Genomic DNA, 70,338 nt, shown 5'->3' with positions numbered 1-70,338 from the left:
CTGTCCAAGGTCAAAGACTTCTTGAGGAACGGGTCGGTAACTCATGAACCAACCGAAGACAACCTCCATTTCTTAGGTGGCTATAAGTGGAATACCCTCCTAAGCTACAACGCGGCGACTAGGAAGTTCTACAAGTATAAATCTGCGAAGGGGGAAGTCCCGTTCACCCTCCCCGTGAAAGCGACCGATCTCTACGGCTTCTGCTGTTGGGCCGGCCGAATATCCGGCAAGCCAACTCCCCACGACGTTTCCTCCGGGACCCTAACCAAATACCTCTACGGGATCCAGGCCTGGCACCTGTTGCATTCAGTCAGTTATCCAACCAAAGCAAAGGCGAAAGTGACAGTCCTCCTGAGATCGTCGGCACACGCGGACGCCGAGACACCCGGGAAACCTCCTAAATCACCAGTCATGGTTAGGCACCTGATTGTACTCGTCGAAGAACTCCGCGGGAAGGACAAGTTAAGCTCAGCGGTCTTAGACTTGGCGATCGTGGCATTTTGGGGGATGGCTCGGCTGTCGGAACTCACCTATAATAAACCCGGGGGGACATTGAGACAGTCAGCCTCACTGCTCAGCTCCGACGTCCACTTCTATCAGACGACGGTCGGAACCTCAGCGGCATTGACCATCAGAGGAGCGAAGACCTCGGCACCCGGTGTAGCACAAACAATCCACGTCCAGAGCCAAGCCCACCTCCTATGCCCGGTTGCTGCAATTCGGAGGCGGATAAAAGAAGCCGGTCCAGACACCACCTCACTCTTCGGTTTCCACACGCCGTCTGGAAGGATCCACCTGACAAAGCCAGTGGTCTGCAAGGTACTCAAGACGGTCTGGAAATCACGGGGCTGTACCGGTTTAACAGGTCATTCGTTCCGGGTAGGAGGTGCATCCCTCCGCTACGCGGTCGGCGTTCCGACATCAGAAATATGCTTGCTAGGAAGGTGGATCTCCGATTGCTACAAGCTCTACTTGAGAGAGTACACCGATCAAGATAAGCAGCAGACCTTAAAACTACTAGCCGACCTAGAGTCCTCCTGGAAGCGGGTCACCTCCTGATAAGCAATCTAATGACTAGAAATCAATGCTAGCCACCTAAACAAGACAACTAGAGGGGAACCTCCAAACCGGAGAATAGAGATTAAGTGACGGTGCAGGGCTCAAGACTTACCAATCTTGAGATGAGGGTCTTGCACCGACCCTAACACACTCTGGTGTGCGCTTCTTCTCTGGGGGCGCTACTGTGCGCTCTGGCTCTCAGCGCCATGGCGGAGTGAGATGCAGCCAAACCTTCGGGGTGGCACTACAGCATCTCCTCCTGGGTGCTAACCTACTATTAGGCTACGCACCTGGCACTTGTCCCTCCCCCTCGACCCACACGCGGCGGCCTTGGGGAGTCAGCCTTGGAAGGCATGGCTCTCGGGGTCGCCTAGGTGACTTTAGTCACCGAACTCGTCTTGAAGCACCACTAATGGTGGACGTGGGATTTCCCAGCACCGCGGTGGACCGGCAATGGCTCCACCCGTGCCGCGCTAATCCCGCGCTACCTTCCCCAGTCACTCGTGATAAGGTGATTGGACTAGCATGGTAACTGCATGGCAACTGACATCAGTTTCACTGCCAGCATAATTGGCTGAGTTGAGGTTATCCCACTTGAGTTTTTTTCGTAGTGGTAGAGACTTTAAAATGAAGATGTGTCTGGTGAGAGTCAAACTGACAACATCAGCTATGCCAAGACACATACACCAGGGTTTGCAGTCGACACAGCGACGACGCAAAGAACTGCGCCGGCGCAACCTCCCCGACGCCACCAAGGAATTTTGGTGGCCGACCTGATGTCTCTACGCGGGAGGCCGTCAACACCGCGGTCGGCATTGCTTCCTGCGCAGGGCTTGCGTCAGAGTCCGCCGTCGGCACATCCTTGACACAAGGCATGCGTGATGGAAGTGCATTGGCACATTCTTGACGCAAGCCCAGCGCAACCCAAAATGCATCGCGTCGGGCCTGCGCAACACGAATTGCAGTACGCAATGCCTGCGTAGAATTTGCATTCGCTTGGCCTGTGCAAAAATTGCCCTAACCCCGGGCTTGAACCCAGGGCTACCAGACACACGCTGGTCCAGCAGCCAGGGCCTCACTTCCACTGCTAGACTAACGACTTTCACTGCGGGCATCTCGATGTCGCTGCGGACCGCAGCGACATCTGACGATTCAGTGGGGATTCGAACCCCGCGCGACAAGTATTGCAGCGACACTTGGCCGGCTGATGGACAGCCGGCCACCGGGGTATGTACACACAACGCACCTCTCAATGGCCGGCACAACGACCGGTCACCGAGAGGAGTATGCACTCCTCTCAATGGCTGGCCCAAGGACCGGCCATCAGGAGGAGTCCTTGTGCCGGCAGTTGAGAGTTGTCCACACTCCTCTCAATGACCAGCATAACAACTGGTCATTGGGAGGAGGAGTCCACACTCCCCTTGATGACCAGCATAACGACTGGTCATTGGGAGGAGGAGTCCACACTCCTCTCAATGCCAACACAGGCCGGCGTCGAGAGGAGTACATGCACCTCGATGCCCGGTCTGTGCCGTCCATTGAGGGAAGTGTGTATGTACTCCTCCCGATGACCGGGCCTTGGGCCAGCCATCGAGAGGAGTGCGTACTCCTCTTGGTGACCGGTTGTTGTGCCGGCCATCGAGAGGTGTCTGTACTCCTCTTGACGCCGGTGTGTGCTGGCATCAAGAGGAGTGTGGACTCCTCCCGATGACCGGTCCATGAGCTGGTCACCGAGAGGAGTGAGAGGAGTGTGTAATCTTCTCAATGGCCGGCACAAGGACCGGTCATCGAGAGGTTGTTAAGTATGTATTGGTGGCCGGCTGTCCAAAGGCAAATCAGCCGGCCAGATGTCGCTGCAGCTGACGCTGCATTCTGATATGCAGCGTCATGATGTCGCTGCAGGCCGCAGCAACAGCGAGATGCCCGCAGTTTTTTTATCCTACCACCCAGTGTGCTCAACTAAAGCCCACGTTTTCTTGTTCAGTATTCCTGCGGACAGCCTTTTTTTGACATGTTCTCTTTTTTTTCTTTTTTTTTTTTTTTTTTTTTGAAAAATGGAACTCTCATTACCTTTCTCCTAAACCAAAAGCATATATAGGACCCTTGCTCAAAAAAAAAAAAAAAAACCAATCCGATGATTGCTTGCCGACCCGGACGGCGAGCCAATCATGACCAATGCTTGACGCGGGCCCAACCAGCCGACGGTGTTGGCTTGTCGCTGCTGGCAAGCCTTCGTTGTCTTTCTGCCGTGTTGGACCCTTGTTTGATGTACAGTCAAGCCAACGGGGCCAACAAGTTGACCCAACTCAGCCGTACCGTTGGCCTGCTCAGCAGGGCCAAACATGGTTGGCTGGGTTATGCCATGGCACTATTCTGACCCCGCTGTCATGCCAACAGAATGGGTTGGTCGCGTTGGCATAACAGCTGGGTCGGATGGGTCAAACCAACGTGGGTCTGACCCGTCCCCGGCATTGACCTGCCTCTGCAGTAAAATTTGCGACAGGCAGGTCAAACCTGACACTCCCTTGACCCCGCGGGCGCGCCAACGCAACTCGAAGTTGAGAATCGAGTGGTGGTGTACACCACGGTGCGGCCCCGACCACAGTCTGACGTGGGGGCCAGCGTGGGGCCAACCTCCCCGCTCCCCCCCAGGGTTTTGGTGTGCCATGCAGTGGGAGGTCGCGGGAGCCGCGGTTGGCACAACCCCTCACGTGGGCCCCACGTGCAGAGCCCGCAGGCGGAGACTGTCGGAGAAACTGCACACGTTGGCGTGCCGTGGGCGCCGCGGTCGGCGTCCGGTGAGCAGTTTGAGAATGGGCTGGCAAAAAATTTGCCTCACCACCGGAACCAAACCCCGTACAACACTTCTCCGCAAAGAGGAGGAACTAGCACTATACCCTTGCCAACTGGGGCACCGCACATTTCTTTGTGGGTACCACGGTTTATAAAACCACATTGACCATTTCTCTAAATTTTGTCAGACAAAGTCTTTGAATTTCGACCAAGACTCATCCTTTTTTTTGTTTTTTTGTAATTTCTCACTTATGTAGCCTTTTTCCAAACATGGAAAGAGGCTCAGAAAACATGTTTTTTTTTTAAAAAAAAAAAAAATCTTGGTTGGCCTACACCACCGCTTGAATCCGTATGCAGACTGACGGGGGCTCCCCCCCGCAGTCGCAGACTGGTGGGTTTCGGCGGGCACCAACCTGCCCGCCCAGAGTTCGACTGCGGGACCGGATTGTGTCAAAGATTGGTTGGGCCCCCCTTGACCCAACCCATCCAGCACCGCGGGGGCCACTGGGTCGGATGTGTTGGCCGTGGCTAACCCAGCCAACCCATCCCGGCTCTAATCAGCGTGCCCACAGGGGAAGCTGGTTGGGCATGACAAGAGCCCAACCAGCTTCACTCAGCAGGTGGGCCAAGCCCATCATGGCTGGCGCTGAGCAGCGTGCCAACGTGGAACTCTGGTTGAGCCTGCGTTAGGCCAACCAAGATTTTTTTTTATTTTTTGAAAAAGAAAAACATGTTTTCTGAGCCTCTTTCCATGTTTGGAAAAAGGCTACATAAGTGAGAAATTACAAAAAAACAAAAAAAGGATGAGTCTTGGTCAAAATCCAAAGACTTTGTCTGACAAAATTTAGAGAAATGGTCAATGTGGTTCGATAAACCGTGGGACCCACAAAGAAATGTGCGGTGCCCCAGTTGGCAAGGGTATAGTGCTAGTTCCTCCTCTTTGCAGAGAAGTGTTGTACGGGGTTTGGTTCCGGTGGTGAGGCAAATTTTTTGCCAGCCCATTCTTGAACTGCTCATCGGACCCCGACCGCGGCGCCCACGGCATGCCAGCGTGTGCAGTTTCTCCGACAGTCTCCGACTGCGGGCTCTGCACGTGGGGCCCACGTGAGGGGTTGTGCCAACCGCGGCTCCCGCGACCTCCCACTGCATGGCACACCAAAACGCTGGGGGGGGAGCGGGGAGGTTGGCCCCACGCTGGCCCCCACGTCAGACTGCGGTCGGGGCCGCGCCATGGTGTAACGCAGGCTCAACCAGAGTGCAACGTTGGCGCCCTGCTCAGCGCCAGCCATGATGGGCTTGGCCCACCTGCTGAGTGAAGCTGGTTGGGCTCTTGTCATGCCCAACCAGCTTCCCCTGTGGGCACGCTGATTAGAGCCGGGATGGGTTGGCTGGGTTAGCCACGGCCGACACATCCGACCCAGTGGCCCCCGCGGTGCTGGATGGGTTGGGTCAAGGGGGGCCCGACCAATCTTCGACACAATCCGATCCCGCAGTCGAACTCTGGGCGGGCAGGTTGGTGCCCGCCAAAACCCACCAGTCTGCGACTGCGGGGGGGAGCCCCCGTCGGTCTGCATACGGATTCGAGCGGTGGTGTACTAGAGTGCTGCCTTTACCAACTAGCACTACAGGCAAACAGGTGACGCTGCAGCCCGCAGCATCACCTAACACAAAGGGGCGGGAGCGTCACCTAATTGCCCGTAGTGTAGGCTACAGATGCTTCTGGCTGCCAGCTGGGTGGTTGGTTGGTAGTGTCAACTTTAAACGCGCACATTAAGTTAGTTTATGCATATTGCTATGCATGCACTAAGGGTGTTCAAAGTTGAAATCATATTTTTTTCAAATCATAAAATCATAAAATCATAACACTTTTGAGTGATCATTTTTTATGTACCATTTTAGAATTGTTGCTCTTTTTTTAGGCTTTGTTTGGAGCCAATATAAATATAGGTGATATAATCCAAGTTTATTAAAGACAGCAAAACATAGAATTCAGGATCAAGGGTTCCCCCTATACTTGGGCACATAAACAAAAAAAAAATACCACTAACAATTTTACAAGATTCACAAACACTAAGCTCTAAATACAAATTAACACATTTTTTTTTTGTGAATTGTCCCTTCCTGCCTAGCAGGTTTAAAAGACAAAACACGGATGACCCCCAGCGCGCGCAGTAAAGGCATTATGCAAAGGGGGGCCAACAAGTTTAGCCCCTCAAACTGCGCAAGTGCAACAGCGGAGGGGGCGAGGACAAACTGCACGCTGGAAGTACAGCGGCAGAGGACGCCTGGGGGATATTGTAACCCAAGAGCAGCCCCCCTTTTATACACCATTGACCAGCAAGATCGCTGCAAGCCTTGATCTTGACTCCGCTTGCATGTATTCTTGACAACAACGCCACCGCCACGCTGCCGCCGATGGATTTTTGACCCGCGAGGCGTTAGCTACTGCTTGGATCTTCTGGCCTTCCTGGTCGACTCATTGGTTGTGCGCTACTGGAAAGTGAAATCAACCCTAGACTTGGTTGCCTCAACAACAGACTCGCTACCTTGTCTACTCCCTGGCCGAAGTCGGGCCGAGTTGCTGGCGCTACGTGAGCGCAGGAGAATCCAGTTCTCTACCGACCCTGAATAGTATTGTCTTAGCTTTATAAAAAAATGCAGCGGGGCAGAGGATCACTCAGAATCAACTGTACTCATTGAACTATGGTGCGTACTGCTCACTCTATGTGGAACCCATAGTTCCAATCACGTAATTAGATTTATTTTTTTATGTTTATGTAGCTAGGTGCTTTTCTTCAGTCATTCAAGTTTTTTATTCTTTGGTTTTCTCCATTTCCCCTCTTTCTTGACTTTCTCATTGCTGGTGTTAGGCAATCAGGGTCGAACAATATGCAGCCACCAACCACAAAGTCAACCAATACCATATTGTGCCCCGTTTCTGGCGGATCTTCGTTGGGTCCATCGTATCAGCCCCTGAAGCCATTACAAGACTGGTTTGTTTCATCTCGTCCTAATCAACACCACGAGATGATGGTCCCTATCCCCATAAAGTCCTCATACTCGCCAGCTGGATCTGAGCCGATCCCAAATGGTCACTCAACGTCTGCACAACCTGCTCATCTTGAGGTCACAGAAGAGGGGTCAAAGGTCAATCTGAAACGCAGGACTCTGACGATGACGCCAAAAATCGAAGTTTGGAAGATGCCCACACTTGTTCAGGAAGCTTTTTGATACACAATTGTGCTATGAGTCAGCTCAATCAATCCTCATCATCCAAAAATTCATCTGACAGCGACCAAGACTCTGAAGATGACAAAGATGCCGCTGAGCTTTATGAGAACAAACACGTTAATACGCGCCCGAAAGATCAAAAGGCCCTGATAGAAAATAACCAATGGCTTTCCAGATAAACTTAGTGATGATTGAGAAAGCAGAAACAGACAAGTCTGACTCCTCTACACATCCTTGAAAATGTTTCTCCCGCTCAGTTTTCGTTACCTATGCATACTCTCCCATCCCCAAAGGGTGTAGCCCCCACTACGGGATCGCAACGGCAGGACGAGGTGGCGGACCCAATGCCGTCAGGCAGTGATCTGGGTAATGCAACATTAGCGAGCCAGCCAACAAGTGTGAAACGGCGGGACTCGGGCCTGACAAAAGAAGACACGGAGGATGGCCTGGATGAATCTCAGCCCAGTCAAGACCAAGGCTGGGAGAAACACCCAGTAGCTAAGAAGAAACGCGTCCGCGCAGAGCTCAATGCCGTCAGTGAAGATCATGCCCCATCTGCTCATCCGACTGGTCTTGCTGGGCAGGAGTTGGCTGTTGGCAGTTTGTCTGGAGCGGGGTTGCGAGAGGTCCGCCGTGCCCGGAAAGAGGTAAACTATGCATTTCCTAGCCTAAACAAGTACCTCTTGTCCATACAGTTCCCGTAGTTCTTTTTATTTGCATACTGATGATCAGTTGGATGGTATTGAAGCTGGCAAAGATCATGGGGCCCAAGAGCTGCATCAACATCTGGTTGGACTCGCAGGTGGGGTTCATGTCAAACACACAGGCCCATACCATCCTTGACCTGCGCCTTGGACACACTGTCAGACCACTTCCCCCTGTTTCTTCTTCTAGGACAAAACTTGTAGGTGTACCCACCAAACTCAAGTTCTCAGTTGCAAAATTCAAACATCATTGTTCAAAAATATTTAGGGATCACAATTATCCCCAGCTTCTCGTACTCACCATGTCCACTGTTGCCATCCTCTCATTGAGGTTTTATCTGCCTCTCACTTGTTGTTGACACAATCTGATCATCTCTTGACTTGTTCATGAACAAAGCAATGCATGGGTTGAATCCAGTTTTCCAAAAGTCAAACTTGATTTTTGTTGAAATGTGACTTTGTGAATCTTCTCTCATAGCCTCAGGCTTTCCACTTGAGTCTGAATGGATGAAGTCCTGCTTCATTGGGAGGGTGTACTTCCTATCCAAGAAAGTACAATACAGGTACTTAGCAAGGTTTTGCGAGATGGTGACTATGCTTGTAAGGTGTTGGAGCTATCAATTATGCTGGAAAAACAGTTGAACCTTGCAGCGGCGAAGCCGCCTTGGCCTCTAGTCATTTCTTGATTCAATGAAAACTACAAAATTCAACATAAAGCCTCCAAATATTTTTTCTAGGCAACCTACAATACTGTTCTCTTCAATTATGAAGTCAGATTCAACTGATTCAGCCATATTCAGTACTGTAGTACCATTATATTGCTTTTGACCAAAACAAAGCAATATAATGGTATTATGGTGCTGAAGATGGCTGAATCAGTTAAATCTGACTTCATAGTTGATGAGACCAGTACTGTAGGTTTCCTACAAAAAAAAATTGGATTCTTTATGTTGAGTTTTGTATTTTTTATTGAATTTACAAATGATTATATCACCTATATTTATATTGGCTCCAAACGGGGCCTTAATGATTGGGTGTTACACATTTTTTTCAGATTAAAATTTTATGAATTTATGGTGTTATGATTTTATGCAGTCAACTTTGAACACCCCTACTGTGGTAGACGCATATGCCCAATACTCTGTTGATTGATTTGGACTGTTTCTCAGCAACAACCTTCTTCTTCTTGCCAACAAAAATCTCACATTTTCTTACTCATCACTCTTCCATTGATCAATCTTTACTCAAAGCAAATTCTTCTTCAACAATCAACCATTCAAATTGAACACTTGATCTCATTGCTTGTTGATTGCTAACATCTAGGAGGAGCTAGCTGATTCAGCTTCTGGGCAGGTAGTCATATACATCCAAGTATATTAAAGTCTCAGGTTTGTAGAAAAAAAATTCAAGGGTTTCCCCTACAACTTGACAAATTACAAAAAAAAAATTCAGAGGTTTTCCCCCCTACAAAACAAGCAACAACCAAACCGCAACAGCCACAGTAAAAAAAAAAACACAAAAAAAAGCGCACAAAATTACAAGTGTCACAGAGGAAAAAAAAACGCGCCCAGCCACCTAGCGCAGCAAGCTGACACATTGTGGCCCTCCGCCCTTCCCTGTCTAGCAGGGCCAAAAGCGTCGGGAGGAAGGCCCCCAGCCCTAAAGCACAAGGGGGGCCCACGAGTATCCCCCGCCGGACTGCGCAATTGCAACAGCGGACGGGGGTGAGACGACCCCCGAGCTGGAATTACAGCTCGTGAGTCGCCTGAGGAAAACTACCCTCATCCCCCCCCCTCCTTTTATAGACCACACCGATCCTTTGATACCCTCCAGGCACACTACCCACCCCCCCAAGCCACGGACACCAAACCCCGCCGTATCTAGCTACCACACCGCAACCGTAGTAACGGCCGCTACGCCACACAACCACGGCCTTGACGACAGACTCACATCACCAGGCCGACACAACATAACCCCCACAACAACCCACACGGCACACGACAACACCGAATACACACCCGGGCAAATCGGGACAAGCCCCTGCGCCCACCTGACGCAGGAGTCATACATGCGCCAGGTGGGCGTTACAGGACGCCAGCGTGACTATGAGTCACGCTGGCGCCACCGTCATACACGGCTGGCCGCCCGAGCCTAGAGGGTGTCAGGTCGACCGTGATATTGACAGGTGCCGCTGAGGGCGTGGGCCAGGCGCCTCCCCGGGTGGCCAGCCATGTGTCACGGTTGAGCTGGCGTCAGGCTGTGCCGCGAACTGGGGTCGGCAGCCGATCGCACAGCTCATCCTGACACCGGCTGGGACCCGCAGCGAGCGGGCGTCCGCATGTTGCCCGCCAGCCTGGTTCGCCGCTTGGGCGCCTCGAGGGGGCGTCAGGCCGGGTGGCTCGTTGGGTTGCGACCTCTGGCCGGTCAAGGGGCGACATGATGGGGGAATCGGCATGATCTCCTCATATGCCCCATCCGCCTGCCAACGACCACCCGTCATCGTTTCAGACGACGGCGACCTCAAACGTGCAACATGCACATATTGTGTTTTTATGAATGGTTGGACTGATTTTCAGCAAGGTTCACCGAAATCATCAAATATGAATTTTAGGTTCCACATTTTTGTCTTCCCTCGAAAGCCATGATCTGTTGTCATCAACATCAACAATCATGGCGGCCACAGCAGCCACCAATCCTGTGCTTTGATCAACCGCATGGTCAACAGCTCCTCTCATCCGCCACCATTCCCTGGCCAAAACGAGTCCCATCAATACCGGTTTCCAGCGTTCCTTGGTCACGATCCTTTTGCCAGGAAGGACCCGCTTCCAGTCAATTTGATCCGATTTGCGCCTTGCCGGTCGGTCTTTTTTTCTTAACTAGAGGCCAAAGCGGCTACGCCGCTGCAGGGTCTAAGCAGGTCTAAGCTCCCTGGTTATGCCCCTTTCTTTCTGAATGGCCTCACCTCCACCATCAATTCTTCCTAACCTTAGCCCAATCAATCATGGGTGCAGTAGCATTTTTTGTTTTGTTTTTCTATGCATGCCTCATAAACATGAACCAAAGGACAATTCTTAAAATAAACCAAGATGATGTAGTTAATAGTATTATATACAGATATTTTTGATCTTTTCTTAGCAAAAAAAGGTAGTATCAACAAGCATTCCTTCCTCTGGACACCCACAGTAATAAGTTTTCAGATTTGTGTTTACCTTTCTGTGTTGTCTTGCAAATGGCTAGCTACCATACTTTTGGTTTGCACAATATACTGATCAGGAAAATCATAGAACCCGTCTGACGAGGATGAGGAGGAGGGGCCCGGTCAAGCCAGGGCGAGCATCCAATCTCCGAGACTACCCAGCGACTTTCCTGGTCCACCGCCAGACATCCCTGAAGAAGCTTAGCCACCACCTTCTTCTTCTCCGCCTCCCTCCAACTCTTATATGCCAGCGTGACTACCAACGCGCCTGGGAACTCGAACTGACTATTCATGATCTTGAGCCGCAGCCGGAGCTCGAAGTCGTCTTCGAACGGCAAATGACCCTGCCGCAGCCCGTAAAGCACGCAGCCTAGCACCCAGATGTCCAGGAAAGGAGACGCCAGAGGGATCTCCGACCGTAGCTGCTCCGGAGGCGTGTACGATACCGAGCCCGCGGAGGTCTGGAAGATGTTGAGCAAGCTGGACGGCTACTTTTCCGCTTGAATGCTGAGCTCGTCGTCACCGTTGGCCTCCTTGACGGGCTGGGATGCGAAAACGGAGTTTTTGAGTTTTGGGGGCAGTCGAGCGCGGGTGTGGTGAGAGGAGAGACTCCAGGTCATCGACCTCAAGTGGAGAACGTCTGCCGGCTGCGCGAAGGGTTGGTGTGTTTCCCAAAACCCAGTAACCACCCCGTTTCCGACAGATTCAGAAGAAAACCCCACTTGAGTGAATTTGTGGCAGGTTATGATGCATCTGTACCACAATGTTTGATGATTCAAGATGATGTAATGGACTCCAAAAACACCTGATAATGACCCGAGAGATCCGCACAAAAAGGGGAAAAATTTAAACAGGTGGTATTGAGTGATTTGTCCACACAACAACAAACGAAGGACTGGGAAGAAGGCAATCCCAAAAGTATGGTGATGAAAGAACAAGATAGATATGTATATATATTCAAGGAAGAGCGAGAGAGAGATTAATGGTAATGTGACAGGAGAAAGACAGCGGGCTGGGTATGGGAGACGGGCAGAAGAGAGAGAGATAGAGAGAATGGACGTATCGAGAGTCATGAAAGAGATGGGAAGAGGAGACGTATGATCGTGACAAGCGGCGAGAAAAACAAGCAGCGCAGACGGGTGGATGTCAAGCAGAGCCGACAATCGACCCGAGTGATCTGACCCGAGTATCAAGTTGCAGATATTTTGAGATGTCGAGAGTGATCGTAACCCAGAAAAAGATTTAAATCCAAAAAAGGGGAATCCAACGAGAGCAGATCCATAGGGATCACCAAAAAAGATGAGACTGTCAGAGTCGTGACCGGCTCTCTTCCCCTCCATGTGCTTGGAAGACAGGTAAGGAAGAGCAAACAATTGGTGTTATGGAAGGGGAGAGTAGAAAAAATAGCGGAGACGGAGGAAGCAGATAAGGCCCAGAAAGTTTTTTGTTCGTCATGGAGGGAATGGATTCGTGAGTGCACGGCGGGGGGAAGTCTGATCACTTAGGTGACCCACTACCAGGAGTCGATGCTCGCTCGTCGTCGCGTCCACGGAAGAGGGTGTACTGGCGCAGGGCCTCGTCTGGGCTGAGGGCGGAGGCGCCGTCGAGACGTCGCATACCGGAGGCCGTGACCGGGTCGGTGCGTGCGGATGAGCCGGCACTGGAGCCCCGATGGGAGAGGATCTCTGTGTCCACTTTGAGGGCCCTGGATTTAGCGGAGGGCGACTGTTTGGAGAAGGTTAGACCACATTCTTGATTTAAGGGAGAGGGGAGAGATAGGACGTACATGGTCGGCAGCCGGATGGGCGTCGAGTTCGAAGCGCAGGTTGCTGACGCTTCTACTCATGCTGGAGGTGGTTTGGTGAGTAGGTCTGAAGGGCGCGACGGGAGGCTCAAAGGAGTTGGGGACCAGTTCGGAGCCGGGGCGGGGGAAGGAGATGCCGGATTGGCGGTCGACGAAGGAGACCCTCGCGGCGCTGCCAGCCAGGAAGATGTTACGGGAGTGATGGGTGGGCGGTCTGACTGAGGAGACTGGGCGGTTGAGGCTAAAGGTACTTAGGCGGGCGTGCGGGGTATTGACCATCGAGTCTCGCTGGGGAAGGATTGCTAGTGGGTGCTCGGTTTGTGCGGTTCGGCGTAAAGCTTGTATGAATGAGGAGTTGTGTTCGGCGTTGTTGTGTGCCGTGCGGGTTGTTGTGGGGGTTATGTCGTGTCGGCCTGGTGATGTGAGTCTGTCGTCAAGGCCGTGGTTGTGTGGCGTAGCGGCCGTTACTACGGTTGCGGTGTGGTAGCTAGATACGGCGGGGTTTGGTGTCCGTGGCTTGGGGGGGGGTGGGTAGTGTGCATCGGTGTGGTCTATAAAAGGAGGGGGGGGGATGAGGGTAGTTTTCCTCAGGCGACTCACGAGCTGTAATTCCAGCTCGGGGGTCGTCTCACCCCCGTCCGCTGTTGCAATTGCGCAGTCCGGCGGGGGATACTCGTGGGCCCCCCTTGTGCTTTAGGGCTGGGGGCCTTCCTCCCGACGCTTTTGGCCCTGCTAGACAGGGAAGGGCGGAGGGCCACGATGCGTCAGCTTGCTGCGCTAGGTGGCTGGGCGCGGTTTTTTTTTTCCCTCTGTGACACTTGTAATTTTGTGCGCTTTTTTTTGTGTTTTTTTTTTTACTGTGGCTGTTGCGGTTTGGTTGTTGCTTGTTTTGTAGGGGGGAAAACCTCTGAATTTTTTTTTTGTAATTTGTCAAGTTGTAGGGGAAACCCTTGAATTTTTTTTCTACAAACCTGAGACTTTAATATACTTGGATGCACACAAGCTCATTATTGACCGGATTGTGATTGTTGCTTATTATTTTGCTCTAATTCTTCATGCAGCTACCTGCATGAAGCCAGTCTGAATGCCCAACACCTCCGCTACCTTCGATGGAAAAATTGTCAACGGAATGTTACACTGTCACCATCAACTCTGCTGATTGGATTATCTTTTATCAACTCCGAGCCAGCTTCCCAAGAAATTTTCATCTTGTTCAGGAGACGCTCAACCCCTTGACTATGTGCTTTTGCGGCTTGTAGAGATTTGTTGAATAGAGACTTTCAACAGTCTCATAATAAGCTTGAAGGCTCAGCTCATGAAGTCGTCTCGATCGTCTTCAAAGGATTGGCTAAAAAGAAGACCATCTTCCCCCAGAACTTTTCCAGGTGAGGATCTTCCTGCTCCGGTCCTGATCTGACCACATAGATTGACAACTCCCTCTTCTCTTCAGTGCAAATGGACAAGCAGCAGTGAAATGCAACATGAAAGCGAACAAAGGATTGCTGTACTTCCTTGACAAATTTGTGTTATTTATATCGAAGCAGCCAATCCTGATCAACCTAGCCGATCTGCATTTGGTGAAGTTTGCACGAGTACGAGGGGCCTTGCAATCGGGCCGGACGTTCGACCTGGTGCTGACGAAGAAGGAGAAGGTGGATCTGCAGTTCTCGAGTCTGAGTCGCGAGGAGCATCCGGTCATCGAGAGTTATTTCGACACCAAGGGCAAGAAGATCAAGAACAAGATGAACGAGGACGTCTTGAGCGCCGCCGTCGGGCCCCTCTCCAACAACAACGACGGTGATGATGACGACGATTAAGAAGGGCAAATCGAAGCCAAAGGCTTCAACATCAGCCGCAAACGCCAACGACGATGACGACGAATCTGGTAAGCTTTTTTTTTGCAGTCTTTGTACCCTGCCCCACGCCTGCTCATATCCCTTAATGCTTTTTTTGGGCAGATGATGAAAGTTTTCATGGCGGATCGGACGACTCGGATGTCGCGGAAGAGTTCGACTCAAACTACAGAGGTCAACACCCATCCTTTGCCCCCGCAAAAAACCCCAGAGATTCATGCCTTGGACTGACGCATGATGTGTTTTGATTTATGGGGATTGGATTGCAGGCTCCGACTCGGACAATTTGGAGTCGGAGGATGAGGGCAACAGCGCTGCGGCCAAAGTGCCAGCCCCGTCGTCCAAGAAGAACAAAGCTTCTGGAACCAGGTACGCCGCACTTCTCTGACCTCCTCACCCCTTTGCTCTCATCTCGTCACTCACGGCCTCTCTTCCGCTGCTGGGCTGCTCGTCGGATTTAGCTCTGACTTGCCGCCCTCGAAAAAACAAAAGAAGTCCTGATCTCCTCTTCCTTTTTTCGCCCTGAAGAGGGGCGGGAAGTCTGGTGTCCATTGTGTGTATTTGCCCTCCCATTGGGCCCACTCACCATCCCAAAATAACAAAAATAATCTTGCCAACACGTGCTGGGGTTGTGAGACACACATTCCCTTTCGGAGAGGGAATCCGTTCAAAGCTTCCCTCAAAGCTCTCCTGCCCCTCCGTGGGTCGCTTGTTTTCATATCCTGCTGGTGGTGCCTTTCATGTGCCATTATATTTTGTCCCAAAAAACACAGATAAGTGATTACAATCCTTGATGAAAATGATGTCAATCATCCTAGGTACTCGCAAGCAGAGGAGTCAATGGGGCTTAAGCATAATCATTGGTCAATTAAAAGATAATGTATTCAAGTTTGAAGAACATTTGGCCTCTCAATAGCCAGATCTTGTTTTCATCTGTGCTGCCTAAATTTTTTCCTCTGCATCTTATCAACAGCATCTTACCCCAGTTTACAGAATGTATTGATGAGTTAAATTAGATCGCCTAAGATGGTTTGTATTTCTTTGGCTCATTGCTTCTTATCCATATACATTGAGCTACATCACAAATCTATCAATAACAATCATATTACTGTTTTTTTTTCTTGCTGATCCGAAGGGCTTTGATAGGCTGCAATATAAAAAAAAACTATCCATCTACAAAAGGAGAATCAAAACGGCATATTCTTCTTCATGTGACACCTCCAAGCTCTACGGTCATCATGTCCTCCTTCCCAGAGATGATCTCGGTGTTCGCGCGTCGAGAGCCGGCCGAGAAGGCATTGAGCCCGGAGCCTGCTGGCTGCCTGGAGGCAGAGTTGAGAGGGAAAGCGGTTGTACTCGCCGGGGTTGGAGGTATATTACCGGGAGAGCGGTGTGGGTGAGCTAAGTGGAGTAACGCTGGCCAAAGAGTGTGAGCTTTGTCGAGAGGAGCCGGGCTGCTACCAAGCGCGCGAACGGGGATGACTACGCTGCAAGGTGGATCGTGTCTGTCGGCCGCTAGGGTGGGAAGTCAGCGTGCACTGGGCTGCTGAGGCAACCACGTCAAACAGTCCGAAGTCAACGAGCCCATTGGGAAAGCGTGCGGCTTGTCGTCCATCGTTGTATCAAAAAAAAAAAAAAAACATCAGATTGGTCCACTCAAGTGCCAGTCATGGTTTTGCAGTGATATCCATTCACACCTGGACGCTGGGGAGGTCGCCGAGCCCGGAGCTCAGGCAGTGGTCCAGGGGAGGTCTTCTTAGAGTCTCCCACCCCGCCACGCTCTGACAAGCGCTGCTGCGGATCTGCTCGGGGTCTCTATCTGCGCCGCAGCGGATCTGCTCGAGATCTTTATGTCTAGTAGAGCTGGCACTGCTGACTGCTTACATGGAGAGAGCCCCGGAAGCCAGGGAGTGGCTTCCCAAGACTCTCGTGTGTGGGACGGGGGAAGGATGGTCCCCGATCTTTTTGTGCTGAGTTCTCGCGACGCTTCTCCAGGTCTAAAGTCTCCCGGGAGGGGAGACCGGACCGGGAGAAGTCCCAGAGGGAGGAGAAAGCAGCGGACCGGATCTTTCCGGAGCAGAAAGCCCCCGGAGGGTGTGTGGGCGAAGGCGCTAGACCCCACGTGTGTGCGTGGGTGTCTAGACCTTTCTAGAACTTGAGCTGGGTGGGCGGGAGGTCGCGAAAAGGAACAATGATCCGGGATAATGGGGGAGAGCGAGTAAGGTAGCGCTGATGGAGTTGAGGAAGGAGAGCTCTACTCTTGGCCAAGGTGGGGGGAAGGCTCTGAGGTCTTTCCGGCTTGACTCTTTGGCCAGGGCGCAGGCGACTCTCCCTGGTCCCTGTACGCCGATATCTCCGCCGGTGAGGCGCGCAATAAATCGTGCATGTGCTAGAAGCCACACGCTAGCCCTGGCAGGAGCGTACAGGGAGTGGCTAGACGGGTACATGGACTCCACCCACCTCCCGTTGCACTCCCGGTAACACAACATCCATTCACACCTGGACGCCGGGGAGGTCGCCGAGCCCGGAGCTCAGGCAGTGGTCCAGGGGAGGTCTTCTTAGAGTCTCCCACCCCGCCACGCTCTGACAAGCGCTGCTGCGGATCTGCTCGGGGTCTCTATCTGCGCCGCAGCGGATCTGCTCGAGATCTTTATGTCTAGTAGAGCTGGCACTGCTGACTGCTTACATGGAGAGAGCCCCGGAAGCCAGGGAGTGGCTTCCCAAGACTCTTGTGTGTGGGACAGGGGAAGGATGGTCCCCGATCTTTTTGTGCTGAGTTCTCGCGATGCTTCTGAGAAAATTGGAGCAACTGAAATTGTTTTCCTTATCTCAATATCTTATTGTATATACATAATTATATTAAGATAAGAGAAACAGATCTAAAAGATGAATTTACCTGAAAGCAGCACGAGTGGATGCTTTGCTTTTAGGGATGATTCTTCTGTGTTGCTTTGTCTGGGTTTGAGCTGGGATGAGAGGTATGACTGTTTGAGAGCGGGTCTATGTATATCGCGCCTTCGTCAGCTTCTACTCTCACTGTCTGTTTTTTGTTCTGGTTGTGGTTTCTGAGCTTACCGACGCAGGAGCCAGTTATTCAAATAACTTGGTCTTATCCTTTCCGTACGGGTGCGCGGCTTTTTGATCTGCTTGTCGAACGTAGTTCGATTCAAGTCAGCTATCTGGTCTCTCCCTGGTCTCAAGGATCGGGCTACTCACTGGTTGCGGAGCTGGCCGTGATCCTATCGAGTAGGGTGGCTGGGGTCTGTTTGCCGAGACGGTTTACGAGGGATCTGCGAGAAAGAGGTCGGTCAGCTTTGTCTGAACTCTAACTCTATCTCTCCTCGATCACGTACTCGGAGGCTGAGTTTGATCTTCCTTTCCCCGGTGCGGTTGCCGTTATGGTTTCCGTATCTGCAAGAGATCAAGCGGGGCTTGTCAGCTTGAGATTGGGTTAGGTCTGGGTCTGGACTGCTCGAGGGGTCTTACCTCTTTGCGCAGCTGGGTTTGGGGCTTTGTTTAACCGCGCGAGCTTCCTTTGCGGTTGCTGTGGGTAGTCTGGGCTTAGCCGCGCTGTCTTCCCTGACGGGAGCTGCGGGTGGTCTGGTCTGGTATTCCTACAGCTTCTCCAGGTCTAAAGTCTCCCGGGAGGGGAGACCGGACCGGGAGAAGTCCCAGAGGGAGGAGAAAGCAGCGGACCGGATCCTTCCGGAGCAGAAAGCCCCCGGAGGGTGTGTGGGCGAAGGCGCTAGACCCATAACTCTGGCTCGGGGGAGCACAGAGCCGGGCGCCTGATTGGCTTCTGCTCCTGCCCCGTACTGGGTGGCGAGGACAAGGTGTGATGGGATTGCAAAATGACTAATGGGTAGTGAATCATTTGGCCCAGGCTTGTAGTAGCTCCCGGAGGACCAATTTAGTGTCGGCCGACTCTTCGTCGGAGTACTCTCTGATGTAAAGTTTATAACAGTCTGAGTTCCAACGACCGAGCCAGCGCAAACCATCGTGGTTGACGCCGGCAGCGTGGAGGAAGGAGGTACCTCCAACCCTGAAGGAGTGGCCAGAGATTCCGGAGCATCCATTCTCGGTCCAGAACTGAGTCAAGGCCCGAACCGCAGTAGATTTGGTGATATGCACTCTGGAGCCGGACTCCCAGTATCCGAAGAGAGAGGTGTCTTTCCCGGCAGCGTTCTGAATCCTTCGTTCGAGGGCTAGGAGAGGGCAGATCATCATTCTCTTGGCTGTCACGTGGATTTCTTGAGTCTTGCCTGGACTGGCCGTTTTAGCTCCCCGGACAGCAAGAGTTGCTTTCCTCAGGTGGTTGACCGTTTGGAAGCTGACGTCGCTGACCATTACAGATGCCGATTCTCGGAGAGGACCGGTCTTGTCGTTGTAGGTGAGCTCTCCTAGCCTCGCAAGTCCCCAGAAGGCGACGATAACTAAGTCGAGTAGAGCCTTTTGAAATTCAGAGCCCTTTATCCAAGCCGAGGTGAGCATGACGAGATGGCGAACCATCACTGCTCCCTTCTTGGGCTTGGCAGATTGTTCTGCGTCGATATAGGCGGAGGATTTCAGGAGGACATTGACTTTGTTCTTGGTCTCGTAGGGGTACGGGGCGTCGTGCATCGTGTGCCACATTTGGAGGCCGGCTAGGTGTCAGAATATCAGGAGAAAACCCGCGCGCTCCGGTCTTGCTCTCTCCTTCATGATTCAACGCCCCTGTGCCCCGCATCCGCGCAGCCATCCCTGAATCAAAGTTCGCCCCCTGCGTACAGTTCCTGTTCTCCTCATCCCGCTCGGAACCACCAACAAGCCAAACACACTCAACGAACGACAGGACGGTACTTCAACCATCAATAGCTCCATCGTCGTTGTCGCGGGATCATCAGCATCAGGATTCAAGAGTAGTGGTGACTACCCCCATCCATTCCCTGTCTTGTTTTCCTCTCCTTGTTCATCTGCTGACATCATTCTCCTTAGTCTCTTGCTCCAGTGCTTTGTTTTGTTTTGTTCTGTTATCTTTCTCTATACCGTTGTTTTTCCGTTGCTCTATCCGATCCTTTAGGTACATTTCATCCTCTTCTGTTTTCTTGTTCTTTCCTGTTCTCTTGCTGAAATGCACACCTTTAGTTTCACCTCAAATTCTCGCAGATTTACAGTCTCAACAGCACCGAAACATCTAAAGGATCGCGATGGCCGACAACAACGCAAACTCCAAGCCCAACATCCCTCCTTTGACCGAAGTCAACTTTCTTCAATGGTCGATTAGGCTCAAGGCTTTCCTCAAGAACAAAGGCCTTCTCAAATACATCTTGCAGCCGACTGGGGCCGGACTAAGTGGAGCTGCGGCTGAAGCGGTAGGAAAGAAACATGCCGAGACGATCGACTTTCTCTTTCAGTTCATCAGTGAAGGAGTCTTTGAAACCGTCATCAACACTGACAACGCCAAAGACCCTCATCGCGTCTGGACTAGCATTCTCAATCGATTCGCATCCGCATCCGTCAACAACAAGGGGCGAGTGTGGCTCAAATTCATGCGCTATGAGTATCGCGGAACTCTGAAGGACTTCATATCCGACATGCAGAAAATGCTCAATGAAATCTCGCTTGTCAGTCTCGGGGTTCCAGATAACGTCCTCAGCTTCTCTATTCTTGCGAAGCTAAACGAGGACATGTATAACGTTGTCGATAACATAATCATGAACAAAGTGATATGCGAAAATCCAAACGCGGTCCTGGTGAAGCTTCAGGAAGTCGTCTATCTAGAAGAATCTCGAGCCGCCAAATCCTCAAAGAAGATTATCTCCAAGGAGTCGGAGAGCGCTACCAAAGGTGCCTCTGCCTTGATGCACAAGACCTCCTCAAAGAAAGGAAAGAAGAAACCCAAGCGCACCGGCAACTTTTGCAAACCCGGCAAAGACGGCAAGCCAGGAAAACACAACCCTGCTGCTACCTCGCATGACGAGGCACACTGCTTGCAAGTTCACCCAAGTCTTTGTCCTGATGTCAATCCCGCCACCCAACTCGTCGAAGCCGATGACAATCACGAGTCTGAAGCGTCACTCCTGCTCACTGGAGCCAAGAACGCCAAACCAATTGTTCTCGACACCAGAGCTACACATCACATGGTCAACGACGAAACGATCTTCGTGCCTGTCTCCAAAACCAACCTCAAAATCTCAACTGGGGGACACAAGAATTTCCTGTCCGCCACGGCGATGGGATCCGCCGTATTGGTCAACCAGGACGGAGACAAGATGACTCTCGACAATGTGCTGTTGGTGCCGAGCCTCAATTGATCGCTTCTCTCAGTGACTCGACTCTTCAAGAACACTCTCACTCTCACCAAAAATGGCGATGACGAAGTGTCAGTGGTAATAGATGGGGATTTCAACCTACACAGTACTTCTAAAAATAATCTATTAGAGTTGTCCTCCTCCCACTTTGCTGTAATCAACACTCCTGCCTCATCGTATCTGCTCTCAGGTCCAGTCTCACCAGACTGGCACGTGCGTCTTGGTCATCCAAATCCTAAGTACCAAAAGGCACTTGTTCCGGGATCAGCTACATCGACCTGTGACATTTGTCAAATGTGCAAGCTGAAGGCTTTGCCATTCGGGAGCAAATTCAAAGAAGTCAGCTGTGTTCTTGAGTCCATTCACATGGACCTGGTTGGACCCTTCTCTACACGATTGACGGCAGGGTTTTCCTATTTTCTAACCCTAGTAGACCAACTAAGCGGATTTAAGACGGTCAAGTTCTTGAAATAAAAGGATGAAGCCTTTGAAAAATTTCTTGAATTCAAACTGCGTGCCGAAAATCAAACGGGGCAACAAATCAAGTCTCTCATTTCCGACGGCGGAGGTGAATTCGTCAACGAACGGTTCAAGGATCTCTGTATATCAGAAGGCATTGAACATCACATCTCTCCGGCCTACAACCCTCAGAATAACGGAATGGCTGAGAGGGCAAATCAAACCATTCTGGAGAAAGCAAGGTGTCTACTTTTCCAATCAAATCTCCCCAAGTCTTTCTGGGCCAAAGCCGTCAACACGGCGGTGCAACTGTCAAACCTGGCCCCCTCCGCTACTAGGGCAATGAAAATACCCTATGAGACATGGACAGGACGATCAGTCAATCTTGATGTGCTTCGACCGTTTGGGTGCGCAACCTACTCGCTCATTCCAAAGGAAAAACGGCAATTCAAGCTATTCCCCACGGCGGAACGAGGCATAATGCTTGGGTATGAAAATGACTTCTCAACATACCGAATCTACAAACCCTTGGAAAAGAAAGTCTTTCGAATTCGAAACATCAAATTCGATGAATCTGTCTTCCCGGGTCTGAAAGGTCACACCCCAGACAAGGATGAGGAACTTTTCAAATTGGAAGAAGGTCCTGAGGAATTGAAGGTACCGTTCACCAAAGAGGTCCATGAAACACTGCCGCCCCCCTCAATCCCTACACCCGAAACAGAGGACACAGCAAATATGACAGTGCTCGGCAGTCCAACTCCTGCTCCAGTGGCTCGACATAACATCGACAGCTCAATCTCGCAGGACAACATACTGTCTGTGGACCGTAGGGGAAGAGCCATTCTTGTTTATCTCACCAAAAACCTCGATGATGACACTCCTACCTCCTATGTTCAAGCGATCAACTCGTCAAAGTCCTCCTTCTGGAAGAAGGCCATAGACAAAGAAATCTCCAACATGGAAGATCACGACGTCTGGATCATTGTTAAAAAGGAAGATGGTCAGAAGAGAATTAACTGTACCTGGGTGTTTAAAGTCAAGAAAGATCAGCTCAACATCCCTCAAGAGTACAAGGCTCGTCTATGTGCAAAAGGTTTCCAACAGAAGAAGGGGTACGACTATCTGGACACTTACGCACCAACGGGAAAGATGGTGTCACTGAGAATCCTTATAATCTTTGCGCTCAAGCGGGGCCTACTTTTCCATCAAATTGACATCAAGAGCGCCTTTCTCAACGCGCCACTCAAAGAAGAACTGTATCTCAACCCGCCGCCGGGAGTAGAAGTACCGGCCAATCATGTCCTGAAGCTCCAAAAAGCAATATACGGCCTTAAGCAGGCTCCAAACGCCTGGCATGACACTCTTACGAAGTGGCTCTTTCAAGTAGGCTTCAACAGGTGCAACGCGGAACCATGCGTGTTCTGGAGGAAGGGGACTTTTCTCTACCTACACGTGGACGACTTAGCGATATTCAGCAAGGACCCAGAGGAGTTCAAGGACCAAGTACGGTCGAGGTTTCGAATCAAGGATCTAGGGGAGTCAAGCCTTCTCTTGGGAATGAATGTGAAACAGGAGCTGGAGGCGGTTACTCTGTCGCAACGGCACTACATCAACAGTCAACTCGAGCGGTTTGGTCTTCAAGACCTCTTTCCGGCATCAACTCCCATGAAACCAGGAGGACATCTGGTCAGGGCATCACGCGAAGAGCGGCTTGCGCATCTTGAATCGGGACACAACTACCGGTCGCTGGTCGGTGCACTCAACTATCTCAGCGTCACAACCAGGCCCGATATCACGTTCGCAGTCAGCTCGTTGTCTCAGTTCCTTAACAACCCGGGAACTTGTCACTGGGACGCGGGGGTGCAGGTGTTCCGCTATCTAAAAGGTACCAGAGATGTGGGCCTGCGATTTGTTAAACCAACAGCAGAGTTGGACAACTTAGTGGGATATGCAGACGCGGATTGGGCGTCATGCCCCGAGTCTCGTCGGTCAGTTTCCGGCAATCTTATTTTACTCAATGGAAACATCGTCTCCTGGAAGTCAAAGAAGCAAACCACTCTATCCTTATCTTCAACCGAGGCTGAATACAAATCCGTTGGCGACATCACAAAAGAAATAATGTGGATTAAAACTCTCCTCAAGAAAATATTCAACATCAAGATCCCTGGGCCGACACAGATATTTGAAGACAATCAAGGTGCCATCGCCCTTGCCAACAACACGTCAAATCATTCGAACTACAAGACCAAGCATATGTCTCTTCGGCATCACTTTATTTGAAGGGAAATTCAAGTCAAGTCAATCACGCTTCAGTACATTCCAACCAATCAAATGCTAGCGGATTTTCTGACTAAAGCGGTCGGAAAAGCATCAATAAAACGGGCGCTCAGGGCTCTTCAGCTTCTGTGCTCATCGCCTGAGCGGCTTTGAGCATGGGGGTGTGTCAGAATATCAGGAGAAAACCCGCGCTCTCCGGTCTTGCGCTCTCCTTCATGATTCAACGCCCCTGTGCCCCGCATCCGCGCAGCCATCCCTGAATCAAAGTTCGCCCCCTGCGTACAGTTCCTGTTCTCCTCATCCCGCTCGGAACCACCAACAAGCCGAACACACTCAACGAACGACAGGACGGTACTTCAACCATCAATAGCTCCATCGTCGTTGTCGCGGGATCATCAGCATCAGGATTCAAGAGTAGTGGTGACTACCCCCATCCATTCCCTGTCTTGTTTTCCTCTCCTTGTTCATTTGCTGACATCATTCTCCTTAGTCTCTTGCTCCAGTGCTTTGTTTTGTTTTGTTCTGTTATCTTTCTCTATACCGTTGTTTTTCCGTTGCTCTATCCGATCCTTTAGGTACATTTCATCCTCTTCTGTTTTCTTGTTCTTTCCTGTTCTCTTGCTGAAATGTACACCTTTAGTTTCGCCTCAAATTCTCGCACTAGGTACTTCGCGAGAGTAACTGAGGAGACCTTGTGGGCCGCTTGGCATTCGAAAGTCCTTCCGGCCCAGCAACAGAAGTCATACACATCTTTGGCGGAGATCGGGATCTGGAAGGGGGTACGGTTCGTGCTCTCTGCAAATCTGAGGTACTTCTTAACGGCGGAGTTGTAGCAAGGTAACGTGTTCCATCGGTAACCTAGGAGGTAATGTTTGTCTTGCGTTGATAGTTCTCGGGGGAGGGTGCCTCTTTTGGCGAGGGCTGTGAGTCCCGCCAGGCGATCAGGGGAAGTCATAGGAAGCGGTTCCAGTGCAGGTTCCTCTATGAAAGCGGAGGAAACTCAGAGCTGGTGGGGGGGGGCTTTTATTTCTGAGACATGGTGGGAGAAAACAAGTGGGAGAATAGGGGGGAAGAAAGGAACGGGGCGGAGATTACACCTGATACAATCTGTACTCTAGGTCCCATGGCACTACTACCGCTACCTGAAACTGTTGATTGTGTTTCGTTCTATCCCCTCGCGACAGAGCGTCTGCCGCGTTCTCCTCCGACGTGACACGTCTCGAGACAATGTCTATCTCCATATCTACCAGCATCTTCTGAATGATTTTCCATTCATCATTGACGGCGGGGTGTTTGGACTTCCGTTGGCGGATTACTGTTTCTGTGGTGGTGTTATCCGTCCACACAATCAGTGTCTTCCCCGGTCGGATCTTCAACTCTTTTAGAACGAGGAGGCCGAGTCGTATCGCGACGGTCTTGAGCCATGCAATGTCCCGTTTGGGTTTTGGTCCCTTATCCCAGTTTGGGGCTAGTTGGAATTGGGCCCACCTCTTGCCGATGAGGACGCCGATTCCAAAGCTGGTAGAGGCATCACCCACCCACCCAATTTCGATGGGGTCCGGGTTTTGTATCATCCAGGTTTCCTTGTATTGTAAAAGTGTTGACAGCCAGTATTCTAAATCAGTCCGGGCGTCCTTTGGGAGAGTGCGGTCCGTCCTTTGGTGGATCCATTCGTTCATCCAGCGATACAAGCTGTTGAGGTAGCATCGTAACTGAGGTAGGATGTAAGAGACATGGTTCAAGCGCCCGGCTAGCTGTTCAACTTGAGCGTAAGTGAATTCGGCGCCGGGAACGAGGAAAGCCTTTACTTGTTGTACCCGTTGGTACTTTTTGTCGTCTGGGAGGCGGACAGTCTTCTTTGTAGCGTTCCAGACGAAGCCTATGTATTTCTGCTCCTCCTTGAAAGGGGAGAATTTAGTCGCGTTTGTCTTGACGCCTAGCTGTTCTGACCGAGCCACTATGTGGTCCATTTCCACCGTTGAGTGGGTTGTCTTGACGAATAGGTTATCGTCCACCCATCTGAAAATGTTGACGAGGTCGAACTCGCTTTGCATGAGTTCCTTCCATGCGTCGGCTGGTCTGCCAAATGATCCGCACCCTGCTACTCCGCCAAAAGCAATCCGCGTGTCAATGAGGATTCCCCCGTTGAAATCCTTGACCATCAGGTATCGCCATTGGTCTTTGGATGTTGGGATTTGGCGGTACGCCTTCTCCCAGTCGAAAATCGCCAGGAGCAGTGGTTGGGTTTGGCTGCGGAAGAATTGCGAAGTGGACTCGAAATCATCCCATGTGGTCATATAGTCCAGTTTGTCCACGAAAGAGTTCACTGACGGGATTCAAGGGTCATTCTTGGGGAATGAGAGATCGTTGATTGGTCGGACTGAACCGTCACCATTCACCGCGGCTCCCAGGGGATTTGTCCTGAAGAACTCGTATCTTTCCATCAGCTGTTCGTGGGAGAATGGCCCGAACATCCTTCCTGCTGCAATCTCTTTTGCGATTGTGGCTTCAATCTTCTCCCGTGCCAGCAAGGCCCCTTGGTGATTCGGAGGTGTATAGTAGGGGGTCCCGGGTCCCAGGTCATGTTCTGGGATTCCTTGGTGAAAACCTTCCTTGAAGCCTTTGATGACGTCTCTGTATTTCGTTGCGAGACCTGCTCTGGCTAGGGCTTCCTCCCATTCCGGTATATTCATCTCACAAGTCACTCTTGTCGGCCATCTTGGATGGGGGATGAGGCTCTCGGTGGGCTCAGGAGTCTCATTTGGTTCTTGACCGATCGGGTACTCAGATAATCTGTCCCTATTGAGGTGCCCAGTGATTGGTTTATGTCAGGAATCTCTCTTGTATCATTGCTTTAGACGGGTTGTAATACAAGAGAGTGGAGGAGGGGGGGCGGATAGGGGAGGGAATGAGATGAGCGGGGGTAGCGAAGTGGTAACAGGATGTGGGAAGTGGGAGCAGTGAGAATATGTGGGGATGGGGGGGGGAAGTGCATTGCCGGCGTCTTCGAGGGATCTAAAATGGGGCCGTTCTGCCCAAGGAAACAGGGGTGTTAGGGAGGAGTCGAGGGGTATGAGGGAAAAGAGGTGGGGATTCCACTTACTGGTCGCGGTTGCGGTTTTGCACGCTTCCTCCAGTGTGGTTGGGATTAAAATTATTCCCTTTGTACCCGCTTCCCGGGGGGCCTCGGCCGTGATTGGGTTTGGCTGGGAGGGATGCATGGCCTGAAGGCGCAGAGGAGGGGTCTTCGACGTTTCCTTTCTGAGTGGTTTTGGCTTTCGGTGGGTTGGGTTGGTTCGGTGGGACGGTGCGGTTGGATTTCGAGGGCCGGATACCTTTCATCGGGTCGCCTCCAACCTTGCCGTCTCCGATGGCGTAAGGGTTTTCCTGGAGGCTGATTTCGTTGAAATCGCGGCAGGTGGAGATGGCCTTGTCGGCTGTCTCCTGCTTGAATTGGGAGATGTCAGAGAAAGATTCCTCTCCGTTCTCCTCTACCCGGAACGCAAAGGCATTGTTGCGGATTCTGATGTCATAGTGCAAAGCCAACATGAATCCTTGTTTCCGGTGTAACCTGTCGCAGTGTTCTTTGTGGGCCAGGATCCACTCCGCGAGGACGGGGTAGTGGTATCTGTCCCGCATGGTAAGGTGGAAAACCCGGTGGTTGAGGGTCCAGTCCGAGAAGGTTTGAGAGAACTCGTCCGGGACTGGGAAGCCATGGTAACAGAGTCCTTTCTCAGAGGCCGTCTCTTCAACCTTGGGCCGATTCTTTGAATGTTTGGCTAGAGCTTTCTCTTGCCACTCCCGGTTGAAAATGGTAAGGGGCAGGGGGTGTTGAGCTAGAAAAACCGTGTTTTCCTTTCTCATTTCTTTTTCCGTTTCTCTTTCTCTGATTTCTACATGTCACATCTTTTCACTTCCATTTCACCAGTCATGTAGACTACCTGAGGCAGCGAGTGTGGAAGGAAACCTTCCTCATCCTTCCACACACCTCTCACTCGGCTCACCTCGTGCTCGCTGCTCTCAGGTAGAGTTCTCTCTTGTTTCATTTCTTTCTTTTCTCTTTCTCTCTTGGTCTTTTGTTTTCCTTCTCTCTGTTTGCTGATGAAATGAAACCTCATCCTTCCACACACCTCTCACTCGGCCCACCTCGTGCTCGCTGCTCTCAGACCCTGGTTCATCTCATCAGGTTATGAGCCCGCGCTAGGCTCCAACTTCGCGACCGACCAAGCACGTTAAATACCGGTCTCTTTCGAGTGACGTTTCTAACACGTGGACAACAAAAAAGGATCAATACAACCTCATCGCCCCGATTGTCAATATGTCTGACGATAAACAAACCTCATCCTCGGGCAAAGCCCCCGCATCCTTAGTCGGTGCAACGGTAAATATCAACCCCGACACATCAGCTGCTCTCTCTCAGAAGTCAGCTGCTGCTCGCCTTCCCATTCTCACGGAACCCGGCCCAGATTCAAACTTTCCGGACTGGGACCTCGTGATGACTTCCTACTTCGACGCCGTCAACATGGACTATGTCATCGAAAAACCAATGCCCGCGCAGCCGCCAGCCTCGTGGGTCGCAGACAACAAGACTATCTGCGCGATTCTTACACAAACCATTGTAGGCTCGAACTTGCTTATCGTTCGACCCTACAAGAAGAACGCCTACGGCATGTGGCAGGCGCTCGTCCGATCTCATCTAGACTCCTCCACAGGCGGCAGAGTCTACTGGCTTCGCAAACTACTCCTCACGAAAATGGAAGGCGATGACCTTCTCTCGCATCTCAACACCATGGCGAAGGCGTACGATCGCCTCAATTCCCTCATCACTCCGGACAAACCTCTCACTCCCTCCGATGTACACGCCGCGGCGCTTCTCAGCTCGATTCCGGACGATTGGATGGCGTGTGTTTCTCATCTAATGAACCAAGACGGAGTGAAGTCCGAGTCGATTGTACTGGCTCTTAAAAACGAACACACCAGGCGACAATCTCAAACCGATAATGTCCCCTCAGCCTCTTCAGCAAAAGCCGGACCTCGTTCCGACAAACGACCCGGCGATCGCACTAAGAAGCCCCTTCATTGCGACTTCTGCAACGTGGATGGCCACGATCTCAACCGTTGTCATAACACTCGCAGAATTCTGGCCGACGTCAAAGCCAGCCAGAAGCCTCGAACCTCTCAACGGGACGATGGCGTGAAGAAAGGCTCTCAAAGTCAACCAGCAGCCCGTGCTGGCCGTACCTCCGCAGCCACCCTCGGCCAATCCTCCCACACGTACGAGGAAGACGATGAGTCGGACTACTCCGGCTCTCAGATCGACGTTGTAGCTGGAAACGCGGTAGCCGCTCTATCGGCCTCTTCCGGTTCTTTCGCCGCCGGTGATGCAAACCTGGACTCAGGCTGTTCGATGTCAATGACACCGGATCTCGACACGGTTGAAAATCCCAAGCCAGATCGCACTCCCGTCCGTCTCGCCGATCATTCCGTGGTCGAAGCCACCCACAAAGGCACTGCCAAGCTCCCGATCAAGGGTGGAGTCAAGGTGAAAACTCTAGTCGTTCCCTCGCTCCATGAACCTCTCCTCTCCATTGCCGCTATGTGCGATGCCGGGGTCACTGCGGTATTCACCAAGTCATCCTGCGATCTCTACCGTTTGGATTCCACCCGCATCACCGGTACTCTATCTGGCCGAGGCTACCGTCGAGGAAACCTCTACTACTTGGCATCTGAGCCTGTGAGCTCCTATTCATCTGACCCAATTATCTCCCCACCCGTTGACAACTCCCTCCTTGCGTATCACTATCGTCTTTCGCACATCGGCCTTAAACCTCTCAAAGCTCTTCTGAAACGTCACAACATCAATCCTTCGACGATGAACGAGATCGAGGTTCAAAAATGCGCTATCTGTATCCAGTCGAAAATGCCGCGCAAGAACTTCAAATCCCGGTCCCTTCATCGCTCCTCGACCCCAGGCGAGGTAATTCACTCTGATGTCTGCTCGTATGAAGTTGTTTCCCGTGAGGGGTATAAGTACTTCATTACTTTTATCAATGATTGTTCTAAATTTCTCCAAGTTTTTCCTATGAAATTAAAAAGCGACTCGTTTGCATGTTTCAAAACGTTCCGTGCATTCTTTGAGAAAACCGGATGCCACAAAATCCTCTCCTTACGCACGGATAATGGTGGAGAGTACATATCCAACCAATTCACGTCTTACCTGTCTTCCGCAGGAATCAAACACGAACCCGGTCCTCCTCACTCGCCGGAACTGAACGGAGTCGCTGAACGCACTAATCGGACAATCAGCAACCTGGTAAGGACCTCACTCCTTCAAGCCAAGCTTCCGAAATCCTTCTGGGCCGATGCCCTCCGGCACTCGGTCTTTTCATACAACTCGGTCCCCTGCAATACTCCTCAAGGCTTCATGTCGCCATCCTCAATCATGCAAGAGCATGAAATCGACGTGAAACAAACGCATCCCTTCGGCTGCCTTGTATGGTACAAGGTACCGGAGGCCAATCGCAAAAAGCTCGACCAAAAAGGACGGGCCTCCGTCCTCCTCTCCTACCTATCCAACGGGAACGGATTTCGATTGTGGGATCTCGAAAATCGCTTGGTTGTTAAGTCACGCGATGTTGTCTTCGTTGATTCTACATTCCCATATGGAGCAAGACTAAACTCTCCCTCCGATCCAGTCACAGTGGAGATGCCGTGGTCTCAACTCGAGAAAGACCCGCCCTCCGACACTCATGAACCCCTCAAAGTCACTCCTCCAGAAAGCCAAGCAACCGACCCTTGCCCACCACCCCTTCCTGTTCCTTTGCTTAACCCAAATCCCCCGCCTGCTCCGCCTCCACCAGCCAGGGTTGCCACACCAGACCGGCCACCCTTGAATGTTCCCCTTCAGCCTTGTTTTGACAGGCGGCTGACAGCATCCATTCATGCCCCAGGTAATGCTCCTCGTTCCGCAGATACGATATCTTCCGACTCGGATTCTCCTCGACAATCTCCTCTATCATCCCCCTCGTTGCTCTCTCCAAATGACTCGGTTTCGCCGGACCTCACCTTCATATCTCTTCCTCCGCTTCCCTCTTCTCCCTCTCCCTCTCCTCCTTGCATTCTCCCATCTTTTCCTCCCTCTCCTCCTCACATTCCCCCACCTCCCTCTCCGTCTCCTGTCCGCGTTTCCCCGTCTTCCCCCTCCCCCCCTCCCCGTGTTTCACCTCCTCCCTCACCTTCCCCATCGCCAAGAGCTGCGCCGCTAAGTCCTCCCTCGCCCCTTCCTCCCCAACGTTCGACGAGAGAACGCAAGGCGCCGGAGCGCTATGGTCAGTGGTCGAAGAATGTGTCAACAGGTCCTGATGTTGACACACCAAAAACCTGGCGTCAACTCCTGAAATCTCCGAATAAACACCGTTGGATGAAGGCCGCCGAGGACGAATTCGCGTCCCTGTTGGGGATGCAGACCTGGAAGCTCGTACCGCGTCCGGAAAAGAGGAGGATCATCAAATCTAAATGGGTCTTCAAGGTTAAACGACGACCCGACCATACCATCCAAAAACTGAAGGCCCGCCTGGTTGCCATGGGCTATTCGCAGATCCAGGGGCTCGACTACGACGAGGTCTTTTCCCCGACGCTTCGTTTGGAAACACTGCGGCTAATATTCTCTCTCTTAGCGAGTCAAGAATGGAAAGGACGACAGGTTGACTTCAAGACCGCTTTTCTCAACGGCCACCTCGACAAACCCGTCTATATGGAACAACCGCCGGGGTTCGAAGACCCTCAACATCCTGATTGGGTATGTGAGGTCAGCCAATCTCTCTACGGACTGAAGCAATCTCCCCGACAATGGAACTTGGAGCTACACAAAGCTCTCATCGAACTCGGCCTGACCAACTCAAGCTACGATCCGACCCTGTATTTCAGACTGAACGACGGCAAGCTCGTCGGCGCTCTCACCACCCACGTAGACGACCTTGCTGTAGTTGGTGAACCTAGTTTCGTCAACTCTATCATCTCCTCCGTCGGCAAACGATTCAAGATCGGCGCGGACAAAGAACTCAGTCACTTCGTTTCTCTGAAAATTACCCGGGATGTACAAAACAAACACTTATTTCTGAACCAAGCACACTACATATCCGAGTTATGCGACAGATTCCTGAATGGCTGTCACACACCCGTACCTACTCCGACGGACTCGAACTTCAAGAACATTCGCCACCGCTCATCATACAATCCTGCATCTTCAGGGCCCTATCCACAATTGATAGGTTCTCTCCTGTGGGTGTCCCAATGCACCCGTCCCGACATATCCTTTGCGGTCAACCGCCTCTCCCAACATCTCTGCGATCCCTCCGACGCACACTGGCACGCCGGACTTTGCATACTCAACTATCTAGTGTCAACCAAGGATCTAAAACTTCGCCTGGGAGGAGACTTGATTCTCTCAGGGTACTCCGACTCCGATTGGGCCGAAGATCGAGATGACCGACATTCCACATCCGCATACACCTATTGAGTGGGCGACGGAGCAATTTCCTGGAAGTCCCGCAAACAAGCAACAGTCTCACTGTCAAGCACGGAAGCCGAGTACAAGGCCCTCTCAGACTCGTGCAAAGAGGGACTCTGGCTCCGTCATCTACTCACCGAACTCCGCCTGCGCCCCAATACCTCCATTCCCCTTCACGTCAACAACGAAGGGGCAGAAGCCCTGGCGAAAAACCCGGAACATCACGCGCGGACGAAACATATCCACGCACGCTACCACTTCATCAGGGAATGTGTGCAGGACAACCAGATCTCCCTCCTGCACATTTCCACCAAAGACATGTTAGCTGATATGCTAACTAAGCCTCTTCCCCGCGTTGCGCTGGAAAAACATCGTCAACTGTTTGGTGTCGTGGCGTAACAATCAATTTTCTTTTCCTTCTTTCCATTCCCTTTCTTTTCTCTTCTTATTCTCCTTCTCTTTCTTTCTTGTTTTCATTCTTCTTTTTTCTCTGTTCCATGTAGGTAGCAAGGGGGGGTGTTGAGCTAGAAAAACCGTGTTTTCCTTTCTCATTTCTTTTTCCGTTTCTCTTTCTCTGCTTTCTACATGTCACATCTTTTCACTTCCATTTCACCAGTCATGTAGACTACCTGAGGCAGCGAGTGTGGAAGGAAACCTTCCTCATCCTTCCACACACCTCGTGCTCGCTGCTCTCAGGTAGAGTTCTCTCTTGTTTCATTTCTTTCTTTTCTCTTTCTCTCTTGGTCTTTTGTTTTCCTTCTCTCTGTTTGCTGATGAAATGAAACCTCATCCTTCCATACACCTCTCACTCGGCCCACCTCGTGCTCGCTGCTCTCAGACCCTGGTTCATCTCATCAGGGGGCCTTTGCACTCGAGGAGAAGCTTGTGGAAATATGGAGGGAATCCGCCGTCGTCGTGGGAGTTGGACCTTCCCGTGATGAATTTGACGTTTCGGACTTGGGTCGTCTCGCCTGGCGGTGCCGGTCGTTTTTGTGGGACGCTCATGGACTTGAAGATGACTGGGTTGTCTTGTCGTACCACTGTTCTCTGGGTGGCCGATTTTTGATCCGCTATGACGGACTCATACATCTTCATGTAGCGTTCGATCTTCGCTTCGTCCCCGGTCTTCTCAGCTTTGATTATCTGAGCCATCAGGATTGCACGCGTTTCTCGGTCTGCCTCTTTGGATGCGTCTCCGTCATCTGCGGTGGTAACCGGTCCGTCTACGTCTGCGGCAGGCTCTAGAGGGACTTTAGGTAGTGATTGTGTCAGGACTTCCATGTTAGACATCACTTTGACGGGCGCACGCACCATTTAACGGGCCTACTATCTCAGCTATTTCCGGATCTCTGATCTGGGCCATTGGGGGGCTTCCAGGAGAAGGTTCGGTTCTCGGGGCAGTCGCATTGTTTTTGGCTGCTGCACGTGTCGTGGGTTTGGTGGTCTTCATGGCTTTTGCCGCTTTGGGTGGTTTGGGGTTCGGGCCTGGGGCTTGTGACGATGTCGCTGGTTGGCTGGCATCTATGTCTGGCTCTTGGGCTTGGGGGGTGGGATGTTGGGGTTGGGCCATTTGGCTTCCCTCACCCGCCTCGGAGGCGGTTTGTTGGGCAGCGGCTTTCACGGAGTTGGTTGTGTCATAGATATTCAACCCGGACATTCTGGAACTTAAGGTTGTAGGGTGGATAGGTAGGCTTTAGGGGGGGGGTTGTCGGTGGTGTCGAAGGAAAGTTATAAAAGAATTCTTTGAGTTTTGTGGTTTGGAACTGTGTGTGTTGATTTGGTATAGAAAATTCGCGAAAAGGAACAATGATCCGGGATAATGGGGGAGAGCAAGTAAGGTAGCGCTGATGGAGTTGAGGAAGGAGAGCTCTACTCTTGGCCAAGGTGGGGGGAAGGCTCTGAGGTCTTTCCGGCTTGACTCTTTGGCCAGGGCGCAGGCGACTCTCCCTGGTCCCTGTACGCCGATATCTCTGCCGGTGAGGCGCGCAATAAATTGTGCATGTGCTAGAAGCCACACGCTAGCCCTGGCAGGAGCGTACAGGGAGTGGCTAGACGGGTACATGGACTCCACCCACCTCCCGTTGCACTCCCGGTAACACAACAAGAATTGGAGAACATAGCGGCCAGGATTCACGAAGTGGACATAAAAAAGCAAAACGGACAGACCTCATGTTGTGCCATACGGACCACGGCCCACCAGGGCGATTTTGGCTTCCGGGGCATAGGAGCAATGTACCACGGGATGGTTGGTATTGATCCGTGGGGGCGTTGGTAATCCATCTTGATTTGTGTCGTGTCGCTTGGAATAGGTGATATCGGGTGGGATTGATGATGGATGTCGGGTGGGATGGATGATGGGTGCCGGCTCGTGACCGCACCTTCAGCCGGTCATCCAATCACAGCGTGAGATTGATCCCCCCCGGAGCTGTGTATGGCAGAAACCCGGGGATTAAACGGGTGCTGTGGCCTGCTGTGCGCCAATTCTGGGCCCGAAGTCCATAACCTTACTATCCAAAAATGCTTGGAAAGTCCAAGCATTAGTAAAAACACAATACATACAACACAGGGTCGTGTCACACCCCTGCCCCGCCCCCAAGAGTGCATTTGGGTCGGTTACCTCGGTTCCCCGCCTCAAGACGACAATTCAGCACATCCGCCGTTCAAACGATCACGCAAACCCCGCTTTCACCCCCCAAACACAATGGTTCCCCCCGGCGGATCAGGTTTGCATGATGCACCGGCCCCCGCTCTGCGTGAACTTGAGAGCTATTCAACTGATGATTGTATTGTGCCCCCCTCCTTTAGAGTTCACCTACACGGAAGGTGTTTATTACTGCAAGCTATGCAGTTTGGCAAGGGGGGCAAAGAATTGGCGCCAGCATACCCGCACTCAGGCACATAAACTGAATGTGCAGCGACACGAGGCCATGACGAGGCCACAATCACCCAACCCCATCGCAACCGCGCCGCCCCCGCGGGCGCAGGAAGATAATTCCGCACACTTCGATCAACTTGGTGCAGTCAAGTTATTGGATCACAACGAGCACCCCCCCGTCACAGATAGGGTTCTCGGACTCACACTTGGGTGTTCGACCTGGGTATCGGTTCCTTGAGGCTGATAATCGATCGGAGACCGCGCGGCCCTCATAGCGTCCTACGTGGGGAGACCAAGGGGAAGTGCGTGATATCGAGCAAGAGCTGGACTTGAGATCAAGCAAGAGCTGGCCCAGGGCCCCTCGCTGACCCTGCCCAGCCGGGCCCCTCGGCCCAGGGGCCCGGGGCCGTGCGGTCGCGTGGGGTGGACGACGCGGTTGGGGGGGGGGGGGCCTGGAGTGTTGGGGAGGCCGGGTGTGGTGTGGGGTGACGGGGGGGGGGGGGGGGGGGGGGGGGGGGGGGGGGGCAGGGGGGCAGCTGGCCCGGGCCAGTGGGCGGGGGGGTCCCACGGATGCTGAGTGGGGCCTTGCAGCGGCGAAGCCGCTTGGCCTCTAGTTATCAATCAACTTGTGTGAATCATGATTATTGACTTCTTTAATTTCTTTTTGTCAGGCTGTTTTGTCGTGAAATTCCTTCTGTTATACATCGTCGTTGTTGTCAGTGTGTCAAGATTTCCTTTGCATTGATTCATTGTATTTAGGTATTTCTTTCATTACTTTATTATTATCATTAACTGGTCTAAAAACTGTTCTATTGTTTTCAAGTGTATTACTGTTATTGAATTCTTTTGTAATAACTGTTTCCATAAATTAATTGACCTACCATTTTCACAGGTAGTGCTCATGGGTCAATCCAACATCCCTCCATATATACTATAGTGATACATCATGGTAGCAGAGTAAAAGACAACTCAACACTTTCCTGGGTATGTCAGGCCGGGCTGCCTTGGGAAATTTTCCATAAAAGGCGGCCTGTCGGCAAGCCTGCGCAATTGCCATCCCTACTGGGTCATCAGGAGTGTATTAAAACACAACAGTTCTTTTCAGCAGTGAAAAACTGGGTTGTGAATTGAAATATTTTTTTAGCCATGAGAATGTTGTACTTCTTTGCAAACACTTGACAAATTTTGTATGTGTTTGATATCTTTACCTTACTGTTTAAAATACATACTCACCCCAACAGTTTGGTCACCATCTCAAACAGTAGATGAATTAATTATGCTCTGAAAACTCTGTATCCACTGCCAAAACCCTTTGCAAGCTGTGTGTACATGCAATTGGTGTACCCTTTTGAAATTTTCAGCCTTTTGGGTGTTTCAACTTTATCACAATTTAAAATCTGTATGTACTGTTCTCACATGTTTATGCAAGGATTTTTCACCCCAAACCAACAACCATTTCTGATCCCTTGACAAATCCCAAAATAAATTCATCAGCCTTCAACTTCCTTCACCCTTGAAATCTTGGTTTTCTTCAGCTTGAACATTCATTAAAAATCCCAAACCAACAATAAATCAGACCAATAATCTTCAAAAAACCCCAAGTTGTGGAATATAGCTGCAAATCCCCTAGAGATATGTGTCAAAAAAGCCAGAAAACTATCTTCCCATCTTGTATTCTTCAAATTTTCTTTCAATTAGCTCTTTACTTCTCAAGTTGCAAGAGTATTCCAATGAACAATGGAAAACTAGGAATGGAGATTGCAAGATCAAATCTAGACGACCATCATAACATGTATTATGAGCACCAAAAAAAGTCTGATGAGGAATTATTTAGCTCTGATCATTTAACTTCATGGGAAGGTCACAGGGGTGGATCTACAGAGAATTCTCATAAAAAAGTACACCATGATAACTATTTTGAACCCCCCATTATAGGCAAAATAAAACCTATGCCAACTTCATATGGACAACAAGGAATAGAAACTGAAAGCAGGGAAATAAATGGCTATATCTCACACAGAATTCTCATGAACACTGCTCTTGATGAAAGTATATTGGACTCAAGTCTTTTACCATGGGATAATTGTGATAATCAGAATAACTACAATGTTCCATTGGAAAAATTTCAGCCTGAAACAGTTGGAGATACTGGTAAGGCTATTTCCCCACTTTTTTTTCCTGGGAAAATATCTATAGAGATATATGTACCAGACTAATTTTTGTATTTGGAGACCAAAACCCAAGGAAACAAGCAGATAACTGACTTCTAGAGGAAAACTGTTTTTTTTTTCTTGATTTTGGTTATTAGAACTTGCACCATTCCCCCCAAGCTTGACATACTTGGATAAATTTGGGAGTGATACTGAATTATTCTTGCAAGGTCTGGCCATCTTGAATGTCCTATAAAGTTAAAATATAATTGAACCTAATTCTTGTCTCAGTCTGGATCCTGAAATTTGCTTCATATATTTTCAGCCTCTAAGAACTTTTATCCTGAATTTTCTTCTGTTTATTCAAATGAAAATTCAATTTGGGTTCAAAATCATCCAACAACTTTACAAAACCCAGCAGATATACTTACAAGACCAGCTGATCAAACCTTCCAATTCATTAGTAAGTCAAAATTAGAAAGATATGCCCATAACTAAATTATAATTGGTGGTCTTAGCTTACTTTGGAACTTTCTGAACCAGATTTCTCCACCTATCAGCCACAAAGTGAATACTCTCACAAAGTGCCAGATGAAAAATTTGGTTCAATTTCAAAATTTCCAGATAGAACACAAAAATCAGCAGATAAAAATCCAGAAAATGGACTTCAAGAATTGGGTAAGCAGAAATTGAAAGCATACCCAATCTATGATTTCAATTCTGAATTAATTAATTCTTGTTTCAGAACAACATCAATTATCAAAATTGGGTTTTGAAACAGGTGTATTATCTAATTCACCAGAGAAATACTTGGAAGCAGGCACACCTTCTCCAAAAGGTATCAATGAAAGATTTACAAGAGAAGTCCTTTTCCATAGTAATATTCAATATCAAAAAAATCAAGATAACCTTCAGATAACCTCAAATGAACAGGAATATCTCCAGAGATTATCAACTATAATTACCTGCAATACATCCCAAAAAGGTCTAGATGACCCCAACTTTCCCAGTTATTTTGAGATTATCTCAACAGGGTATGATCATCTATTTCTGCCTGGTCATTTTTGTAGAATAAACAAAATCATGAAGAAGGAAAGATTTGGATCCCTTGCAGCTATTAAGTATGGAAACTTTGTCCAGCCTCTTGATGAATCAAAAGGTGGCTTCATTGGAAAGAAAGGGTTTTTCACTCGTTCAAAACGTTTGGTCAAGTCTCTAGTTTTCATCAACAGTGCAATTCTCCGAGGATTCTCACCAAATTATTTCTCAGAAGAAGAAATATTTTCTTCAAATGTTCACTTGATTTATTTGCTTGCAAATGAAATATATGATCCTGAATTCAGCCTGCCTGTTTTAGGAGTAATCAAGGCAGACAAATATAAAATGGATGAGAGTTCATTTCAAGAACTTCAGGTTGATTTGATCAAACATCTAACTGGAATCTTCATGCCAAATGTGATTTCTTTTAATATTTCTCTCCATATATTCCTCAGATTGATTCATAAACACAATCATAAATTCATGGAACTACTCAAAGGCACAGACAAAAGGTTGAATTATACTCTTTTGGCAACATTATTCACCAATCAAATAAATTTCAAAAAGAAAAATTTGGACAGAATAATTTCTTCAAATCAAGCTCAAGCCAGTGTTTTTTTCTCAGTGCATTTGAAAAAAATGCCTCCAGAAATCATCCCAACAATGTATTATGACGGAATCCAATCTTTTGGAAGAAAGGCTAGTGAGACATATGGTAAAATTGAATCCTTATATCAAACCTCCAATTTTGCACATCAAGGGGTGAAAATCATAAGAAGGTTTAAAGATATTACAGCTTGCTTGGTAAAATCAAAAAAATCGACTTGGAATTCTGAAGTACTCAAAGTTACAAACAAGTTATACCAACCCATTACCACTTTTGAATTCAGACGCAAACTTAAAAGCCTTTTAACATATTCACTTCACTGCCATAGTTTCTTAATGAGATATGTATATAGTGAATCAGGGAAGATTGGATCACTTGAGGACTCACAAAGCGCATATCTGGACTGGATTGAAGAGCAAGTCTCAGGATCAAAGCAAGTTCTTCCTATTTTTGGAATAGTCAATCATGAAGTCCAACCACCACTTGACATTTCAAAATTTGGAGAAGCTCAAATTGGAATGATACAGTTCCTAAGTATAGAGTATGCCTTTCAGATGATCCCGCAAGTTTCAATTGGTTTGAATGGATTATGGTTCAGAGAACATTATCCAGATCAATGGAGTGAATTCTTCTTTGATGAAAAGACATTTTCAATGATCATGATCAATTTGATACAAGAGGATGGAATGTGTTCAAAATATTTCAAAAGGAAATCCAGAGGTCCAGCCAAAAGGAAATTTGATCATTCAGGTTCTGTAAATCCATAATTGAAATATCAGCCTCATCCTGCATATTTCTACATCATTCCTTCCAATCTTCACTCTTTTTGAAATGTGACTTCATGCCCTTATAATTCATTTGTTTCATTACTTTTTTCTCTTCTTCTCCTATACTCAATTACACTGATCAGTCCTCAGTTTTTTTCATCTTTCTTGCTTCCTGATTGTGTTACTAAGTATTTTCAATGGGCAGTCAGCCTCCCACCAGGGGGACTGCGCAATATCCTGCAAGTACCTCTTGCGGAGGTTGTGCAGCCCAGGCTGTACCAGGGCCCTCCAAAGTTATAACTAAGCTTTTAGTCAGAGTTGCCCTGGTGCTGTCGAGCTTGAATAGTATTCCTGGAGGAGGGCCCCCCAGGGTCTCTGCCTCACAGCTCAGAAGTGACTGATTAAGATTGAGTTGTGCTGAGCTAAGACTTCTCTGCTAACCAGTGGCCAGTCATCCGATCCCCTTGGTGCCAAGCAGACCCAACAAGCTCATGATATCCAGACGTGAATACATCAGTGAATGGAGATTGGACCGGGCTGGCCCCGGGCCAACTTCCCGGAACGAAGGCATTTGCTGGAGGGCTCAATTGAGGAGAACACAATTGTTGCTCTGGAAGTCTACAATTCTCTCACTTGTGAGCTGCTTTCATTATCTGGCTTCGTGGTTATATCGATATGGGTGTATTTGTATTTGGCTGATTGACAAAAGAAATGTGATCAAGCAACTCTGACGGAATCACGGGACAGCTTTTTTGAGTCTCGGGGGAGTTTAGTGTTAGCAACAGTTGGATGGCAGAGGGAAGTGAAAAAAAGAATAAAGAATTCAAATGATTGTGGATTGTTGTTGAGTATTATTGATGCTTCGCAAGTCATCAAAGACCAGGTAGAGGTGTCCACACGATAGAGGTGTCCACAGACGACGATGAGCTCGTCCTTGGACCTAGCAATTTCGGTTCCCTGATGCAACGCATCGAGCGGACTGTCGGCGACCCTAACAGTCGACTGACTTGCGAATGTACGGAGCTGAAAAAGGGCGGCAATGAGGTTTATAGGGACCGGCGTGACCCACTACATGTCCTCCGGGACGGAGAAGCTAGTAACGACGAGCTGGGGCGGCCAGCGCATCCAGCCGAGATCGAGGGCCGCGATGAGGTCGCCAGGGTCTCTGGGGGAGCTGAGCGAGATGACAAAGGTGTTGGGCTGGTCAAGCAGCCTGATTGGTCGCCTAATAGCTAGGCGGAGGCGCGGTCATGTGCGCCGTTGAGCAGGAGCTGGGAGCCGCCGTATTCGGCGAGCTCGAGGCGGCCCTTCCAGCGGGTCTCCTGCAGACTGTCGAGGATGGCGTGGTCTGATTTTGTCAGCCAGAGATGGCAGGAGGTGGGGGGATGTTTGTGCGTCCGAAGGAGATGGGCCAGGGTGGCGGCAGTTGCTGCGTTTTGGTGCTGAAAGCCGGCATTCGGGCTCAGTGAGTTCGGCGAGCTGACTGGAGCCACAGGAAAGGTGGTCCTCGGAGGCTATCAGCGGCAAGGGCGGGAGGTGCCCGGTAGCAGGGCGAGCGAGCGGATACGGGCGGACGGAGAAGAGATAGCATGATTCGGCGCATGCTTTGAAGCGGACGATCTGCTGGATCTCTGGATAGGCCTGTTGGACGAGTACAATGGGTACGTTCGGCTTGGCGATGCCGGCCTTCTAGCGGACGATTTCGGAGACGGTCGAGCACGGAAAGGCCTGGTGGTTTTCTGAGATGGGCGTGATGCAGCTCAGGAGGGTGCTTGCGATCTCGGCAACGCTGGTCGAGTCCAGTTGGCCGCCAAGCCCGACTTCAATCACCGCAAGATCGAGCAAGGGCCGATGGCTGACGAAGACCTGGACGAAGGAGGTGAGCTCGACCTGGTTCTGGGCGACGAGAGTGTGGATGCGAGTCTTGGTGTCCAAGAACGCCTGCCGGTCGATCGGATCGGTGGGGTCGAGTAGGGACGGACTATCTAGTGAGCCTGCCGAGGCGGTAGCCCGAGCTCTCTCTTCTAGTGACTTAACAGAACTAATACATTTTTCTCTTGCTTTAATCTACAAATATCTAGCTAGTAAACTGGAGTTGGTCCCAGCCAAGTTTGATTGTTGACAAAAAAGGTGACTGGCCCAGTGTATTCACTGATCCGATGCTCGGCATTCATCTTATTATCAAAAAACGCTAATCTGAAGAAGACTTGATTGAAAGCGGCCTGCAGAGGGGAAGGGGATGTTGAAATAGAAGTAAGATTGTTCAAGAAATTATGAATGATGAGAGACTGGTTGATCTTGGGGACGATGAATCTTAGGACATCGTTAACCATGACTCCAACCAAGGATGCACGATCATCAGGCCCCTCGCTCTTCCAAGAAACCTTCAGATCTTTGAGACCGTTGATCAGACCGCTCTGTTCGAGATCAAATTCAGGCATCGAGTCTCCCGAAAGATATCCGTCCCCGATCACCTCCGATGTCTGTTCCAAGATCGAGGCAAACGACCATCGTGCAACCCCATTCTGGACCATTCCTAGGAGGAAGCCTTGGAGCACTCCAGATATCTTCGTCTTTGCTGAGGCCAACGGGCTCAAGAAAATCCCTGCAGAACAATACCTTGTTTAGCTTAAGGGACCACGCTTACGATTATTCAAAGATGAATTATGGGGTTCAAAATTGCATAAGATTTTGAGCATCATCATTGGAATCTTACCTATCAGATAATGGTGAATCCTGAGTGAATGTTCAGGCACGAAACAGAGTAGGATTAACACAATTGCCAGAAACGCGTATCTAGAAGCGAAGAGAATTCCAAATAATCAGATATCTCCCATGTTGTCGCCCATCAATCGCAGTAACTGGCTGGGTAATTGAGGAAGCAAGGAAAGCTTGATTTATGTAAGAACTCACGGAACCGCCAGTTTCTCGAACCGTTTTTCTTTCCGCAGACAACAGGCTTGATGGTATACAAGTATAGCTGTGATCGTCATCAATATGCTTAGGGCTAGGAATGCACCGGGCCGTTGTTGGAGGTCATGTGGCGTTAATCTGTCTAGGGGTACCCAGCCGGCCGTCAACTAAGATGTTGATGTTCAGGTCGCGTATATAAAAGTAAAAATTAGATTCCATGCGAATTTACAAACAGTTCGCATCTTTCGTCAACAGCTTTTGAGGAACATTTTCTTCTTCTTCTGCGTACAAAGAATGACGAGCTTACGTTCATGAGTACTCCAAACCACCAAGGCCCCAGGTACACCCACACCCTATCCAGACTACTGATGGTCTCAAGCGTGTCTCTCCAGCAGACGTTCCACAGCCAGTAGCAAACAAAGAGGAAGGGCAAAAAATTGCCGGTGGCTTTTGACCACGATGGAGGTAAACTGCTTGGTTCAGAGGCCACGGGCACGATCCAATAACCGACGATGCTTAGCACCCAGAAGAACATCTGGGGAGATGGGCCGAGGAGAAGGACGAAGATTGCGCTACACGCAACGTTGAGAAGGATGATTGTGAGCCATAGATCGTTACATCCGCTGGTGTGAACATTGTCCAGGAAGGTGAAGCTCATTGGGAAGGGAGCGGGAAAGCCGATCGAGCGGATTCCATTGGCCTCCGATCCGCTGAATCCGTGCGTCTCGTCCAGCATCTTTAAGACGCCACAGCCACCCCAACGGGCAGAAACAATCCCAGCATGGACGGCTGATTGACATATGAACGAATCCGGGCGGTATCTTTTTCCTTGTCCACCCCCTCCAACTACGAGTGGCTGGTAATTGGCTACTTCTCCACCGACGACTCGAGGGTTCAACAAGCCCGTGCTTGTCCCACAATGAGAAGGACATCTAAAAGCCATAGTCACGTTGCGATATGATGAACAATCTTTGCCATTCAGCCCACATCCGTCGTCTTTGAGCCAATACGATTCGACGCAATGTAACCATTCGGGCTTCGTCGGTTGAGGGAAGTGGCTGGGCTCACTAATATTCGAAAGAGACCAAGACTGTCGAATCAGAGCGAGGTTGACAAGTAACCAAATACCCAGAAAGACCGCTTGAGATGTCGATCGATGATTGACAGTGGGAAGGCTGAGAGGTCTGGTTGTCTGCAGCCAGTGCGGCGGATTTGTAGGTAAGAACGGTTGGACGGTCCATCGGAGCGAGGCGGTTGCTTGCTTGATATAGCTCTTGACCTGGTGGGCTCGGCTGGTTTGGCTGCAATAGACCTCATCGTCACTATCCGAGGCATGGCGGGGGAGGAGCGGAGTACGGTGGCTGATCGGGCTGAGACTGTGTTCGTCGACTAGTGAGTCGGTACTGGATGCCATCTTCGGCCTGGGTGGGCGTCGATCTGGCTCTTCTTGGACGTGGCCGTACACCCAGCGTCAGCGAGCTGACTGTATGGCTGAAGGAGTAGGATGAACTTGGGCCTCTTCAGATGTCCAAATAACCCGCCTTAATGGGACTACATATTTATTTACACAAATATTCACATTCCCCCTAATTGTTTTTCTGGGTTCTCTATCAACATCTGCAGAGGCTGTAGATCAGACGGAAACTCCCGCAAATAGGCATCGATGGGCATTGACTTCCTGTCGGATCTGTCCTGATCTGTCACCCCCAGCAGATTGGAATTTCTGCACCCTAACCTTTAATTTTCAAGGACAAGGAAGTTGTTTTCCTTAAGCCTGGGATTCGTTGCTTCCATGTGTGCTGGTCGTGGTTGTGAAGGGTGTGATGATATGCGATTCAGAGGGGCATCCAGAGGCGTCTAACTGCTGATGCGAAGTACATTTTTACGCCAATTACTCCTGAAAAATGAAAAAGATACACTCATAAGGTGAAAATAATGATCTTAGTATTACTACTGTGCTATCCCCAGATGCCCACAACTATCAAGTCCTGTTCTCTCATTCCCCGAAGGTATGCCTTGATTAATTTGAGTACTCAAAAAACATTGCAAGTTCTTGATGGTGGAGAGGCTCATACAGTCTGGAGTGGTATGTAGCAATAACAAGAGATCGAGCAACAAGAATACATAAATTGAGCATTGGGAAAGCGATAATAATGAAACACTGGACGTTCCTATAGAAAGACAAGTTTACTCCGGTTTACTCAGTCCTTGTAGTGTTAGAGCCGCAGAGTGCAACACATAGAGCACAGACCAGGTATCCGGATGATCGATCGCTTTACAAAGTCAAATCGATAAAGATCGGTTTAGATGGTTGGGTATGTTTAGTTTGGTTGACATCAGGTTTTGGATCGGGATCAGATATTCGTGCTCGTTTTTGGCCCGAACTCTCGGCATCTGCTGGACGTTTATTCTTACAATTACATTGGCATCCAGATCCGCTTCCTTTATCATGATTTTGTTCATTTTTGAGGATGGTTTCCTTTTTGACTTTCTTTTGTTTGTCATGCTTGTCATCTTTGGGTTCGGAGTCCGATTCAATACTGATAGATTTCGCAGCTGGTTTTGCTTGCGGGATTGACTTTGGAAAATAGTATTATAAGCAACCGTTTTCTATGGATAGTTTGAGAAGTCTATTCGCTTACTGCTGTGCTGGAGTCTATCACTGCAGGTTCAGTAGGGGTGTCAGGATTTGAAATGACCTCTTCGGCGACCAAAATCGATCGTGGTTTGTAGTGGAATATGAACTGAACACAGGGAATTAGCAGCGAAAAGAAGGAGATGAAGGTAAAGAAAAGAAATAGTTGCCTTACATGAAAGAACGGATGGGCCGCTTTCTTTCTAACAATATACTCAGTGTGGTCCTTGGGAGTGCGTACTGTAGGTTCGCCTAAGCCGGCGGTACTAGAAAGACGGGCCTTTTTGCTATCCTCTGAGAAGCTCATCACATTCGTTGTTTTGGTGCCGGAAAGGCGAGGAGGCGGTTTGGAGCGTTTGCCGACGACAAGTTTACATTTGAAGATTTTGAGTTCGATAGTGCCTAAAGATTTAATGATCTCTTCGTTTTCACAGATCTCTTGAGGTGCGTCATCAGGGTCGACGAGCTTGATCGGTGCGAATTGATACGGGCGAGCGACGTTGTGGTGTCTTGAGCGGACATGTGAGAGGGTATGTCGGCCAGTAAAGGATTGTGGTAGATATTTACGGGATATTTCAATTCCATCCATGAGGGTATCCGCCACGCAGTCGTGTGGTGTGAGCGATTTGCGAGCTGTGGTCCGTCCAGACTGGTTGGCAGCAGTCTTTTCGAGTAGGCAACATGCAGTCGGTTTGATATCGAGGTTGATTTGGAATCTGCCCGAGTTGGTTGATTCAATGGTAACTATTTCTTTGAAGGCGTGGGTCACTGGATCTTTGATGGATTCGTGGCGATACTCCTTGCAAGTTGTACCGGATGTCGTCGTTCCTGTTTCTGTTGTTGTTGGGATGAGACTGATTGTGCAACTTGCACCCGAGGCTGCGTTGGTGGGCATCGCGAGCTGGTCCTTGGTCGGCACATTCCAGAGAGTACCTCTTGACCGGGTATCCTCCGGGGGAAGCGGCACCGGCTTGGATCAAAGGCGCAGAACAGGAACAACAACTCGGCACCATGGTGGATGAACAAAATACAAGGAAAGACAGTTGATAGCATGCAGCGTGGAGACGAGCTGACGATCTCCGGGAGACTCAAGCAGCTCATGAAATGCGCAAGTTTCACCTGACCTCGAGGCTTAAGGGGACAGCATGTCCTGATCAATTGCTTCATACCGGGCCAAAAATGCTTCTTCAAAGCCAGAAAAACTTGGGTTGACGACATTCAGAAACCAAGCTCTATGTCCTGTTTCTGAGGAGACTCCTCTATCAAATGATCTTTAAATGAGCCAAGAAAAGGAGGATATAGGGGCTATCAAGTAATCATAACACCCAACTGATGAGCATGATTAGTTGGCTGCATGGTAGTAGTACGGGGTTCAGCAAGACTGGAGAAGAGAAAATGATTTCACAATATGTATTGTGTTTTGTAGAATGCTTGGACGGATGGTCCTGTTGCTGTGCACAAATCATGGCATTCCGTAATTCTATTTTTTTTGTTTTTGCCTCACATCGTGAAATAAAGATCATCATGATCATTTTCACTTTGGTACAGGCAGGCTCCGTATGGCAGAATGATGGAGATTAAACTGGGGCTGTGCCAGAAAATCCCATAACTATAGCACTCAACTTCGCTCTTGAAGTCCAACCATTAAGCAAAACACAATAGATAATAGATTATAATTTATAGGACTTGTAATGCTGCATTTCTGTTCTACGTTTTCGGTGGCATACAGGTATTACACTACAGTAATAATTTATTTTTAGTGATTATGGACCATGTGAGGAAGAGAACGGAAATAAATATTCAGGGGTACATTTGTGTACATTTTTTTAATGACAGAGCAGAGTAGGTAGGGGATTTCAATGAACGTAGAAAATACTTCTCGACAGGGCTTTTAGGTGATAACCGTAGGTTTTTCGCGGCTAGTGAATTGTTGCAACTTAGATAGCTTCAAGGCCACTTCAATCAAGGGTTTCAAACCGACTTGGGTATCTTGATCGTACTCCTGCTCGTTTTGGCTATATTTCTCAACGTAAATTCTGATGGTCGCACCGGCGCTTCCAGTTCCGCTTAGACGATACACGATCCTACTTCCGTCGGCGAACTTGACATACAGCCCTTGCCCCTTGGAGACGCTCTTGTCGATCGGGTCGGTATAGCTGAAGTTACCGGCTTCTTTGACTTTGAAGCTGGTGCTGCTAGTCTCCGAGCTGAGCGAGCTGCCGATAAAGTCATCCTTACCAAAGGCGGACTCGATGTGTGACATCATCTTCGACGCTCCAACCGAATCAACTTCTTCGTAATCGTAACGGGAGAAAAAACTTCGGCCGTATTTCTTGTAGTGGTCTTGGAGGACACCCTTAATCCCATTCTTAATTCCTCGTTTCTCGGCAGCGGCAAGGATTGAAAGCCATGCAACTACTGCCCACAATCCATCCTTCTCTCGAATGTGATCTGATCCGGTCCCAAAGGATTCTTCCCCGCAAATAGACAAGCGACCGGCATCCATCTAGCGAAGTAAATGATTCCAACGTGGAGAGAGATCAGTATCGGCATTCTTTCACATTATGGCTGGAAAACCACGTTTCGGACAAGCTTTCATGACTTACCAAGTTACCGAAGAATTTCCATCCGGTGGGTACTTCAAACACTTCGAGTTTTTTCGCTTTGGCAACCAAATCGATGGCGCCACTGGTGGGCATACTACGCGCTAATCCTTTGATGCCGCTTTTGAAGTAAGGGATGGCTTCTTGGGCCCAATCGGCGATGATAGCCACACTGTCACTTGGGGTCACAAACGCATCCTTCCCGTAAATCATGTTTCGGTCTCCGTCTCCATCCGAGGCAGCCCCAAAGCCGATGTTCTCCTTGTCGACCCGGGCCACCAACTCGTGAGCGTACGTTAAATTGGGGTCCGGATGCCCGCCACCAAAGTCGGGGCTAGATACACAATTTTGAATCGATTCAGCCGAAAGACCGAGGGTTTCGACAAAGATAGCTTGTCCATAAGGACCCGTGACACCGTGCATTCCGTCGAATAAGACTTTCAGTGGCGGTGGGTTACCGTGGAGGTAAGCTTTGATGCTATCAAAATCGAAGATTGATTTGAGTAGAACGAGATAATCGGCGACGGAATCGACTATCTCAATACTGATTGGGCCGAGATTTTGTGGGCCAAGTTTTGAGAGATCAACCTTTTTTCAAAAAACGGAAATTAATTCGATGTGCGATTAGAATATCAAGGGAGAGAAGAGGGGCTCACTTCAGGTAATTCGATCATCTTATAACTCTTGAGAGTTTTGGTGATCTCGTAAATTTTGTCGGTCACCCCTTCGGGTGCCGGGCCGCCGTTAGACACGTTGTATTTGATCCCGAAGTCTGCATTAGGGCCACCGGGATTATGACTGGCAGTCAACAAAATCCCACCATCGGCTTTTCGTTTTCGGATGAGGTTGCTGACGGCGGGGGTCGAGAGTATCCCCTTGTGGCCGATGATTAAGTGCTTGACTTGATTACCGGCTGCCAGCTTGATGATCTTTTGAATGCATTCTGGACTGTAATATCTTCCATCCCCTCCCACGACCAGAGTGGAGTCTTTGACCCCTGGCGCTGGCATGCCATCTAATATGGCTTGGATGAAGTTCTCGGTGTAATTGGCCTGCTCAAAAACTTTGACACTGTTGAAAAATCGATTTGCCCAAAGTCAACACGCGTCGTATCGAGACTGTCGGAAAAGGGAAGAACGTGGTGAAGGATTGAAGTGTAGGATGACTCACCGTTTTCGGAGACCAGAAGTACCTGCGCAATGTACCACGATCAATCAAAGGCATCAGTTTTGAGTCATGTGCATGGATGCATGCATTTCCTTGCGAACGGAAGAGTGGTTATCCTGACCTGGTTTTTGGTCATTAAAAGCAGTGGTTGTGACCTCTTGGACAGACATGACGACGTTCAATTTTGGGAGATGGGGATTGAGGTTGAGATTCAGTAGGGGGAGCCACAGGAATTTTGGATGCCCCTGGTATCGATATTTAAAGAAATATCCACGATGACGTGTAAAGTATCTACGTCATATTTATTTATTTACACTGCGTCAAGATTTGCCTTATAGAGGTTTAAACTTTAAGGTTTCATTTGGAAAAACATACATACACCGGTCGGGCAGGGTCGGGCTAGGTCGGGCTACATATCGGCTGGCGGCCCCGTCAGCCCGAGGGCCGAACTCAACACTCCCGTGGGCCGTGCTCGCGGCACCCGCGCATCCCGAACTTCTCCACGCGCACTCGTCGGACTCGCCGTGTTTATTTTGCTCAAGGTGAAGTTGATTTGTTGGTTTTAACGTTATTCACATCGGCAAATAATGAAATTTTCCACCTCATCATCAGGATCTTCAGAAACAACTTGGATCTTAATGTGTGAAGGTTTATGAAGATTTCATCACAAACATCAGTGAACTTGTTGAATCTCCCAACGTGAGCAGGGCTATGTGTTCAAATTGTGTCCTATGGAAAGTGTTATTGGTCAACAGGATTATGTGGTGGTTACATCTGATATCCACAGGCATTTTATTTGGGTAAACATCGTGATACTAGAGTCATGGAAAGGGGGGAAATATCAAAGGATCAATGTGAATGGGCACGCTGCGACTAGGAGATTCGTGCGGGGCGTTTTCTCATTGTCCCGTAGAAGAATAATACATGTTTATATTATCAAGAAATCTGCCCATCATTGAAACCCCTTTGTCTTTCTTTTCCTGCAGGGATTGAAAGAAACCAGTGCTGTAGAGCGTTGGAAAGAGGCATTGAAAGTTATAAGGATAGGTTGGGACGAGGAAACACCATACAGACATACCGGCTTCTTTTCTAGGCGTGCAGAATGTAATCTTACATCCTTGCATGATCAGGTAGTCCGAGGAAGTCTCACGGATTCTCGACCTGCGCCCAGTGTCTGGCGTGCATAAAACTCCGCATATGCTCGTGGCAGCATTGACCGGGAGGTGTGGCAGACAGTAGTGAAGTTAGTGCGATAGACTTGAATAAACATGGCGGTTTCGTTGGGCTGCAATGATGGGTTTGATTTGTTGCGTGTGCAGACTGTGATCCCGGATGAGTTTCGGCCGAGCCCTGAAGATGGGTGGGATTGGCCCAGGCCAGCAAACAGACTGCAAGCTGAGATGACCTCAAGAGCTGTACAAATTTGGATGGCACTCGACAGCCTGCAGCCTCTCGGAATCCGGATGGGACCGTCCTCTTGTGATGGCAAGTCCATAGCCTAGCTATCTTGCCTTCATCCATCTCGTGAACAAAAGTTTGGGGGCGATTGTTTGGGTCTGCATCCCACTTCTGTGCCGGCCAGAGCTGCAATGCGAACTTCAAGACCGGAAGGCGTATGTATGTATCTCAAATCACTGCCCACATTTATAATGCTCTTTGGATATTTGTGAGAACAAACAACCTGATGTATCCGGTTCGACCCACCAAAGTCATTGTTCGATAAATCGAAGCGAATTCAGGCATTCCTAGAGCACGACTGCCAATGTGAGCCATGGGCTATTTTTTCTTGCAATTTGCCGCTGTCTATTTGTATGGCTCTTTTGCTTTGCGGCTCCGCCTTTTTGTCAGCGTTAAAGTATACATGATACACGATGGATTTCCGAGGCTCAGGATCCGAAGGCAGACCAGGATATTCATACATGTGTATGTACCCGGAGTTTTTGGACAAAAAAGGTCGATGCAAGCTAGTCCAAACCAATGAGATGCTTGTGAGGTTTGTTTTGTTTCCCTGATAAACATTCAACTCATGCCACCCAATTTTGGTCTTCCCTTGCTTTACCTCTTCAATGCTTCAACGCTTCCTCAGACCCATCCGTTAGTAACCCACTGCGCCGAAGGCTGGTGAGTTTTTACGTTGTTTCAGACTCTTCCGTCAGCGCCCCTGGAAAGACCCCCATAATCTGACCCAAGTTCGGTTGGGGCAACATAGTGTATCCTTATATCACCCGCTGAGAGCCAGATTGTGAGTTTCTGCCTGTTTCTGCCCGTGGACATTTCGATCTCACGACTCTTCTGGCCTGAAAATGGAGAATATCTTGTCTTCCTACGTACACCCAACAACCACAACCTGTTTTGCAAACCTGTTGTCTTTTTTTATGGGATGGACCCCCCCATGACCACGAGGCTGGCTTTTGCCCCTCGCCCGAATCTCTGAGCTTGTTGATGCGGTATATTTGTGCCAGCTGCCCCCCCCACTCGTTTCTTATTGTATTTTTTTCAGCCGGCGTCCCTTAAATCAGGGCTAAACTCGGGCCACAACATCTAAGCTCGAGTGAGCACGTGATTGGGAAGTATCTGAACATTTCCAAAACGTCTCTGGCTCATCGACATCTGTACAATTTCACTTCGAGCCCAAAAATAATTACCTGCTAACAACAGCATTCCAAGACTTCTTACACTCCATCGCCCGTCGGCAAGTGAGACGACCGCAACTCGAGAGAAATGTCGAGCTTCACTGCGCAAACCGGATGGGAAGACGGGCCTGGGCGGTGCTCGTTTTTCACCAAACGTTGGACTCCCAGTGGGAAAGAGCCAATTGCCAAGTTGATATTCTTTCATGGGTATGTGACTTAGCTCAGTCCACTCATCCCCTCTCTTTACCCACCTCCTTCAACTGCTTCCCCAGTTAACAAAATGCCAGATCAGTGCCACCAGGCTGTCTGTTGATCAGCTTCGCCTGTGAATTGTTGAGAATGGATGGTTAGCTAACTGGAATCTTTCTTTCAGATTCATGGAGCACATCTCTCGTTACGACCATGTCTTCAGTCGATATGCCGAGGCTGGTATCGAGGTCTTTGCCTTCGACCAACGGGTGGGCGGACACCCATTCCCTTGTTGACCGCCCAGTCACAAGCACTTCTGATAGTTCCTTTCTTCCCTCGTCAAGGGTTTTGGTGAAACCGCGGCGCGGACCAAGACCCAAGGGCAAACATCTTGGGCGGCCGGTCTCAAGGACGCTGACTTTTTTGTCGCCCAAGAGGCTGCTCCTGAACGCTGCCATGGTCGCAAGGTCTTCCTGATGGGTCACAGCATGGTCAGTGATCTCTCTCCACATATCTCTATGTATTTTTTATCCTGCCTTCATCGCCTTGGCCCAGCAAGTCGGGTCCGGACCGACGGTGGAGTTAAGCATCTCCTTTGCCACGTGCCAATATGCACTGATGAAAGCCATGCAAATGATACGTCATGTCGTACAGGATGGTCTATTCGTGGCATTGATTGGGGTACATTAACATAGCTTTTAACAGTTCTTTTCTTTGAGTCGGCGTACATCTTAAGCAGGAACTGCGTACAATCCTACAAGCTCTCGAGCACCAGAATCTGCCCAAGCTATCCATAAGATACATCAAAGAGCCAAATACTAACTCACATGTTCTCGTTCCTACTTCGACGGAACGCTGGCATCTCAGGGGGGTGGAATAGCCTTCGCTTACACGACACGTTCCCCGCCGCTTGAAGGTCTATCATTAATTACTGGTGGCTTAGTACTCTCCAGTCCGTTGATTGCCCAAACTCCCGGTGTGGCTACCGCTGGTGCTTTGATCAGACTTGGTAGCTTCGTGGGTGCCATCTTGCCCAAGCTCAGCCTCAATGTAAGTCGTCACTCCCAGGGGAAACTTTTCATCAACGACAACACATAGAATTCGATTTGCTGACAGAATGCTTCAAATGATATCCATAAGGTCGGGGTCTCCGCCAAAGTGAGTGCTTCTTGTTGTTCATCTGGTATCCATACCTGAACTGATACTATCGTATTCTTCACTTTATATCTTTTACTCGCCGGGCCAGGACATCTGCAGGGATCCTGTCATCCAGGAACAATACAGTCACGATCCGTTATGTGCTCCTATAGGGACTGTAAGCATACTCTCGTTTGTTCCTCTCTGCGTATTTTGATGAGAAGCGTGTTTATTCGGAAGGCGCTGATTGAAGTGCTTATTTGCACCAATCTTACTAAAAAATGACTGTCTTAGTACAAAGGAGTGGGTGATATGCTTTTGGGTGGACAGCAATTGCTTTCTCATGATTACAAGCAATACCCGTCGAAATTACCTGTGTTGGCGGTTCATGGTACAGCGGATAATGTAAGCCAATGATATCGAGCACGCATTTGCCAACTCATATCATCCGTCTGCATGCTCATGTTTAAAACAAAACAACACCGCTTCCTGCTCGTCGACGTTCCTTAATCATGCAGGTCACTTGGCACGATGCCACCCAGCAACTTGTCGAAAAAACAATGGCAGAAGATAAAACATTCAAGGCAAGAAGGCTCCAGATGTCTTGAATAAGGAGGTATTCCTGATAAACTGACCACGGCTTATTTTTCTGACTTGGGTTTTAGGATTTTGAAGGATATTATCACGAGATGCATAACGAACCAGGCGATGATAAATTCAAACAAATGGACTACATCATCCAATGGATCACTTCGCATGTTTAAAGAACATTTTTCAAGATCAGAAGCAGAATTTCAACTTTTTGTCCATAATTTCTGCTCGATCACAAGCCAAATATCTAGCAAGCTTAAAAATCGTTGTATTACAAGTAATATCAATCATTCTATTAATACATAGGGCAACGGTCGTAATTGAGGATAAAGTGTTGCATCAATTAGGGGGGTTCACAATAGGATAAAAATAAAACTTTAGAGCTAATTTTAAGGCCTTTATGATCCACTTTTTAAAAAATGAAGAATTTGCTTTGATTCTCAGGGGAGAACCAGTCCTGTACAACTTGCCAGATTTAAAAAAAAATCTTGATAAAGGCCTTAAAATTGACTCTAAAGTTTTGTTTTTATCCTATTGTGAACCCCCCTATTATGTAAGGGCATTGACTTTTTGCTTGATATTGACCTGTAAGCAATGATAAACCTCTGGTTGGAAAATCATCATTCCATGTTTGGTTTTTATCATTCTTTGAATCAACTCTAGTGAACTGGAAGAGTTTTAGATTTCAGATATTAGAGAAAGGCTGGGGCTGAGAAGCTAGAACTATTCTCAGGCTGAGAGTAATAACTAAGGCCCTGTTTGGCAGCGTCATATTACGCAGCGTAATGTTCAAAATGCAATACCATTACATATTGTAAAAAACATTTTTTTAGGATAGGCTTTTGAAAGTAAGCTGTTATAAAGCTTGATAGTTTACTTCCAAAAGATCAGGCCCAAAAATGATGTTTTACATAATGTAAAGGGGCATGCCCCGATTATTTATTGCGCTATAATGACGCTGCCAAACAGGGCCTAAATGAAATAATCTAGGGCTCTCTAATGGAGTAGTCCTGTCTAGTGTATTAAACTGATGATAGATTTAACAAAGAGTGCGTGTCAATTCAAATCTACCTATCTACAAGTTAAGTGATGGGCTAAGACTAACTGTGGCTACATTAGTAGAAGGGAGCCTGAATATTATTTAAGGGGAGAAGAACACTGTGAAAGAGAGATGGAACAGTGAAACTGAATAAGGTCCCAAGAGATAGATGATAAATTGAAATCCCAAAAACAAATTACTTTGTAAGAAACTATAGTTTAAAATTTGTTTTCTAAGTTTCTTGCACTGCATCAGGCTGCATTGCATCTGGCACATCAAAGAAGAATTGGAAATTTGAGACAAATTTCCAATAACTTGAATCCTTGAAACTCAGGAAATAATTAACAAAAATATGTAATTTAATGTGATTGCAAAGAAGACATTTGCACAGTGTGAAATGAGTAGTGTCAACATTCTGACCCCCCTGTGCACTTCTGTAATAAATACACTTTTTTGGAGAAATACTTTCAATGTTTTTTGACATGTTTTCCAAAATTATGTGATTTCTTTACTTTTACATGGTCAAGATAGTGTATTTGTATCAGCTACCTACAACTGTTTTAGCTTCCAATGTTGGAATTGAAACTTGTCAAAGGGTCACTCTCCTGACTTGTGAAGCTCCTTGTAAAAGTAGGGAAAAACCCCCTTTTTACTGAAAATTAAGAGTTTGGGTGTGTAAATTGTGATCTTGGAGGCTCCCAGGTTCAACATGTCATCCCTTATATTGTTGAGATTTCAGCTCAAGAAGATGAGGCAACAAAGGGGGAGGGACTATCTGGGGTAACTGGTAGGACCAAGAAGCATGGAAGGAGGTTGCTTGGTGCTCAGACTTGATGATTTTTATTTCATGTCCAAGGAGCGGACTTTAACCAAACAACTAGAGAGCCCCCCAGCAAGATCCAAAGGGGGCCTAACAACAATAACAGGGGACAGGACAGGTGACATGAACTGGTGAAAGGGAACAGGAGACAAGTCATGGCCACTTGGCCATACAAATCAGGACAGGTGACAGGAACAGGGGACAGGAACAGGGGACAGGAACAGAGGACAGGAACAGGGGACAGGAACAGGGGACAGGAACAGGGGACAGGAACAGGGGACAGGAACAGGGCACAGGAACAGGGGACAGGAACAGGAGGACCACTCGGTGAAACAGGACAGGACAGGATTAGACCACTTGGTCAGACAGTTAAAGAGGCCACTAGGCAAAACAGGAAGGAAAGAAGAGAAAGTGAGAAGACAACAAAGCTCAAATTCTGGCATATTAAAAATCACTAATTACGTCAACAACTCCTTTTTTCGCGCAGCATTTCCCCACTGTAGGGTCTGTGAACGCTGCGCAACAAAAGGAGTTATCAATGTAATTAATGATTTTTACTGTAAGACACTCTCTGGGAGGACGACAATTACAGCAGAGCCAGTCAATACCTCCCAGGGGCCTTACCGGGACACTTCTCCGACCACGGCCCCCTTTTATATTTGTTGCCCCCCCAACTTTTGGCCTTGGTGTAGACAGGGAAATGCTGTTGCCCAACCTGACTAGCTATTCCAAGCTTGGCCAAATGCAGGTCACAACAAAAATCTGAATTGATTAAAAAAGTATAGACATGTTGCGAAGTATTTTTTTGGCAGCACTTCCCATCTGGGTAACTTTCTAAACAAAAGCGAAAGTGCGCGGTGACAGTTCTTTTGAAGGCACAAATGCTGGTTTCATATTTGCAGTGCGCATTTCTCCAACCTGGATGGAAAATAATTTCCAAATGCAGGTTGCCGATGGCAATAGTCGTTCGGACATTTTGGCAAAAGTATTGTAAAGCGCAGCGTTCCCGTGGCGAGCTCCAGTACCACAAATTTCAAAATCAGCCCTTCACAATCGCTGTATCAGCTTTCCAGACTTTTTACCAAAAGCAAAACAAAGCACAATTCAATGATTATCACCCATAAACAATACCCAGCTTGCTATCCAATGCGCGCCGTGGTGTGATTACACGGTGTTCCTTAGGTGCGGAGAAAATAGCATCAGCGAGCTGAGGATCCATCTCGGGGCTCGAGAGAGCCTCTATTTAGACCCTTGGTTCTACAGTACGAGATAGTGGGCCTCAAGAGTGATGCCGAGACAAAAACCCGTATAGTACAGGACATTAGGCCAAGGATCCGGGTCAGGATAAAAGTGAATACAGCCAGAGGGCGCAGAATGGGGGTTAGAAGATATGTACGGCCAGAGGGCCGGGGAAGGTAATACAAGGAACCAGACGAGAGTGTCCGATCAGAGAGAGGATATATGTACATATTACAACAAAGAGAAGAAAGAGAGGCCAATGCTTTTCTTGGCGGCAGTCCTGGTGGACGGTGACTTCTGTAGGGATTCAATTCCGGATCTGGAGCGGAGTCCATTTGGGACACCACATCATCCCGTCTCTAGTTCCGAGTGGCTGTACTCGGTTTACCACAAAGTGCCATGCAATACCTTTCTTGATGTTGTTTTACAAAATCATGTCTTTCAGGTCGCCATATGACAGCTTGAACGATTGCTGTTACCTCTATTTTTGATAATTTTTTCCGGTTGGGGTCTTTGAGACGCAAGCTACCATTCTTCTATACATACTACCATCAGCCTCGCAGATGACTAACCTCTTCTTGCTCATGCTATCTTCAAGGAATTCGCATTAGTCATCAGCACCCTACTTCGAAAGCGCCGAAAACAAGCTCTCCCCCCGCCACCGCCAAGGCCCAACGCCAACTGACCAGCAAGACCTCCTCCAGCACTTCCGACCATGAGATCACATCCCTCTACGGAAAATACAGCGAATCGGCCTGCTCAATCAACAAGCCCATAGACCACAAAGACTCACCCCGACACGACCGCTCACTAGACCATGCCAAAAGCTCTTGTTGACAGGAGGGCTCGTTGGCCCAAGGGAACGACGCAGCCAGACTGCTGATGCGAAAGAGCGGGGTGATTGACGAGCTGAACTGGATGCTTGGCAAGGCCATTGCAGATTCAGCCCAGCAGACAGCCCTCGCCAACTCCCAGGAGGAGGCTTCTCCAGAACAACAACATCACCACCACCACCACCTCCATGATCATCAACAGTGCTGATCCTACCAAGGATTCTCATACTGCCCCAAAATTCAATCTACCTCTCTTTTATTGACACTTAGGTCTCTTCTGAGCAAGCACATCTAATTATTACCTTATTGTTCAGCTTTTCAGGCTGCTCTTCCTGGATCTGTTGACTGTTCAAGATTGGGTTTTCTCTGTACGTTTGTGTCACAATACTTCTGGTTGCTAACCAAGAATCAAGCTTCATCAAGCTCCTGTACCGTAGTACAGAAATAGTGTTTTGCCAAGGCACTACTCAGCTTGGAGTTTCAATAGCCAGGAACTGCTAAGTTGATGTGATGATCCCATTTGGCCTGCTTTTCCAGAGTGGAGGCCAGGTGGATTGCACAACCAATTCCGTAATCTACAGCAGTTGTTATAGTGGTGTGTGCAAGGGGCCAACAAAGTCCATGCCCTATTTGATGAAGGAACCTACATATGTAACAATAGGGGGTTTCAAACATGGTGCAGGTCCTGTTCCAGGAACCCCCAATTCACAAAATCCAGGAACCTGCAACACACCCACCCAATTTTACCCAAAAAACATACAGAAATAATTTGAAAATTCATTTTGCAGAAAGTTTGTCTTCCTGAATTGGGCTTCCTGAACTGGGACCTGCACCATGTTTGAAACCCCCCAATGCTGGCGCGTTGATCTTGTTGAAATCCAAACGCCATTAAACGGTCCCAAGTGGCTTTTGATTTGGGTATGGTGTGTAGGTGATACACACATCAAACTATTGAATATTTTCCGGCAACCAAGACAGCCTTTGGTTCACATCTTAATTAAACAAGATGGTGTTGAAGGAGAAGTTTTGAGATGTTGGAAAAATTTGTCCTGTTCCTCCCCCTATCCAAGCACAACTTTCAACTTTTCTCTCTGACCAAACATGTAAAGTGCACTAAAAGTAATACCAGGTGAGGATTTTTTGCACAACAGTTACAACAATGGTGGGTAGTTACTTTACTTTACAATAGGGGGTTTCAAAGTTGGCCAGATGCGACTTGCATGCGCTTTTGCAAGTCGGTGTTCAAGAATGAACTTGAACACCGACTTGCAAAAGTGCATGCAAGCCACACTGTACTACACCCCCTAAGCCTTCTTGAATGTTTTTTTGAAATTTGGTGTTCAATAAAGCCTTGAACACCAACTTGCAAAAGTGTATGCAAGTTGTACATGGCCAACTTTGAATCCCCCTAATATCTGTGGGATTTTTGTAAAGTAACTGCCCGCCTTTACTTTTTGCGCCGTTATTGTTAGCAGTAATGCACAAACAGCGGCATCACTTGTAATGTAACAAGCCTCTTTTTTTGAGGCTGTTACGGGTAAATTAACGCGTTGTTGAGCAATAAAAGGCTAAATTGGACCTATTTTGGCCTTTTATTGCTTGTTATCTCGCCCAATATCTGTCACTCCGCGCTCAGTTATAGTAACGGCTGTCACAAAAAAAAACTCTTGGTGTGATATTGATATTGCACTGACGTTACTGCTAACAATAACAATAAAGGCCAAAATTTGTTATGTTATCATTACGTTACACGTTACCGTAGCAATAAATACCCACCGTTAGTTACAACATTGCGTGGCAATTCACTTTGAGTATAAAAAAAATGCTATATCGTCATTTGTTGTAGTAATGATTGTGTCCAAAAAAGTCTTTGCTCATGCTGATTACTACTCAATTTGAATGTTTGAGGTCTGTTCTTTTGAAGAAACTTGTGCAAACTATTTTTTCCGCGGCGCAGCCGCAATTTCCCTAGTATGTCATAAAGGGGCAAATTTATCACAAAAAACTCACAGGGTCCTAGACATTTGGTGGAGACAAAGGCTGAACTTTGGGTCACACTTCATAAATATGTTGAACTTGCAGTCCAGGTGTGTCCTTTTCACCCCACTGCATCACATTAGTGGACACAGATTAGTGATAGTCATGAAACCTAAACCTAGATTATTGGATGTATATAGTTACACATGTTTCCTATTTTTGTTTCTCTTTTCTTCATCCAAAGTTTTGGTTTCATTGCTTGAGTCTCACCCACCCGGTATCATCCTCTTCTTGTTGACTCTGGGTCTGTTTTCTCAGGTTTCTCACTCACATTCACTCCATCTCTGCTCTTCTCATTTCCATAATTTTGGTTTTTCAAGCTCACATAAGTTGCTCTCAGGCAATGATGGACCTTTACTTTACTATAACCAGGCCCTTCCAGTAGAGTATAGATGTTTTTATCATCTACGTTACTTTACTGGTTATAATAAAGGAATTTTTGCCAATGGGCTGATATAGTAGAGAGCCCTATTAAACATGTATCAACCCTAGTTATTTCAATAACCAGGGGTAAAAGCGTGTTTAAATGTACTTTTACCCTTGCTTATTGAAATAAAAAGGGGAAAAACTAGGTGAAAATGCCTTGTTGTGGTCATAAGGAGCCTTTTGACAGCTCCCATCAACAAAAGAATTACTTAACTGATACCATACCTGTATAAAAAAAATTGACAAAAATCAAATATGTGTTATAGTAAAGAAAAATTCTTTACTGATCGGAGTGCTATCTGTTATAGTATTGAGGCAAAAACATCTACTATATCTACAATTTACCAATAACAGTAAAGCAAAGGCCCATGGTTGTCTCAGGTCATTAGTCCTCACTTGGTTGCAGTATTCTCCCACCCATGGTTGGAAACCAAAAGGTTAGAAATGAAAAGATCCAAAGTTTTGGTTTCCTCTCTTCTCATCTGGAATCATCCTCTTTGTGTCAAATCTAGGGTTGCATAAGTTGCTCTCAGGTAATTAGTCCTCACTTTGTTGTAGTCTACCACCTGTGTCTGGAAATAGAGATGGCAAATGGGTACCCACGCGGCGGTACCCGGCACCCGCCGGCGGGTACTCATCAGGGTGGCGGGTACCGCCGCCGCGGGTGCCAAGTACGGGTACGGGTATCTGTTTTGGGCCAAAAAAGCAGGCGGTACCCGGACACGCGGCGGGTACCCGGGTACCGATTGCCATCTCTATCTGGATACCACAAGGTTAGAAATGAAAATATACAAAGTTTTGGTTTCATCTCTTCTCATCTGGTATCATCCTCTTTGTGTTGACCCTAGGGTTGCAATGACCATAAGTTGCTCTCAGGTTGTTAGTCCTTGTTGGTCCTCACTTTGTTGTAGCCTACCACCTGTGTCTGGAAAGCACAAGGTTAGAAATGAAAAGATCCAAAGTTCTGGTTTCATCTATTCTCATCTGGTATCATCCTTGTTGTGTTTGCTGTAGGGTTGCATAAGTTGCTCTCTGTAACTCCGGAGTGATTAAAATCTGCTTAATGGAAGTTGACTGGGATTTTCCAGTGGCTTTCAAGTTGTAGACGGGTTTTGATTGGATCCAAGGAGTTCACACTCAACCATTGATAAGTTTTGAGAAGTTCAGGCTTAGAGATCCAGACAGTGATTCATTGATATGAAGGGATCTGGCTATCTGAAGCAGTGATATGTTGATGTATCTTCAAATAAAGAGGAATGAGTAAATAAAATGATGTTGTTAGTTTTGTCTCTTCTGAAAGTCTGGGGAACAATAGAATCCAGTGAGTAATACTTATAACCTCTATCATACAAGTGTCACTAGATAGAAGCATAAATTATCTGTTAACAATAGTGGAAATGAAAGTGAAATGCATGTGAAACTTGGTATGAGTGTAGATGGTGTAGTAAAACCTGATACAGCTATCTAGGGGGTAGAGAGGTTTTACTTGCCAGCTGAAACTCTCAGGCCGTTAGTCCTCACTTGGTTTTAGTCTAACACCCGTGGTTGGAAAACAAAAGATCACCCGTTCTTTAAAATATGCCCATTTATCACATGTAATAGCCCGGTTCACATTGGTGAATTTGAAACCATTTCCATTTCATTTTATCATAAAATTTGCACAAATTTTTCAATCATCAGAAAAATTGGTTTCACAAGAATCTGACCAACTTGAAAAAACACAACATTAATGACAAATTGGATAAAAACGGTGTTAAAAATCCAATGTGAACCAGACTAATGGTTGCATCCAAAATGTATGTACATTATATACATATTATTTCTGATTTGTTGAAGATTCTTGTATTAGTTTAACAAAATGAGTAATCAGACTATAAAATGAAAGATATCTTGCATGAAGAAATACTAAACGGCCCATCATGAGATACTATGTGGTAGGTTACAATTAGACAATTTGGGTACATGGAGATGGAAAACTAAAATAGGAGTAAGCTGGATATACAATTTTGATTACATGTATTTGGAGTGTTGATCATAAAAATTATTAGTTTTGATTAAATTTTGAGGCTTGTTGATCTTTTGAGGTTTAATTTTTTGACAGGCTCAATTCAACTATGATAATTGATAAGAACTTGTCCAAATGAGAAGTCTTACTCCCAAGCATGTTTTTTAATATATTTTTCAGCTTTTACCAGGTTTTTGTGCAGGTGGAGACTAAATGGTGCTGCATTTGAGCCTTCAACTGCAAACAGACAGATAAGGAAAAAGAAGTATGAGCAAGTGTTACCTCTGTCTATTTGATGTATCTCAAAGAGTTTAGTCACAAATGGGAGGGTGAAGTTTGTTCCTTACATAGTGTGACAAAGACTGCTGCAGTGAACATGACACGCAAGATTTGGATTTTCATCTTTCTTGTGCTGTACCTGTAATTTGAATAGGTTCCTAGAAATTAGAATAGTTGGATGTTGTTTTGAAAGGAAAGGACTTACTGGCTGAAGTACTGTGTCTAATCCGTGTCTATATGAGAGTATTAACTTTGGGAGGGGAATATGTATTAAAATAAGTTGTAATATTTATGTCTAGTTGGTTGTATTAGTTCTCAGTAGAGTTAGGTTCACAAGAACGTATGACTGGTAGGAAATATACGATTGGCGAGGGGATGATTGGAAAGTGGATGAAAAAGGCCTCTAGCAGTAGCAAGCGCGCTTCTTATCTTGAATTTCGAACCTGCCTCCTCATCGAACTTGATACTCTCCAGCAGTGCTCTACGTGTTGCGGTATCTGGTTGTCTCTAGGCGAGCTGTCGTGCTCTTGGTCTCTTTAGCTGTCGTGCTCTTGGTCTCTTTGTACAATTATGAAAAAGTGAACAAGAATGGTCGAAGCAATCCTCGATTTCCTAGAGGAACGATCCTCGGCTGGCCAGGAACCAAATTTGTTCATACCTGGTATCACTATCATGTGTCAATACCACGCAACTTGAAAGTGAAATAAGGTGAAACAGGGGAATGAGGTTCGATCGGCTAGGGAGCGAAAATGGCTCAGCGTTGGTTACCGTTACCAAAACTGACCAGAACTTGTCGCAGAAACCGCCAATATTTTGCGCAAAACCAACAGATCGGGTTGCAAATGAAGAAAATGGATCAGTGCTAGTTGTTGCGCAACAAAATTGCATCAGTATTTTTGTTGCACAACAAGACAAGTAAGAACCAGAAAGATAACCGTGGAATAGGAGGTACAATCTTTGAAAGCCTTTTGACCGGCTAGAGTGCGCAAGAAGGCGATTGTTGCATGGTAAAATGCTCTGTTTCTTGCATAGCAAAAGGTTCATTGTGACATGGCAACCGGAGCAACACCACCCTTGATTCTATCAAGAAAGAGAAGGGGAAAGAAAAAATGAGCATCGATCCTCGTCTGGCTAGAGGGTCTGGATAGATGAGTCCGATAGGCAGTTGCCTTTTACGTTATACATTCGACCAGAACAAAGCCAATCCCCCGGTCTGGGGATTCAGTCGAACTTAACTAAAGGCCCTCCTGGCCGCGAAGTGCCCGCCTCCGAAGCAGCTTGCGCCGCGGAGGCAGGTCAAGGTCGGACCACATAGCCATGCTGCGAAAATGAAGATGATTCACTCTATTTGAGCTGCTCATTTTTTGTGTTCCGGTGTGTGTTAGGGCCTGTACCATGGGCTTCAATTTGGAAAAATTCTTACTTTTGTTAGCCTCTACAGAAAAAGTGAAAACTAGGGGAGGGTCCAATTGTTGAAATTCTTCACATTTGGGCTCAGGACTAAATTTTGGCCAAGGTCAGTTTTATTTCTAAGAAGTTTTGGGAGAAATAAAAATGAAAAATTTCAATTTTCTACAGGCCCTTATAGATTCGCCAACCAGGTTGCGCAAGTTGTGGAGTGTAACCGACGTGGAGGTCAGCCATTCTGACTTTGTATCTCTGGCAGATAAAGCTAGTGTCGGGACCGTGCTCAATTAAGAGATTTCTGGAACTAAATGTTTATCTAGAGTTCGTTGGAGTTCTTTGGACTGTTGGCTTGAAGCTCCCGAGACCTGTGGACTCCGATGGCCGACTACCGACGAAGCACAGCCTCAGTCTTCAGTCCGACCTGCGGCGGATCTCGGCGATGACGTAGCCGCCGGATAAGACAGCTGGCCGCAGGGGCTGTCCAGGGTCCCAGACTGCTGGGGGCGGTGCGTGTCACACCCAAACTCAAAAACAGTCAAGAACCGTTCTGAGACCCTGCCATCTTGGAAAACTCTTTTGACCGCAGGAAAGCACTCCATTTAATCTCAACTACATCCAGCCAGCACCAAGTACCATCATGTCAAACTCAGGTACCGCCGTGAACGTCTCAGGGCTTAGTCCAACTACCACACAGCAAAGTCTAAGTGAGCATTCTCTATCATTTTGATCCAACCTCCTCGCGACAAGGTTGTTCATTACATTTCTTACCCTATCCAGATGAATTCTTCTCCTTTTGTGGAAAGATCAAATCAATTGAAAAAACGGAGAAGAGCGCGACGATCGTGTTCGAAAAGGAATCAGCTGCTAAGACATCCTTGATGTTGGATGGCGGAACGCTCGATAACGCCGTCATTCAAGTGGTCCTCCCCACCTCCTCTGGAACCTCAAACCAGAATCCTACTTCCCCAACCACCCCTGGATTAGGCGACCACGAGGAACTCAAACAAGAAGATAAACCTCGTTCTGCGATTGCCGCCGAGTACTTGGCTCATGGGTTAGTTATATAACCAACTCATTCTGCATATCACATACCACACTTTCTACGCTCCCCTTGATTGCAGCCATGCTCACCCACTGGATACATTTTCTGCTTTGCTTTCTAGTTACATTCTTGGTGATCAAGCGATCGCCAAAGCCATCGCACTCGACCAAAAACATGGAATCTCTGCCAAATTCACGGCTTATTTTCACAAGGTTTGTCTAATTGAGGCTACGTCACACTTTCCAAGTCATCCTTCGTAAGCCTAACATGAAGAAACTAATTGAAAATAATTTCATCGACTGCGCAAACAACAGATTCAGGAACGAGCGGCAAAAGCCAAGCCATCTAATCCAGCCACTGATACGACCGCAGCTCCGGCGGCAGCTCCAACCAAAGGTTTCAGCTCGTTGATGAGCTGGTCGCAACAGTACTACGAGAAAGCGCTGAGCTCAAAACATGGAGCCAAGGTGAAGGAGTTCTACACCACCACGTCCAAGCAGGTCCTTGATGTGCACTCGGAAGCCACGAGGATAGCCGAAGAAAAGACTGGCCATTCTCTCTTTCAATTCCCATGCCTCACGAAGAAAGATGCTCCCCCAACCGAGGAACCAGCTCCTTCGAACGAAAAAAATTCTACCGAAGTCAAAACATCAGCTCAAGAGTCCGCCTCAATCCCACCGCAAGATGAAAAGAAGTAGACCGACGTCTTTTCCTGTTTCGATCGTCTCTTTTTCATATTCGCAAAAGCACCCGCCCCCCAATTTTCTTCTCTAAAACATGTGCCATTGAACCAACAAAATAAATAAACCAAAAACATGCTTGTGTATCCGTTCCAGTCGTAATCCACCTTGTCGGCTTATTATCTTAAATGCATAACAATGTAAACACGCCCAGGTTTTGTATGGATATGGCCATTTCACCAAATGCAAACGTGTGGATTGCTGATTAATGGGTGCTGGCCTCTTGTTTGTGCCTGGCATTAGTGCGGTTCCCGTTGGGCCTTGATCAGCAAAAAATTAATTACAACATGACACACTTAACAGCATTTTGGCTTAAGATGTTGATTCCGGCAGCCATTTTAAGCTCCCCATTTTATTGGCCAGCAAGTCTGATTTTAATTTTTAGTTGGGGATTTAAAATGTGCTATCTATAATAAAAAAAAACAGGACAATATGTACACAACTGAGTTTGTGTGTCAATCAACCACACCCACACAAAGAAGAGTAAGTGAGCTGCAGTCTCCTGATTACTTTTGCTGAACTCAATAAAAGAAAGCATGTGTGTGGATGCGCAGGGCTGGATAGGGTTCTCCTGGTCTGAGCTGGGAGAACCTTCTCAGGTAACCTTCATTAGAGCTACCAGAGCTAGAATTTCCTGTAGACTGTTTCATCAGCTCATGTCCCCTCCTCAAGTCTAGAGGAGAGAAAAACAGGGTCTGAAGATCTAGGATCTGGGGTTCTGCATCCTAAGTTGGTAGATTACAGGATGAGGAAGCTGTTAGGATCTTTGAACAATGAGGTGCAGACTGTGACAGGCTAGATAAAAAGGGAAGCCCACACTACAACTCATAACAAATATACCTAGGTTGACTCTGACACGTTAATGATAAATGATAAATGTCATAAATTGTGCAAATAATTCAATGGATTATTATTTTTTTATTTTTTTTGTTATTCTTTTTGGATTAGTCTTGGGTTATGTGGTGCAGATTTACACAAATCATGGTTTGCAGAGTGAAGACCCTGGAAGTGCACTGTGCATGTTGTCAGTTGAGTGGGACAGGGGATGAAGAACCTGAATGACACTTTGGGAGTGAGGAAGATATATTTCAAGTTCAATAAGGGAGAAAACTCCCACAGCAACATAGTATAGACTATATAAAAAGTGCTAGTGTTATGGTTTGAAGCATACTACATACTGGATATATGCATATCTCAACAGTGCAGAGGTGAAATAATTGATGAAATAGGATAATTGGTTTGTCATTTCTGAAGAAACACAGTAAGAGAATGGTGGATGGAGCTCTGGATTATGAATTATATATGAGTTCCTAAGATATTCAGTGGTGAGGGAGGTGCCTAGTTTTTATGTTAAGTTCTTAACCAAATTTTCATCAATTCAAGAGCAGCAATAAATGACCTTAACCTGTTCATTTTTCCATTCAAATTGATATATTTGAAAAAGCAAAGCTGAGAAGCATCAAATTGTCTTCTCTTTGGGGCTTTTGATATATCTATTGTGCCCAGAAGGGGAGGATTCTTGCCATTTTCCATGAAGATGAGATTGTAAAGCCAGTCAAGAACTGTTTTGTGATTTCCTTTTGTGTTTTTCAATGTAACTTTTTCCAGTTCATATGGAGTAAATAAGTTTTGAACAACATGCAAAGCCTCTCCAATACTAAGTATTTTACTAATTGTAGATGCACTGTCTTCTTTTGCTGACCTGGAGGCTCTTGAGAAAAATCTGATTTTATCTATATCCAAACTGAGTGAAGGGTCAAATGAATCCGGATTTCTTCCCCCAAGTATCTTCAATCCTGGAGTCACTGAAGAATACTTGTATAATTCTTCAATTTCACCTTGTTTTTGTTTCACTTTACATTCAAATTTCTTCCATTGAGAGAAATCATCAACGCTTTGTTTGCCAAGGGCAGCCACTGCAGCTTTAATAAGATGTTTTACTCCATCATCATATTCAACATGCATTTCCTTTGCTTTGTTCAGTTCCTTACTAACAAAATTCTTGAATCTTATGAATTGACGTTGAATTTCCAATTCTACCTCTCCCAAATTCATGGAACAGTGTGCTGCTTTTCTCTTGTTGGAATGAGGTCCTTTTACAGTCTGCTTCATTTTTTCTGACTGAATGGCATCCTTTTCTTCTTCACAAATGCCTGGGGATTCCACTTTCTTTTTTGTAAAATTGCTATCTGGATATCAAAAATGATTCCTCAGTCTGCAATAATTTTAAGCAGTTAAAATTGAGACAACCAAGCTGACCTTTTTGTACCACTTCCCTGAAATTTGCCATATTGACACCAAATTTGGTAGGCTCAATTGGGTCAAAATGTAATTTTTCTTCTCCTCTGCAAGGGGCCACATCTGCCTCACACAAGTGAGAAGCTTTCTCTGGATGATCATTGCAGTATCAAGGTGAATTATTGTTGAAATATTTCTTGTAATGCATAGGAGATAAAGGGTTCAAATCTATGCTAACCTTTGTTAGATTCAGTGATAATGCAGGAGTTGCAAGTTTCATAAGATTGTGAATGAACTTTCAATTCTTGAAGAATTTCTGGTGGATGGCTCCAAAGGGAGTTGGCATTTGGATCTACGTGAATGAGTTCTAAATGATCACACTCAAATGAGCTGATTGGCTTACACAAATATCCGGGATTTAAGAATTTGTAGCTGATTGAGCAAAAAAAACTCACTTTCTGCTGTGAATACATCATTCATGTTAGAAATAGAGGTTGCCAATCCACCAAATCCTTCATCATCAAGATGTTGAGGAACAAATTTAGGAATATACATATGAAATTCATTTAAAAATTCTGTATCAGGAAAGCTATCAGTGTTTCTTCTATTGAGTGTACTAGGCTGTGTATCTCACCATTTGAATTGAATTTGCCTTCATTTGAGTCTTCTTCCAAGAAGTAAGTTGGAAAATCATTTATTTTTGGCTGTTTTAGAGGTCTCAAGTTCTGCTCTGGGAGATTAGACATTTCTTCTAATCCATGTGCATCAGCAGTGAGAGTGGGAGATTGATCAGGATGTAGTTTACTAATCAAACCAGCAGTTGCAAAGGAAAATTTGAGGTGATAAAGAATTATTATTTCAAGAATTTCTAATCTGCACCAGTTCATATTTAGATCACAATATTCATTCAGTTTTTTTTAAAAAAGGGAAACATCTGGGAAAAGACCTGAAAATAGTTCTGGATTTTATATTGATCCATTCAATCAACAGGGGACATTCATGACCCTATGTGTGATACTATGTAAATACTTCTTTTGAAACTGAACAATTGAGATTGTCATATTAGAAGTAGCTACAGGTTGTGCTTCACAACAGCAATATAACTTGTTCCAGTAAGAGTATTGTAGCAAGACTTGAAAAATTTCAAAAATGTGATGCCACAGTTTCATCTGGGAATTTGGGAAGGAATAATGAAACTATTTTATGTATTAGCTTGGAAATGGAAAAGCTGCTCAAACACAGTATCAGCTGGGCACAAATCACAATCCATCATGACAAAACTAATAAAAATAGAGGTTTGGAAAAAGGACTCCCAAAAATTGGGAAAACAACTCCTACAGCTAGTTTGCATCTGGCAGACCTGTGGCCAACCCCTCTCAAAAGTATGTTATGAGCCAGGCCCGTAGCACAGGCTCTACATTGCAGAATTTCATGCATGTACATAACTATCACTTACATGTTATAATGTAAGACTCAAAAGTGGTTGTAACAAGGGTGCAACCGCTGCGCTGCAAAAAGCCAGAACAGCGGTTTTGGAACCTGCTTTGCTGCGCTGAAAGTAGCGGCCCCATCTGTTGCGCTAGAGCTTTTTGGGTTGGATGAAAAGCTGGGACCCGCTACTTTCAGAGGTAGCGAAGCAGTGTTTCTGCTGGGCTACCACTATTTGGGCTGGCTGCGTAGCAGTCCCCTGCTGCGCTGGACTGAATGAATTCTTTTTTCAGCAAAGCACCGCGGTTATACTGTTTTGGGCATAGAGCTCTATTAACAGTAAGTAATTTGCTGCAAAATGCACGGCACATCAGTTTTGGCGCTGAAAGTAGCAGCCTCACCCGTTGCACCACCACTTTTTGGGTTGGATGATAAGCGGGGAACCACTATTTCTAATTTCAGCAGTAGTGCAGAGGTGCTCCCGGCAATGCACTATTTCTTTTTGGGCTGGCCGTGTAGCGGTTCCTTGCTGTGCTGCGCTAAAAGGCCATTTTTTTAGCACAGCGCAGCAGTTGCATACTTCACCAGGGGAGATATTTTCCCACTCCCCAGGGAGTGCCAGAGCTGAATTTGATGTGAGTTTTTGTCGGATGTGAGCCTGATGTGCATCAGTAACTCATCCCTAAGTGAATTGAAGAGGATGCAGAAGTGAGTCAAAAGTCAGTCAGAATTGATTTGGGAGTCAACACAATGTTGCGTAGAATTCTTTTGTTTTCTAGATACAACTAGAGGAAAAAATATGATGAAATGATATTTCACCCAAGTCCAACTCATCAATTGCTCCTGTTTGATGATGTTGAAGGATAGGAAAGCAAAATTGCCATTCTTGAATGCAATTCCTGTAAAAAATTGAGTTTCTTGCAATTCACATTATATGCCCTCATGTACAAAATTAAAGTAAAAGTCAACTTGGTATTATTGGGTTCAGAATTTTGGAATGTGGTAATGTTGCAGTAAAATTAGTGAAACCCATTTTCTTGGAAATGCTGTAATTAATTTGAATTTGGCTAAAAAAAATGGTGATAAACTATTGTATTGGGATGAAAGTCTGAGGTAAGTCAAGGTTGAATTGTAGTGCCACCCCAGTTTGGCCACATATCCTGGCCTCTTCACAAAAATGATTGTGTGATTTTTTGTTTTTTTTTCTTGCTTTTCAAAATCCACATTTGCACATGCAATGAACTCTTTTGCACTTTGCTGATAGTCACCCTAATGTACGCGCGTACATTGAGGTGGAAATATCACAGGATGGGCCTTTCACAGCC

At 47.6% G+C, this 70,338-nt stretch overlaps 10 protein-coding genes across 10 annotated transcripts; 5 read left to right on the top strand and 5 right to left on the bottom strand.

Annotated features, from left to right (window-relative positions):
• Window positions 1–7,352: 7,352 nt before the first annotated feature.
• PtA15_5A467 (uncharacterized protein) lies at window positions 7,353–7,926 on the top strand (the record flags this gene model as incomplete). The annotated part of the gene is made up of 2 exons (XM_053169231.1): window positions 7,353–7,730; window positions 7,816–7,926. 2 exons carry the CDS (start codon window positions 7,353–7,355, stop codon window positions 7,924–7,926), a joined length of 489 nt encoding a protein of 162 aa, XP_053020449.1.
• Window positions 7,927–11,024: 3,098 nt separating this feature from the next.
• Window positions 11,025–11,603, bottom strand: PtA15_5A466 (uncharacterized protein; the record flags this gene model as incomplete). Its single annotated transcript, XM_053169230.1, has 2 exons — window positions 11,025–11,444; window positions 11,523–11,603. The coding sequence occupies 2 exons, from the start codon at window positions 11,601–11,603 to the stop codon at window positions 11,025–11,027; spliced, it is 501 nt and encodes a 166-aa protein (XP_053020448.1).
• An 877-nt stretch (window positions 11,604–12,480) lies between these two features.
• PtA15_5A465 (uncharacterized protein) lies at window positions 12,481–13,066 on the bottom strand (the record flags this gene model as incomplete). Its single annotated transcript, XM_053169229.1, has 2 exons — window positions 12,481–12,708; window positions 12,770–13,066. 2 exons carry the CDS (start codon window positions 13,064–13,066, stop codon window positions 12,481–12,483), a joined length of 525 nt encoding a protein of 174 aa, XP_053020447.1.
• A 27,506-nt stretch (window positions 13,067–40,572) lies between these two features.
• Window positions 40,573–40,848, top strand: PtA15_5A464 (uncharacterized protein; the record flags this gene model as incomplete). Its single annotated transcript, XM_053169228.1, has 1 exon — window positions 40,573–40,848. One exon carries the CDS (start codon window positions 40,573–40,575, stop codon window positions 40,846–40,848), a length of 276 nt encoding a protein of 91 aa, XP_053020446.1.
• An 845-nt stretch (window positions 40,849–41,693) lies between these two features.
• On the bottom strand, window positions 41,694–43,939 carry PtA15_5A463 (uncharacterized protein; the record flags this gene model as incomplete). The annotated part of the gene is made up of 4 exons (XM_053169227.1): window positions 41,694–42,217; window positions 42,329–42,408; window positions 42,526–42,692; window positions 42,833–43,939. 4 exons carry the CDS (start codon window positions 43,937–43,939, stop codon window positions 41,694–41,696), a joined length of 1,878 nt encoding a protein of 625 aa, XP_053020445.1.
• An 861-nt stretch (window positions 43,940–44,800) lies between these two features.
• Window positions 44,801–46,055, bottom strand: PtA15_5A462 (uncharacterized protein; the record flags this gene model as incomplete). The annotated part of the gene is made up of 3 exons (XM_053169226.1): window positions 44,801–45,103; window positions 45,168–45,269; window positions 45,336–46,055. The coding sequence occupies 3 exons, from the start codon at window positions 46,053–46,055 to the stop codon at window positions 44,801–44,803; spliced, it is 1,125 nt and encodes a 374-aa protein (XP_053020444.1).
• A 996-nt stretch (window positions 46,056–47,051) lies between these two features.
• PtA15_5A461 (uncharacterized protein) lies at window positions 47,052–49,100 on the bottom strand (the record flags this gene model as incomplete). The annotated part of the gene is made up of 5 exons (XM_053169225.1): window positions 47,052–47,666; window positions 47,767–48,351; window positions 48,420–48,834; window positions 48,934–48,955; window positions 49,052–49,100. 5 exons carry the CDS (start codon window positions 49,098–49,100, stop codon window positions 47,052–47,054), a joined length of 1,686 nt encoding a protein of 561 aa, XP_053020443.1.
• Window positions 49,101–51,651: 2,551 nt separating this feature from the next.
• PtA15_5A460 (uncharacterized protein) lies at window positions 51,652–53,653 on the top strand (the record flags this gene model as incomplete). Its single annotated transcript, XM_053169224.1, has 9 exons — window positions 51,652–51,770; window positions 51,937–52,021; window positions 52,097–52,243; window positions 52,620–52,802; window positions 52,893–52,910; window positions 52,999–53,067; window positions 53,184–53,294; window positions 53,408–53,473; window positions 53,555–53,653. The coding sequence occupies 9 exons, from the start codon at window positions 51,652–51,654 to the stop codon at window positions 53,651–53,653; spliced, it is 897 nt and encodes a 298-aa protein (XP_053020442.1).
• A 3,359-nt stretch (window positions 53,654–57,012) lies between these two features.
• Window positions 57,013–57,415, top strand: PtA15_5A459 (uncharacterized protein; the record flags this gene model as incomplete). The annotated part of the gene is made up of 2 exons (XM_053169222.1): window positions 57,013–57,023; window positions 57,190–57,415. The coding sequence occupies 2 exons, from the start codon at window positions 57,013–57,015 to the stop codon at window positions 57,413–57,415; spliced, it is 237 nt and encodes a 78-aa protein (XP_053020441.1).
• A 6,787-nt stretch (window positions 57,416–64,202) lies between these two features.
• Window positions 64,203–65,305, top strand: PtA15_5A458 (uncharacterized protein; the record flags this gene model as incomplete). Its single annotated transcript, XM_053169221.1, has 4 exons — window positions 64,203–64,269; window positions 64,343–64,619; window positions 64,729–64,819; window positions 64,922–65,305. 4 exons carry the CDS (start codon window positions 64,203–64,205, stop codon window positions 65,303–65,305), a joined length of 819 nt encoding a protein of 272 aa, XP_053020440.1.
• Window positions 65,306–70,338: the final 5,033 nt, after the last annotated feature.

Source organism: Puccinia triticina, chromosome 5A, assembly GCF_026914185.1.
Source record: "Puccinia triticina chromosome 5A, complete sequence".
Classification (NCBI taxonomy): Eukaryota; Fungi; Basidiomycota; class Pucciniomycetes; order Pucciniales; family Pucciniaceae; genus Puccinia; species Puccinia triticina.
This window is presented reverse-complemented; position numbering and strand designations above follow the sequence as displayed.